At 33.4% G+C, this 66,936-nt stretch overlaps 1 protein-coding gene across 4 annotated transcripts; it reads left to right on the top strand.

Moving 5' to 3' along the window:
* The first annotated feature begins 12,824 nt into the window (after positions 1–12,824).
* On the top strand, positions 12,825–49,321 carry LOC139529771 (ETS-related transcription factor Elf-3-like). 4 transcript variants are annotated; one of them, XM_071325652.1, is made up of 8 exons: positions 12,825–13,082; positions 26,145–26,190; positions 33,834–34,014; positions 38,707–38,895; positions 43,273–43,539; positions 44,239–44,431; positions 45,899–47,555; positions 48,133–49,321. In XM_071325652.1, exons 1-7 carry the CDS (start codon positions 13,072–13,074, stop codon positions 46,005–46,007), a joined length of 996 nt encoding a protein of 331 aa, XP_071181753.1. In that variant the 5' UTR covers positions 12,825–13,071; the 3' UTR covers positions 46,008–47,555; positions 48,133–49,321. The 4 variants fall into 4 exon arrangements, with proteins under 4 accessions (XP_071181753.1, XP_071181752.1, XP_071181754.1 ...); XM_071325651.1 differs by lacking the exon at positions 12,825–13,082 and adding an exon at positions 15,402–15,750; XM_071325653.1 differs by lacking the exons at positions 12,825–13,082; positions 26,145–26,190; positions 33,834–34,014 and adding an exon at positions 34,036–34,254.
* The last annotated feature ends 17,615 nt before the right edge of the window (positions 49,322–66,936 follow it).

The raw sequence follows: 66,936 nt of genomic DNA, 5'->3' as shown, positions 1-66,936 counted from the left end.
CATTAGCTTACTAGCAGTAGTTACCGAGACCAGAATAGACTGTTCCTATAATTTGACGCGTGCAGTTGTTTTCTTTGCTTGAATTAGCTCACTAACAGTAGGTCAGCGAGACCAGAATAGACTGTTCTAATCATTTGACACTTGCAGTAGTTTTTCATTGCTTGCATTAGCTCACTAGCAGTAGTTACCGAGACCAGAAAGGACTGTTCTAATCATTTGACGCGTGTAGTTGTTTTCCTGCTTGCATTAGCTTACTAGCAGTAGGTCAGCGAGACCACAATTGACGGTTCCCATCATTTGACGCGTGCAGTTGATTCTTTGCTTGCATCAGCTCACTAACAGTAACAATACGGTCAAAAATAAATTATAAATTTGGATTTACCGTTGGTACTTGGTACCATATGGGGACTATCCATCAATTGGCCGTTTAATGACATGTACGTTTTTGTTTAATCTTGTGTTTGGTGTCTCCTTGTCATTTATTTATTATATATGTATGAACGAAAGATAAATTGTTCGAAGCAACACTTTTGAAGAATGTTACTCGGAATGTTTAATTTTGTTTAGATAAGAGGTGATAACTCCGGACATACTATGACAATGTGATAGTTGTATAAATACCTTGGATTATAAAACCTGTTAAACCCAAGCTTTATCATCTTTGATGTTAAGACAACAGATATCAGTAATACAAGATAAATATTAAATCGTTCAACCAAATATTGATATACTTTTTTCTATACATTGATATATGTTTATTGAAATCATGGTTTCCTAATTGGTTAAAATAAAGGCACCTATTGTTTCTGATGATTTAGGTCTTTGGCGTTTTATAAACACAATGAGATGGGACAGATTGAAGTCTTAAACTGAGATAACACCTGATATTGAGTTTTTGGTGGAGTTCGTGTTGCTCCATCTTTAGTTTTCTAGACAATTGTTTGTCTTTATGGTAGTGTGATGATTTTGTATCTAAGGCTAGATTGTTTATATTAGTAACTGTTCTGCAGAAGCCTTATTTAATGCGTTTGTATATACTTTAATAAAACATAGAGAAGAGTAAGATGATTCGCGGGTAAACTTTGGGTCAGGTCAAACGTGAAGGGGTGTTCCTTATGAAACTCAGATACGAGTAAAGAGACACTTTGTTAGAACACCCCTCTTCAAGAATGGTACAGCTCCCATTGGGGTATATAAGCTGGAGAGAATCTTAGCTCAGGGTCGATTGTCATAAAGTCTTCAGAGACATAAGACCACGGTACGGTGATATTCGAGATCGCTCGCTCGTATATATTTAAATATTATTACTAAGAGTAATAAAGAACAGGTTGGTGCCTGTTATAAATACGGACTTGTACATTTACAAGCGGAACCGTATTGTACCGTATAGGACAAGTGTGAGTCTGTGTGACCACCTTGTAAAGTACATAATTGATCATAATTGTACCAACGGAACAAAGACAAGTGTGTAAACTTGTAGGGTACATTATTGTACCAGGAGGACAAGTTTGTTCCTGACCCAAGGACAAATTTGTAAGAGTACAAATGTGTACCAGTTGTATATAGATACTTTAAGTAGAATAGTTTATAGATAGTTTATTAAAGATTGCAAAGAGCAGTTGTACATATTTTGGTTCATTGACGTATATATTTGAATAAAGATTATTTGTTATATGTTTTGTAAATAGAGCAATTTTGGATCCAGTATCAAACTGGTAACGTACTCATTCTAAATTGAAATAGACACGCTTACCCTGTGTACACGTTACATAATTTGGTGGCTAGCGGTGGGATCCAAATTGTTCATTTTTAAATCCATAGTGAAAGATTATATATCCAAATTTGATCATCTAATAAACTTATTTCCAAACTGTCTTGTGAGAATTTACTGTTTACTTTTGCACAGATCATTTTTGTTCAAACTGTTCACTTTTGCACAGATCAAAATTGTCCTGTTAATGTTTTAAATTTCCCACGGTTAAATTACGATTATTATTTACATTAGGGATTAACGATCGATAGTGGTACAGGCAAAATTTTGATTGACATTTATTACGTTGTACATTTATGACATTGTGTTGATATTATTATACTGTGAATGCATAGTTATATCGCAAATTAAAGTACAAAAATGTCTTTTGACGACGAATTGACAAAACAAATTGAAGGTATGGAAGAGACAAGGTATAGAAACAGTTTTGTTTCGTCTACACCTAAAGATCAGGGTGTTCGTCCAAAAGATACTTTTATAAAAAGAAATGATTCGGGTCTGGAATCAAGAGGGTCCTTATTGTCAAGAAAGGGAGATCATGTGAAAGTTGATTTACCAACATTCAACAACCCGAATACGCACAAAACTGTTAAATTTTCCCAAATTGATTTAAAGGAAGGGGATACTTTGCCTTTACCCATAGATGATAGTTACATTAGGGAAAAAGACGAAACTGACAAATCAAAGTACCGACATACTGGTAACACAGATAATTCTGGTGTAAAAATCAAACCATGTCAATATGATGGTAGCACATCATGGACAGACTATTTGTCCCATTTTGAAATGTGTGCACTTGTAAATAATTGGTCGGAAAATCGAAAAGGGTTATACTTAGCGGTATCGTTAATGGGACAGGCACAAGCTGTACTTGGAGATTTACCAATTGAGAAAAGACAAAACTTTTCCGATTTAGTCAGCGCACTTGAAGAGCGATTCGCACCTTCTAGTCAAACTGAGTTATATAGAGTTCAGTTTAAAGAAAGACGTCAAAAAGCCAGCGAATCACTTCCCGAATTAGGCCAGTCAATTCGGAGATTGTCCAACTTGGCATATCCTACTGCCCCATTGGACGTACGTGAAACTCTCGGGAAAGAGCAGTTTATTGACGCGCTTGTCGATTCGGAAATGCGACTCAGAATAAACCAATCGCGACCGAAAGGTTTAAATGATGCCGTAAGACTTGCTGTTGAACTAGAGGCGTACAATAAAGCCGAAAATAAAGTAAGAGAGGGACGAGGTTATTTACGGCAAACTTTGAACGATGACGAGTTAGGTAGGGAAGAAAAGATTACAAAAAGTGACTCACCAACGAAAGACATTGCATCATGGATGCAAACAATGGAGAAAAGTCTAAGTACTCTTACGACTGAAATGGCAAAATTAAAAACTAGTGGTACAAATGTGGGGTCTTCTTATGCTAAAACTAGATATACCCAAAGTAAGAGGACAAATAAGGGTTGTTACAATTGTGGCAAATTTGGTCATTTAGCAAGGGACTGTCGCCTACCCCGAAGAAATCAGAACAATTATAATGGAAATAAGGGGGATGGGTCTGTAAAAACATTAATGAAAACTAGGAAACAAAATAACCGTAAGACAAATGAAGGTGCGGTTACAACAGCATCTGAAGATGCTGGTATGTATGTCAAACTAAATGTAGGAGACATTGAAGCCAAGTTTGTGGTTGATACAGGAGCAACTTTGACATTGGTATCTTCCAAGTTATACGATATGTTGACTCCATTAGATAAATCATATCTAAGCGAAGTTAAGACAACTGTTAGGTCAGTGTGTGGCAATAAGCTAGAGCTTCGTGGAAAAGGCAGGTTCAACCTGCATTTCGGTCCAAATATGTTGCAAACTGAAGCTGTTGTGACTGATCTGCAAGTTGACGGTATACTTGGTTTGGACTTCATGAAACGACATAATTGTTTAATTGATGTTAAGAATGGGCACGTTTGTATTGGGGATTTTAAGGTAGATTTGTGTTTTCAGGGATCAATAGGCTGTTACCGAGTGGTTGCTTCAGAAGCGGTTGTCATACCGCCAAGGTCTGAAATTGTCATTAATGGCACGGTTTGTTTAGCAGAAGGTCAGAAATTACCTGCTGACAATGCTTTGTTAGAAGCAAATGAGCATGCAGGGAAAGACTACATTTTAACTGCTAGAACGTTGGTAAGGTCAGGCGAAAAAGTCCCTGTTAGATTAATGAACACAGAACTAGATCCTAAGACAATCTATCCTGGTACAACTATAGCCCAAATGTCTGGTGTTGAACAAGTACTAGATAGTAATATTAGTTCAAATGAACAGAAACATGACGGACTTAGACCAGATTTACAAGATCTGTTAGACAGGACATCAGATGAATTGACTTCGAAAGATAAACAAAAAGTAAAATCTTTGTTGATAGAAAATCAGAACTTGTTTGCTGCTTCTGATGTTGACTTGGGAAGGACCAATCTCGTAAAACACGAAATCAATACGGGAAACGCAAGGCCATTTAAAGAACCACCTCGTCGTACACCTTATCATTTGAACAAGGTAGTAAATGACAACCTTGACAAAATGTTACAAAAAGGGATTATTGAACCATCCCACAGTCCCTGGGCGGCAGGGATAGTCTTAGTTAAGAAAAAGGACGACAGTTATCGCTTTTGCGTAGATTATAGACGCTTAAACAGTGTGACCCTTAATAAAGACGCGTATCCTTTACCGAGGATTGACGATTCGTTAGATCATTTAGCAGGAAACAAATGGTATAGTACTCTGGACTGTTGTTCAGGATATTGGCAGGTGGAGCTGGCCGAAAATGACAAACACAAAACCGCTTTTGCAACGCGAAGGGGTTTATTTCAATTTCGGGTCATGCCGTTTGGGTTGTGTTGCGCTGCACAGACATTTGAGCGATTGATGGAAACCATACTAGCTGGTTTGCAGTGGGAAACATGTCTGGTTTACATTGACGATATAATCGTTTTTGGAAAAACACTAGATGGTATGCTTGATAATTTAAGAGACGTTTTTGCTAGGCTTAAATCGGCTGGTTTAAAGCTGAAGGCGAAGAAGTGCACCTTGTGTACCACCAAGGTTCGTTTCTTAGGACATATTGTCTCTGAGGAAGGAGTTTCCACTGATCCCGATAAGATTAAAGCTGTTAAAGAGTGGCCCACCCCTACAAATATAACCGAAGTTCGTTCCTTTTTAGGTCTTTGTGGGTACTACAGAAAATTTATCAAAAACTTTGCCCACATTGCTAAACCATTACACAAAATAACAGAGAAGGAAACTAAGTTTGTCTGGACCACAAATTGCCAAGAGGCTTATGATCAATTAAAAGGTAAATTAATAAACGCACCAGTTCTTGCATATCCAGATTTTAATAAAGAATTCATTTTGGATACTGATGCAAGCAATTTGGCAGTCGGAGCTGTCTTGACTCAGAAATCTGATGCAGGACTTGAACATGTTGTGGCTTATGCTAGTCGTACACTTTCAAAATCAGAACGAAAGTACTGTGTGACACGCAAGGAGTTGCTGGCTGTGGTTTGTTTTGTTAAACATTTCAAACCATACCTCTACGGTAGAAAATTCACGGTAAGAACTGATCACGGATCATTAAAGTGGTTACTTAACTTTAAGAACCCAGAAGGACAGATAGCTAGATGGATAGAGACACTTGGTTCATTTGAGATGCAAATTCAACATCGACCAGGAGTGCAACATAGGAATGCAGACGCACTTAGTCGCATTCCTTGTAAACAATGTGGTTATCATTCTGGTTTAGAAAAAGAGACTGAGACTAAAGACCAACATGACACTGTTAATGCTATCACCCGTTTTGATGATAGTAATGACAAAGATGATGACAGTGAACATCGTGATTTGCCTCTAATAGAAATTCAGAAAAATGATCATGACCTGAAAATAGTGACAAAATGGTTAGAAACAGACGAACGTCCGGATTACAAAGATATTTCTGATAAGGGATTTTTCTTAAGATCACTTTGGAATCAATGGAACAATTTAGAGTTAAGAGACGGACTTATCTACAGACGGTTCGAAGACCCTGCAACCAAAATTGTAAAAATGCAGGCTATCATTCCTTTATCAGAACGCAAAAAGGTTTTACAATTTTCCCATGATGATAAATGTTCTGCTCATTTGGGTATCCATAAAACTTTGGCAAAAATTAGACAATCTTATTATTGGCCTGGGTTACAAAACGACGTTAGAACTTACATAAACGGATGTGACAAATGTGCAAAGCGAAAAAGTCCACAAAAGTCCAAAAGAGCTCCAATGGCTTTAGTTGAAGCTAATGGGCCAATGGAAAGGATAGCTACAGATATCCTTGGTGAGTTGCCAGAAACAGAGAGTGGTAACAAATATATCTTGGTAGTTTCTGACTACTACACAAAGTGGACGGAATCTTTTGCCATGCCAAATATGGAAGCTAAGACTGTGGCTAAGATTATAGTTGAAGAAGTCATTGTAAGATTTGGTGTTCCTCATTGGATTCATTCAGATCAAGGCAGGCAATTTGAAAGCTTGTTGTTTCAAGAGATGTGTTGTATTCTAAACATTAAGAAAACACGTACCACTCCATATCATCCAAAATCTGATGGTATGGTGGAAAGGTTTAATAAGACTCTTGCAACAATGTTAAGTTCATTTGTGGAACAAAATCAGAGAGACTGGGATGAATACATTCCTTTTGTCATGATGGCATATAGGGCATCCGAGCACGAGACGACTGGACAAACGCCAAATAGTCTCATGTTAGGTAGGGAACTATCAACCCCTTTAGACATCATGTATGAAATGCCACCATCAGTTAAAGATATTCCTGCACATAAGTGGGCTTGGGAGCTTAAAGAGAAGTTAGAACACTCCCACAGTTTTGTCAGAGGTAAAATTAAAGGGCAAATGCGAAGACAGAAACACTATCACGACCTTAAATTGTCATATCAAAATTTCCGAAAAGATGATGAGGTATATGTCTATTTCCCAGTAAAGAAACCTGGGATGTCTTCAAAATTGACTAGTTTCTGGAAAGGTCCTTTCAAAATTCTCGACAAATATGGTGACCTTACATATAAAGTTGACTGTGGATACAGAGGGAAACCACAAGTCATACATGTCGACAGACTTAAGAAAAGAACAAACAGACATTAAGGACAGAATCGGATAATAACACTTTTGTTCCCTTAGACACTGGAAATGATACAGCTGAAAACGACCCTGTAGAAACTCCTTATGTTCAAGACATTGCTGTTCATGAGTCAACGTTGCCTGTTGAAGAAACTGAGGAAAATTAGTGATGAAGGGCGCCGTCCAAGGCGAAAACCAGCTTGGATGGCAGATTACATTGTTAAATAGTTTTAGTATATTTAAATGAACAAAAATGTGTATATAGTACTTCTATGTTTTATCTGTTTTAAAAGTTAGTTTTAGACATGCGGGACGCATGTGTTTTTGAGGCGTGGGTTATGTGATGATTTTGTATCTAAGGCTAGATTGTTTATATTAGTAACTGTTCTGCAGAAGCCTTATTTAATGCGTTTGTATATACTTTAATAAAACATAGAGAAGAGTAAGATGATTCGCGGGTAAACTTTGGGTCAGGTCAAACGTGAAGGGGTGTTCCTTATGAAACTCAGATACGAGTAAAGAGACACTTTGTTAGAACACCCCTCTTCAAGAATGGTACAGCTCCCATTGGGGTATATAAGCTGGAGAGAATCTTAGCTCAGGGTCGATTGTCATAAAGTCTTCAGAGACATAAGACCACGGTACGGTGATATTCGAGATCGCTCGCTCGTATATATTTAAATATTATTACTAAGAGTAATAAAGAACAGGTTGGTGCCTGTTATAAATACGGACTTGTACATTTACAAGCGGAACCGTATTGTACCGTATAGGACAAGTGTGAGTCTGTGTGACCACCTTGTAAAGTACATAATTGATCATAATTGTACCAACGGAACAAAGACAAGTGTGTAAACTTGTAGGGTACATTATTGTACCAGGAGGACAAGTTTGTTCCTGACCCAAGGACAAATTTGTAAGAGTACAAATGTGTACCAGTTGTATATAGATACTTTAAGTAGAATAGTTTATAGATAGTTTATTAAAGATTGCAAAGAGCAGTTGTACATATTTTGGTTCATTGACGTATATATTTGAATAAAGATTATTTGTTATATGTTTTGTAAATAGAGCAATTTTGGATCCAGTATCAAACTGGTAACGTACTCATTCTAAATTGAAATAGACACGCTTACCCTGTGTACACGTTACAGTAGTTTTATTTCTTGTCATGACATTGTAAGTTTGTCTTCGTTTTATTAGTTTGTATCTGCCTCCTCCCTTTTAAATGCATCCGGGTGCGGGATTTCCTCGCTGTGTTGAAGACCAATTGGTTGCCTTCAGCTGTTTTTCTTCTCTTTTGTAGGGTTGTTGTCTCTTTGATACATTCCCTATTTCTATTCTCAATCGTATTTTAAACTTTTTATACTGTAGTCTACGCGTCTTATACAGACTACAATTCAAGATGACAGTCATACCATATTACTATATATAGATATATATATATATATATAGCTAGAAACTAAACATGGTTTTGTTAAATGTCTGATATTGGGATCGCAGGATGTCCATCCATCATCATGAATTATTGACCATTTCTTCATATCGGTCAGAGGAATGACTTATAGTACAGGTAAATGTATGATACAACACACAAGTTTAAGATTAAATAAAAATACCAAATGATACAATTTCAAACATTGCTTGCTTTTCATTGAACTTTTAATTTAACTATCACAGTCTTACATTTATAAACCAATCGCTGTACATATAGTTGTATTATTTAGATACTGTATGTCACAAATTTTGATATATATATATTTAATTTCGAATGTAAGAATGTTAATATGCGCAATGGATATATATTTATTTCAAGTTAAAAACATTGTGTATGTGTGTTTGAGAGTTATTTAGGAAGTCAAGTACTTACAGGTCAAACGTCAATGGTCAAACAAGACATTCACTTGAAGTGTTGAACATTGTTTTTCATATTACGCAAACTGTAATAAAAGTTATGGGGAATATGATGAATGGATAATGTTATTTTCTCAAGATACATCGAATGACATGGTATGCGATTCTCCAGTGGTTATCCTTACTACTGCCATATATGAATGTTTTCAAATATTAGCCATGTTGATTTATTTTAGATTTTGTCTTACTGGTCATTGTTCTACTTTTAAGTTTCTTACTACTTATAAAAATGTTAAAAAAAATTAATAGCCTTAAACTGAAAAATTGCCAAAATCGAAAATGTAAGGCACGATTATCACACAACGGGTTGCCATGTTTTGTTGTGTGTAAATGTTAGTTTAGATAGATCTTGACATGCTGATTATATTAACCAATGTTATAGCTGCTTTAACTGCTATGGTTTCTTTTAGATATACGCAAATAAATATGAGGATCGTTTGTATTGACATGGTGCCTGAGAACACAGTCAGTTGTTTCGTGAGGCATTTTTTTAAGTTTTAGATAATTATACATTGAAATAAAAAATCATGTTGATTAGTTGTGGTGCACAAGCCAAATTGATTAAAAGCATTGAATGATGAATACAGTTTATTGATTCATATTTGATAATATAAAAAAAAAAATTTTTAAAATGCTTTTTAACTATGTTTTTATAATGAAAAAAACAAACTTGAAAGGTACTCATTACTTTTTTTTTATATATTTTGCTGTCACGAATATAATTTTGCTGTCATAACTATAATTCAGTATTGTATTCATGTTAATTAAAATCTAAAATGAAAAATTAAATTGAGGAATTTAAACGAACATATTTTAAAAATATGTTGATCTCTACTTTTAACTTCAGGTTTTGTCTGACTTCTTTTCTTCGTGATTAAAGGCTCTTTATTTTGTATTCATAAAGAAAAATATAAAGTCCTTTTATGAACATTTTTTTAAGAAGAAAAAAATAACTGCACCAACGTTTCAAGGTTAACTTCTTTTATGGACAGAAAATCAATATATTCAATTCCAAACCCTGACCGATTTAATCATTTAATTTTGGATTATCATTTAAATTAGATTTTCATTAAAAAGTTACTGCATCAAATGTGAAAATCATCAACAATTGTTCCATCAGAAACCATGTAACATATCTATATAAAAGATACTGAATTGTATTTATGACAGCAAAACTGTATTCGTAGTTCACAACTCATAGCACCATAGTTCACAACACGTAGCACCATAGTTCACACCACGCAATACCATAGTTCACACCACGCAACACCATAGTTCACACCACATAGCACTATAGCTCACACCACGCAGCACCATAGTTCACACCATGCAGCACCATTGTTTAAACCACGTAGCACCATAGTTCACAGCACTATAGCTCACACCACGCAGCACCATAGTTCACACCACGCAACACCATAGTCCCCATGACATAGCACTATATAGCTCACACCACGCAGCACCATAGTTCACACCACGCAACACCATAGTTTAAACCACGTAGCACTATAGTTCACACCACATAGCACTATAGCTCACACCACGCAGCACCATAGTTCACACCACGCAACACCATAGTTTAAACCACGTAGTACCATAGTTCACAGCACTATAGCTCACACAACGCAGCATTATAGTTCACAAAACGCAGCACTATAGTTCACACCACGATGCACCATAGTTCACACAACGCAGCACCATAGTTCATACCACGCAGCACTATAGTTTATACCATGCAGCACCATAGTTTACACCACGCTGCACAATAGTTAACATTTCGCAACAACATAGTTTACATCTCGCAACAACATATTTCACACCTCACATCACCATAGTTCACCTCACGCATCACCATAGTTCACACCTCTCATCACCATAGTTCACACCTCTCGTCACCATAGTTAACACCTCTCAGTACCATAGTTCACATCTCGCAACACCATAGTTCACATCATACTGCTCTATAGTTTACGCTAAACATCAAAATTGCTCACACCACTCAGCACCATTATTGACACCACATATCAACATGATAGTTCACACCACGCAGCAGCATAATTTACACATCGCATCACCATTATTCACACCACATAACACCCTCATAGTTCATACCACATCGTAGTTCATGTAGCCCAATCTTTAATTCCGTATGTAATGCATGTTTTCAAAAATGATAAAAAATGTATATTTTTTTATCATGAAATAACCCAATTTAACATATTATGATTTTCCAAATGCGTACATGCACAATAGGAACATACAGTTTTGGTCGTGTTTGTTGCAAACAATGGCAGAAATAGAGCTACTAAAGAACGTCCAAATCATTCCAAGTTATATTCCAATAATTTGAATTATTCAATCTTAAGATAATACCTTACTTACTAGACTAAAGGGGATAAGAAGAATCAATACTCATAGAAATGCATGGACGAGACAAATTAAACGCAACCGGAGGCACACATTATATATCAGACCTAAATTAACAGCATGCACACATGACTGTTTGGTAGTCATTGTTAATTTCCTTCAAAATTCACTGCAATCTCCAAATGATTAGAATCCTGACTTGATACACATGCGACATGTTTTTTTTATTACCAATAAATAACGTGTAAATAACGCAGGTAGAGACTGACATCAGAAAGAATTGTTTGTTAAAGAACATGATACACTAGGGGAACACATGTGTTATCAGTATTCACACACTCATTCACCAAGTCGTGATGGAGACTTAAATCTCTTGAAGTGAGGATATTACCATGGCTTGGTCTGTTTAGTTGTTCAGTATGCTATAATGATGTTATTCTTTTGATAAGTCGTTGACCAATGCATTCTCCTTCCAGACGAACCAGCTGTCTTCTCAGAAAAAGAAAATCCTATACTTGTCTATGGATGCTAAAACTATAACATTTGCATGCACTGTGTTAACATTTCAAACGTCCTTCGATGTGAATGAAAACATGGTCACGTGTAAAAAGATTTAGAATCTTCAATATTTGCATATAAGATTAAATTAAATGTAAATAACCGTACAATTTATTATATTATCTACAATATAATAAAAGCTATACTCTTTGTATTTGTTTCAACGTTTAAAGTTCTTAAAGTGCCTAATATGATTTCAAAACACATGTTATTGCATAAGAGTTTGGTAATAAGTTGGAAGAAACTTATCTCTGCAACATTGTTTGTAAGAATATGAGGTCATCATTGTTGTTCCTTTAAAATTATATTTGAAATAAAAAGAAGACGTAATATGATTGCCATGCAATGAGAAAAATCTCCACAAGCGTCGGACTAAATGACACAGAAATTAACAACTATAAGTCATCGTATGGCCTTCAACAATGAGCAAAGCGTATACCGCATACTCTGCTATGAAAGGATTAAATATTTTCCTGTTGATGAATGTCATACTTAATAAAGATTAGAATAATTTAGTCAAATTGACCAAACAAGTCGTATATTCCCTCCAACAAAGACTTTTGTTTTCCTTTATATATATTGTCTGGCATAGTCCTTACAAACTACTAACAACTGTATGCTTTGTTTCGACTTGATGTGTTGTGTTTAATGATATAAGTAGAGACATTTGGCTTGATTGCTAGACAGCTAAACATTGTTGTGTATGTGCTAGTCCCCATTAATATCATGACCAGATATAGTGTATGTAAAATATATAGATTATATAAAGGTTAAATTACAACTTATAAGAATTTGCTTTAATTTATATTAACAAAATCCTTATATAAGACTTCTAGTCTTAATGCAAATGATTGAAATGAATATGAAAAGTGGTTTGCAGGGGGGGAAGTCCTATGTTGTTGGTTTTTTTTTGGGGGGGGGGGGGGGGATGAGGTGCACAAATTCACCTGACTAAAAACAAAGTTGAGATTTCCAGGTATTGAAACCTATATATTGGTTAAGTAAAACACATATCTACCCTGTACACCTATCAAAATTCATATCATATCGTCTTACACTTCCGGGTAAATACAATTTAAAAACCTTGAAAGATAAAATTAAACTATTGTTATATAATAAATAAGTTTAAGTATTTTTCAAAAGTCAAACATATCATGTAGACATATTTTAAGGAGCGTATTTTTTTTCTTTTTCCTTGATACATTTATGAGCGAGTGTTTGTGAACAAAAATATGAAAACATTCCTGAAAGGATTGCAAATTTTGGAGGAAACTTCAGTGAATTAGTGTTTTGCTGATGTCATCATGTTTTACAGGTAGGTGCACAGTTTTGTTTATATCTCAACGTATAATAGCTTCTTATTAGAAAAACGACTAAATCATGTATATATATCATATCACAATTAAATCTTAGAAATAGTGCAAATGGTACAACCTTACTTTCGGTTTTGAATTATCAAGAACAACTACGGAGGGTGATGCATTTATTTTCGGTAAACAGAATATTTGGGTTGGATTGATCCGGTTTTTTTCTTGAAATAGATGTTTACTTTCATGCCCCCCTCAAAATTCACGAGAGAGAAAAAACATCAGTCAGCATCAAAATAATTTTAAACCAGACATCAAGCACGCCAAATTTTATTGAAGAATTTTCTAAAAGCATTGTTAAATGGATAGTGCATTTTGAACTACTTTCATTTTCAGGAGACGTGAATTTGTCTTTTTAGAAAACATGCAATTCTTGTAAAATGATACTACTTATGCACTTAAATTTTCCTTGAAATGCTGACTATGTTTCTTAAGAAATGTAACCCGATCTTGCTACCTTTAACTTGCGAAACATTCCTTTGGCTAGTATGACGTTAATTTGTTTAGTGTAGCTATCAATGGCTATATACAATATTATTATACCTTAGTCTGAAAATCATAACAGAACAAACTGAATTTAAAAGTAGTAAATTGAGGTTATTAAGTTAAATATAAAGGGTAGCATAATGAGTTAAGATTAAATAAAAAATATTGAGTTTCAAATTAATAAGTTTATATTAATAGTCGAGTACAGCGCATTAAGTGATTTGGTGTCATGGGAGGGAAACCCCATATCCTTTTTTTGTTTGTTAAATAACAGACCAAACGGGATTGGAAATAACCAAATCCTATAAAATATTACGGAGAAATATTCTGTTCTCCGACAAGGGTAAGCATCGCATAATCCGTCTTGCGATTCGGTGCTTGGACCAGACACAAGCTTCGCTTTGTCAGAAATGCTATCAAGTGCCTAGACAAAGCATGAACATAGTTTAGACATGCGATTACCCTGTTGTTAGACTATGTCAAAAACGGTGTCAATATCAAATAGACATGCATGTTTGGTATAGATAAAACTGAAAACAATATTTAAGGTTATGATCAGTCAAATCATAATGATAACCGTTAAAACCGCCATTTTATCATATCGAGAGTCATTCTGAAGAAGATTGTTTGAGATAAATCTTTTAAGTTATCACAGTGAATAGAAGTAAGAAGATGTGGTATGAGTGCCAATGTGATAAGTCTTCATCCAAGTCACATTGTGTAAAAAGTTAACCATTATAGGTTAAAGTATACAGCCTTCAACAAAGAGCATTGCACATGCACCGAACAGAATTTATAAACCTAAATATGTTAGGTACATATGTATTACCATAGATTAACTAATTACAAAATACATTGACCCATTGAATAAATGTATACTTCGTCTGTCGAACACTGATTGATCCTTTTAATCAAATTATTATGTAAGCATGGTAAGGTCATCAACTACAAAGAACAAAGTAAGATATGTGAACGATTGTTGCAAGTCGTTATCGTTACTAGTATTGATTTTATTTCCATTTAATTTAGTGAATAACAACTATTCATGTATTTCTATTTTTGTTTTGTTATGGTTCCAATCCCTGTCATTCCTTGTATTTTGCCGTAGCACAAAGTCGTGCTTTGACCAGACTGGTTAAGATGTCTTTACACTTTTAACTAGTTGGATGTTTTTGATATATATATAAGTGATTTTTTCAGTTAAGATGTATGGAAAAAGTATATATATTTGTTTAGGGGCCAGCTGAAGGACGCCTCCGGGTGCGGGAATTTCTCGCTGCACTGAAGACCTATTGGTGACCTTCTGCTGTTGTTTGTTCTATGGTCGGGTTGTTGTATCTTTGACACATGGTCATCTCAATTTTATTTGAAGACACTGTAAATTATGTGTACTACTAAGTATCTGACAATAGAATGTCAATCAAACGCTCTTGACTTAATATTAAGTTTAACAAACGTTTGATGCTCAGTCTCACATGCACGTCCAATTTCAGATATCCTTTCTCGTAACCAGAGGTAGATTTTGTGAATTGAAGCATATGCATTTTCCTAGTACCCGACATCAATAATGTGATGAGGTTTTTTCAATGTTTTTTGTCTATTTTTGTTTTGTTTTTGTTTTTGTTTGTTGTTTATTTTGGAAGTAATATACTTCAAAAGAGAGTCGAAAGACAATGTAATATTTTAACAGTTTGTATCAGGATATCAAAATATTGAGATACATGCGTCGGTCGGTTGATCATGTCAGTATATATATAGATATTCCAAGACAATGATCTTCACTTAAAATTCCGGGAATACAAAATATAGAGTCACGTTTAATTTAAACTAACAAAGTAGATCTAACTTCCGTGTTTTTATGTTAGAAAATTTTGAATGGTTAATAAAATTTATTACATTATTGTTAGTATCCAAAATATACCGGATAAGTTCGTGTCAAGTTTGGAGGATGTATTTCCTCAGGAATACGGGGGAACTCACTACACACATTTTATTTATTCAACTTTTTATTTTATCATATTTAACTTTTTGTACAGAAAAAAAGTTAAGAGTGTTGATTAGCATTTAAAAGTACGGTGTTAAATTTGAAAGGATATTTAATTAAAGTATGTTTGACAGAGGACACTTTAGGTAAGTACAAAACATATACAGTGTATCTCTTTCTGCTTGACCGACTTCACTTCATGATAAGTAATATGAAACACTATAGTTTTGTACCTAGACCAATTGAAAAAAAGAGATTTAAAGTTATAACGTATTTTCAGAAAATCATTTTAGAATTGTTAAGAAAAAAAATAACTAACTAAATGTAGTTGTTAATTTCTAAGCCATTTGGTCTCTGATGGAGAGTTGTGTCATGAATTATCATACATGTACCACATCTTTGTATTTCATATAAATACTCAATTCGGTATATATCTCTAAACTAGTACCACCCTTACAATGTCATTTAGTTTGTACACACTCTATGAGGAAATAGACAAGGTCATCCACTTATGTTGGTTACATGTATAAATTAGCGACCATATTTTTATATTATTTTACAATCAGCAATATAAATGTATATATAGTTATTTATACTGATTCTAAAAATATCTGGTTTCTATATGTATATGATGTAAGCAGCCGGTTTGGTATTCGATATTCGATATTCGATATTAAATATATGTAACCGGCTGCTAGCAGTCGTTTCAATAATCTAATTCATAAAAACTAAAACTTTCGATAACAAGCATGATACTCATGATATCCAACAGGCTGCTAGCAGTCGTTCCAATAATCTAATTCTATTGAAAATCATAAATACTAAAATTTCGATAACATTAAAAGTATGATACTCATGGTTAAAAGGGTTGAAAAGATCTGTCGGATATGCAGTTTTATTTATTAGGGACGACATCAAAAGTTCAATGTAGGATAAAAAACTTAATTCGTATAGTTTTTTCACTGACCCCCCTTTCCCCCTCTTAACTTAATATTGGAAAAATTGTTTGACCAATAAGGATATATATATAGAAATCGATGTTAATTAAACAAAACTTGCAGCCCCCCCCCCCAAAAAAAAAAAATTATTTGAATTAAGTTTTTTATCCTTCATTGATTTTTTGATGTCATTCCTTACCCCTTCTTGCTGTCGTAAATTCTCGTTGTCCTCAAATACAAACCATTATTTAATTCGCACTATTGTCTTTATCAAAATATAGATTTGTATCAATAAAATGGCCTTCCAGCGACCATATTTTACATGTATGTAGATATTTGGTTATATAAATGTAATGAACTTGAATGCAAACCTATAAAATCAACCCCATGGCATGGTTGATTCTGTTTTTGTTTAGTCCCTTGGACTTTTCCAAGCCGGCAGTACAATGTAATCCCCAGACTAACGAAGGGTGTCCATTTTGGTTGTTTGCGGTGCATCAATACGCAGTCTTATTAGTGGGGCGGCTTAGTACCGAAATTTGACAAAATCATGCAAATTGTGATACAAGCAAGGGATTTGACATAGACGTTCATTAGGAAGTACTTTATCATATTAGAGGGGTAGCCAACATGTTTTCGATTTTTTTCACGGCGGTCATCTTGAATTCAAAGTTGACATCATTTTGCTCAATCTTGGAGATTGAAAAACTGTCCTAACCATTTTCAACGCTATATTTGTCATGAAAACTATTTGAAATACAATAAAATGATATGAAAATATGTCAAACAGACAACAATTGTAAAAAAAAATCCCCACTTCCGGTTTGGGTCGAAAAAGTTCGTACACTCGAGTGAAATACTAGTGGTATAGATATATGATGAAAATGTCCGTTTGATACATTTTGTATATCGATAATTATGTTAGACATGCTGGAGGATTGATCAGTGTAATAATCTACGATATTTTCCGATGTATTCCGTTTTAACAGCTACATGAACACAAAGTTGTACAGGTCAAGCCAGCTTTGTAACACTTTCATCTACCAGAACAAGTTTTTTTGTAACCACATTTGCCACCATCACCGTCGCAAAGCGGCGGAATCCTCGGTCAGCCCTACAGCACCACCATCACTTTTAACAATAGCGTTATTCTGTTTATGTAGATATTTGAATAAATGTAATGAATTTGAACGCAAACCTATAAAATCAACCCCATGGCATGATTGATTCTGGTTTTTTTTAGTCCCTTGGACTTTTCCAAGCCGGTAATAATCCCCAGACTAACGAAGGGTGTCCATTTTGGTTGTTTGCGGTGCATAAATACGCAGTCTTATTATGTCGGTATAGGATTTTCAAACGGATGCACAGTGTTAAGAGAGTTACACATAAGCGTCTGGTTCGAGAACTCATTGATGGGGCATGAGGTGCTATTTTGCAAGGCTAAATGTCCATGTCCACATTACCTTGTTTTGCTAGTCATAGTCTGAAAGTCTTGTCCTGCGTCACAGTTGATCCAATTTTATCAGAACCTATGGTCTGGAAGTATTTTTTATTGACATTGTCTAAAATATATAGTTTCTACAGCAGAGATGTCGGACCGACCAATCTAACCTTAATTACAACCTATTGCTGGTCCATCAAGTTCAAATGACGATATATTAGTGAACGATAGCACAGATGACACAGTTGTGTCAAGCATGTTTGAGCCGTTAGAGACAATGGGCAAGAGGTTCTTATTACATACAGACAAAACCAAACCTGGAGAGATTTAATATTTTATGTGAAAATGACAAATGAGAATTATGGTCGTAGTATGAACGTAGTCAGGTCGTAAGACGAGCGTGATGAGGACGGTATGGGCGTGCTAGAATCGTACTATGGTCGTAAACAGCGTGTAAACGTGGTGAAGTCGTAGTGGAAGCGTAGTTGGGTCGCGGTGAGAACGTGATGGTCGTAGTGAGATCGTAATGACGTCGCTGTGAGATCGTAGCGCAGTCTCTCCGAATAAAATCACGCTTTCGCTACGCTCTCGTTACGATGAAACAGCGACCTTTGCGATCTTACCACGACCTCAGTGCGCTTTCACTACGCTTCTACTACGACCTATCTTGCCACGACCGCTCCACGATTGTTTTAAACATGTTCAAAGTTGACCACGCTCATCACGATCTTGAAGACCTCACTACGACCGTGATACGACCTTACTACGATCGTCAAAATTTGCATTTTTTCGCAGATCGTAGTGCGATCGTGGCCCAGTGGGACTGCGGTATTAGCGACGAATGTTTCTTTAACGGTCTAGATACAAAAATGAAGTTACCCATTTAAATCAAGAGACGATGGCTAAAGGGAAATTGAATAGTGTTATTATATAAGTCATCTATATTTGTAATATTAAATAAGCATATATAATGATAGTTTACTCACACACAAAAATTTAAATCGAAAAAGTCGATGCGATAGGACAAGAGTTAACATGCTTTTTGTTCTGTATGATTTAACAGATTAACAACATATTTAATTGATCTTTAACGGTAACCTTACTCTTCTCATTGAAGGTATTTACTATTTTAAAACAGTGCTCTTGTATTCTCTGGTATTGTTATATAATCTCGTGTTAAAATTTGTATGGAGAGAGAGAGAAACATGCACAGAGGGAGAGGGAGATATGCACACAAAGACAAAGAGTTTTTATGTGTTTTCCTTTTTGACACGGTGTAGTCTACAAATCTTCGATCTTTATAATTTCCGCGTTCCGAAGTATAGAGGAAAATTATTGTACTAACAGTTCTTTCAAATATATGTATGTACAAGTACCCGGCCACGTCCACTTGTATTTTTGTCCATCTGATGAGTTAAGCCTTTTTCAACTGATTTTTATAACTTTGGTTCTTATGTTGTACTGTTTTACCACTGTCTCAGGTTGGGGGAGGGTTGGGATACCGCTAACATGTTTAACCCCGCCACATTATGTATGTATGTATGTGCCTGTCTCAAGTTAGGAGCCTGTAAATCAGTGGTTGTCGTTTGTTTGTGTGTTACATATTTGTTTTTCGTTCATTTTTTTTATATAAATAAGGCCGTTAGGCAGCAACCATTTGATTTTCTGGGGGGGGGGGGGGGCTATGGTTTTTTTTTCTGTGCAAACTTTTTTTTTCTTTCAATTTTAGCATTACATATAGTGGCAGCTGAGGGTGAAACAAACAATTTTTTTTTCTCAGAATCAAAAACAAATTATTTTTTTCTCCAAAAACTGGAAACAAACTTTTTTTTCCAAAAAAAAAACATAGCCCCCCCCCCCCAGAAAATCAAATGGTTGCTGCCTTAGTTTTCTCGTTTGAATTGTTTTACATTGTCATATCGGGGCCTGTTATATCTGACTATGCGGTATGGGCTTTGCACATTGTTGAAGGTCGTACGGTGTCCTATAGTTGTTAGTTTCAGTGTCATTTTGGTCTCTTGTGGACGGTTGTCTTATTGGCAATCATACCACATCTTCCTTTTTTATATGGACACGTGATATTAATTGTAGTATCACGTGAGTGGTCATTTTTCGCGTGTTCATTTCCCTATTAGACCACTCTCTCGCCAACTTCGAACTGGCCAAGTTCAGGTTTAATGTTGGTTCATTATTGTTTGATTTTTTTCTTGTGTTGTACTATTTATTGGTAATATATTTACCAGTACACATTTTGTTGATATTTTGTTTATATGTAAACATAAGCTAATTTTCAGTACTGTCCAATGTACACCTCTCTAGACGATCTTCCGATCATTAGGGTTTGGACACAGGTTTCCATATCGACTAAGGTAACTTGGTTGTTGGTTTTCCTGACCGGCGTGTTCGTTTATGTCAGAGTATTTTTTTTTTAATTCGTATTGAAAGCTTGAACATTGTTTATATGTATATAAATATTATTTGCATAAAATGTGATGTGTATTAACGATAGATTATTATAAAATTCGGTGTCCGTCTAGTCTTGTGGGCGATCGACAATTGTAAAATTGTGTTTGATATATGTTTGCCATATATTAGTAAAGTGTGTACCTACATGTAATCCTGCTGATAACAATGTCACACAACAGTATAATTTGATGAGATGTGAAGATGACTATCCACCAAAAACCAACAGACAAAAATAAAACAAACTATAGAGGTCAACGCGTGGCCTTCAACAATGAGCAAACTACTATGGCATGGTATGGTATGTTATAAAAGGCTCTGGAAACAGGATATGGAAAAAAAATAAAAGAACAACAAACGAGACCAATTTCAGCCAGTAAACGGAAGCAATTGGTAGATAATCATCAGTTGATTGCTTTACTTCAGAGGAAACTATTCATCATGCACCTTTCGTTAAGAACAATAAAAAATATATAAATTTACAAATAAAAAAAATCAAGATTACGAGAAGTGGTAGGATAATTGTGAAGCTACCGAAAAACAAACACTTATTTGATTTGGCAAAAGATTAAACTTTACAACTCGTCACCTTAAACCATTCAAGCTAGATTTGTACTTTGCAAGTTAGATTCCTTTTGTATGTATGTTTGTTTTCGGTAACATATAAGCATTTATGAGATAATATCTAAAAATCGTACCTTTTGACGAATGCTTTTTTTCTTCTTTCTAAAAGGAATTAGTATGAAATTTGCTTCATATGATTTCAAACACAATTCAGACAGTATGGATGCACAATAATTCTCCATTGGCATACCAACTATCCGTAAAGATGTAAATAACAAATATGTTGTCGATCATAAAGTTCAGCATTTTGATGATAATATCCTCGGCGTATTGGATTTTTTTTTTTTTTTTTTTTTAGATCAGAGAGATTCTTTACAAAGTAACATTTTTATAACATAAAACAAGAAATTTGTATCAACGAACCTTACGACTTTCAAACAAATATTTCGAACGCTCTAGCCTTATTCCTCCCGTTGTTTTTAGTCTCAATTAGTTAAAGGATCGTTCAAAAAAAATAAAATGGTCACTGTTATACCAGTAAAACAAATCATGGAAACACAGATGTAAATGAAATCTTAAAGTAAATAAAATGATATCAAAAGACATTTTAGTGTCACTGATATCAAGCACAAAATACTTAACTTGTTGATATAGATAGTAATTAAACCGTCCTACACTTATACATTGGTCGTCTGATATAGATAGTAATTAAACCGTCCTACACTTATACATTGGTCGTCTGATATAGATAGTAATTAAACCGTCCTACACTTATACATTGGTCGTCTGATATAGATAGTAATTAAACCGTCTTACACTTATACATTGGTCGTCTGATATAGATAGTAATTAAACCGTCCTACACTTATACATTGGTCGTCTGATATAGATAGTAATTAAACCGTCCTACACTTATACATTGGTCGTCTGATATAGATAGTAATTAAACCGTCCTACACTTATACATTGGTCGTCTGATATAGATAGTAATTAAACCGTCCTACACTTATACATTGGTCGTCTGATATAGATAGTAATTAAACCGTCCTACACTTATACATTGGTCGTCTGATATAGATAGTAATTAAACCGTCCTACACTTATACATTGGTCGTCTGATATAGATAGTAATTAAACCGTCCTACACTTATACATTGGTCGTCTGATATAGATAGTAATTAAACCGTCCTACACTTATACATTGGTCGTCTGATATAGATAGTAATTAAACCGTCCTACACTTATACATTGGTCGTCTGATATAGATAGTAATTAAACCGTCCTACACTTATACATTGGTCGTCTGATATAGATAGTAATTAAACCGTCTTACACTTATACATTGGTCGTCTGATATAGATAGTAATTAAACCGTCCTACACTTATACATTGGTCGTCTGATATAGATAGTAATTAAACCGTCCTACACTTATACATTGGTCGTCTGATATAGATAGTAATTAAACCGTCCTACACTTATACATTGGTCAAAATACTTAACTTGTTGATATAGATAGTAATTAAACCGTCCTACACTTATACATTGGTCAAAATACTTTGTGGGAAATTGTTAGCAATTACCACAAGAAGAAGCAATGTACATAAAGAGTGAGACAGAGAGTTTATAAAATGCCAATGAGACAACTGTCCACAAGAGACTAAAATGACAAAGAAATGTTAAAGGGCACCGTACGGCCTTCAACAATGAGAAAAGCCCATACCACATAGTCAGCTATAAAAGGCCCCGACATGTTAGTCTGTTTTATTATATAAAATATTAATTCCATAATGTTTGAATTTCACAAATTGTACCATCTTCATTAATACTTCATGATTCGTCAGAAGTTTCATATTATTATCGTTACTATTAAATTCACAACAACATAGCATAACATCTTTTGTAATGAATCTAAGAGCCAGTAAAAGACATAGGATAATTTCTAATTTGGTATAAAAATAAAATTGAAATACATAGTACGACAAATACTTTGTGTGAAATACCACCGTTACTAAATAGTTTCAAGTAGGTTTATATATATTTTCATTCATAATCACTGCTATTTCTGAAAAAAGGAAAATGGTAGTTAAGTAATTTATATGTTTTATATATATAAACAATTTACTGTTAACGTGGTTATAGTATAAAAAAAATGTTTGTTGTCGAATGGAATAAAACATAATTTGCGCCTCAGATTTACTTGATAATGTTTCTGAGACCACATAAAACAGTAGTTGATAATATAATTTATGTTATCTTTTCTGTAGTTTATTGAATGCACAAATGAAATTGCAAATGTCATTGTGTGTAAAAGGGTAAATGGTATTTGAGATTTAAATTGGTGTGTGACAACAGTGTAGAATCAATAAAAATATCTAGTCAAATCTGTTTCATAAAAATAAATTCCGTAGAGCAACTTCAGAAATGTATCAGGCAATAGATAGAATTAACATTTAATTTCTATCATCTGTGAAACTCATATGGAATCAAGTAAATAAGATAAAATATAAAGATAAGATTTTTTTAATTCTAATTAAAGGGCCCATGAAGAGCTAAGTAATTTATTACAATGATTTTTATAATTGACACTATAATGTTGATATATATATATATATATAAATATGAAATGATTCTAACCATCTCAATTATTAGATGTTAAACCACAGCCAGAGCAGAGTTCACATATTAGAAGGGAAAAAAGGCATAACAATTATATCTGTTATTATAGTAAATATTATAAAGCTAAGATTGTTGAGACCTACAAAACGAGGAGGACAAAACAACAAAAGATAACAGTACTTGTAAAAAAATTGTAAAACAATGTTCAGAATCATAATTATGTTCAAGGGTAAGACAAACCCATTAAGTGAAACAATGCACCACTCAGGTAGATATCCAGGTAGATACCCAGGTAGATTTTGTAGTTAGGTTCAGGTAGATATCCAGGTAGATACCCAGGTAGATTTTGTAGTTAGGTTATGAAGATTTATATTGTATTTGTGTTATAGATTTATAACCGTCGGAACAGTGTACACCAGCCCGATATTGATCATATGAAGAACAAGACTTATATATCAAATCTTTGTTTGCTTATGATAAAATATTGCGTATAAAATGATAAAGTATTTGATTAATGAATAAGATGGTATGTTATATTATTTCTTATCAGGGTATACATTTGTTTGAAAAGAGGGGATTCAGTGAAACTATTTCAAAGTAATCAGCTATTTGAACTGTATGGGGATATTTGTTTTGAATCATAATTGTTTCGTTTTTTATGCATTTTACACAATTTATTTATAAGGTCTTTTCGCTTTTCTGTTGAAAGACGAATTGTATTTGTTATAATTATTTTTTTCTTCCGCCTTATTTTGTTCTCGCGTAAATTTTTGTTTCGCAATATGTCGCTAAGATATTTCTTTGAAACAATGTATGTACACGGAGAAATTATAAAAAAGACGATTTCACCTATTTTGGGCTCCGCCATGATCAGTTTAACACCAGTGATATATCAGACAATTTCATGAGATGAATATTTTGCAAAAATCTGCAAGAAAAGACATGTACAATTGAGCATTATCATTTCGACATAAGAACGAACTATAAAAATCAGTTGAAAAAGTCTCAACTTATCAGATGGATACAAATAAAAATACATATGACGCCATTTATCTAGTGGTGTATAATACTGTTGCAAAACTGCATCATACTTATATCATTTCTAATATGCATGGTCTGTATGTCATTTTGTGCTTCTTTGTTTAATACATGGTTGTAGGTTTTTTTTAGTGATTAGGATTATAGAACAATGTTGACTGCTGTATTTTTTACATTTTTTCATGTCAGCTTGTTTTGTGATCGCATCGTTGCCAATATAATAGAATTTGATGCGAGTGCCATATAAGTGAGAGGTTTAGCTAGCTATAAAACCCGGTTCAAATCATCATTTCTACATAAGAACATGCCTGTACCAAGTCAGGAATATGACAGTTTTTATCCATTCTTGTGATCTGTTTGAGCTTTTGATTTTGCCATTTGATTAGGGACTTTTCGTTTTAGATTTTCCTCGGAGTGATTTTACTTTTTTCTTATACTATGCATCTTCGCTAGTTAAGGGTCACGATCCACCCCCGTTCTGTGAAGAGAACGGGAGTAGATCGTAACCATTGGCTAGCAAAGATGTATACTATGTAGAACATAAATATTGATTGTGTAGAAAAAGAACTTGACAAAGAATTTGAACAACCCAGACACCAATATAGTGCGCAACGTCTTTATTATCTTCATGCAATATTTTGGTATTGATGTCAATGGTACCTGATCACGGTAAATAAAGATTTTTTTAGGGTCTTAGACGAATATGATATTTCCATTATGGATATAAGTGCAAATGATCGAGACAACTCTCCATCCAAGTCACAATTTGTAAAAGTAAACCATTATAGGTCAAAGTACGGTCTTTAATAAGCTAATGATACGTGTAGTGTCTGATCTTATGATTGTGTCAATTATTTATTGGAATTATAAACGACAAACCTGATTCTCTCTCCTGTTAACCTGTCGGCTATACTGCTCCTGATCCTACCGTTGTAATATAACTCATATGTATACTTTCTCAACAAATGTACAACTTAATGTAATGTAAATTAATATGTTTTTTTTCTGTATACCTTTGTTCAACTTTATAGGTGATACCAGAATAAAATGATGTATATATATTTGTCTTGTTATGTCATTATTAAATAACAATATGTTTTAGATTATTTCTGATGTTTTGTATGTCCTTAATTACAATGGGTTTTCTAATGTACCTAATTTCAATATGTTTTTTAATGTCTGTTTATGTCCGCAATTACTATGCGTTTTGTAATGTCTTTCTATGTCATCAACGTCAATGTGTTTTCTAATGTCTGTTTATGTCCTCAATTACAATGTGTTTTGTAATGTCTTTTATGTCCTTAATTTCAATGTGTTTCTAATGTGTGTTTATGTCCTCAATTACAATGTGTTTTGTAATGTCTTTTATGTCCTTAATTTCAATGTGTTTTCTAATGTCTGTTTATGTCCTCAATTACAATGTGTTTTGTAATGTCTTTTATGTCCTTAATTTCAATGTGTTTCTAATGTCTTTTTCAGGTCAGATCTCTTCAATGGGATTATGGCTTCAACAGTCTTCCCTTCTGTAAGTAGTCAATAGTGTAAATTATATATATTATAGATATAAATACATAAAAGAAGTTAGCCCAGCTTTGCCAAATTATTTCAATAGAAAAATTTATCAACAAACTATGAGAACTATCATTATTTTATGAGAATGTTCTTAGATGTGTAACAGGAGGGTCGGGTGGCTATGCGTCACCGTTCCCTCTTGCCGATTAATGTTTTGTTCTGCTGTGACTGAGCTCTGGCAAATGAGACCAAATACAGATGGTCAGATATTTTAACAAACTATTTCACATAATTTACATGTGAACAATAATTACATTAGATGTATGTTTCATGATCATAGCTAAAAAATGTAATTATAAGTACTGAATGCTTCTTTTTGTAACTTCATAGGGTTGTAAAAGCGTTGACCGTGCGCGCGTTTTTAGAATGAAGAGCTTCCGCGCTTCATACAGAATGTGATTCGGTCAACGCTTTTACACTCCAATAAAGTTACAAAAAGAGATATTCAATTCTTAAGTGAAATCAGTTTACATGTGAACAGTGTAACCAAAACATAGATTTGGTTAAGTAAAGCAAAATTCATTGATTGGATTAGTGATCCATGTAGTAATAATTGTCAGGCGGATTAAAGATTTTTTTTTTTTTATCTTTATCGTACATTTTTAGAATGAAGAGCTTCCGCGCTTCATACAAAATGTGATTCGGTCCACGCTTTTACACTCCAATAAAGTTACAAAAACAAGCATTCAATTCTTATGTGAAATCAGTTTACATGTGAACAGTGTAACCAAAGCATAGATTTGGTTAAGTAAAGCAAAATTCATTGGTCGGATTAGTAATCCATCTATAATACTAAAATTACGAGGTTCAATTTGTCAGCCGTCATCGGGTAAAAACGACAAATCAAAGAATTCAACTCTATATATAACTAATATAGGACAATGGTGTAGATTAAAAATTACACCACTTCAGACCCCTTTGTTTTCAGCATAATTAATATTGCCAACAATTAACAAGTTCCGGGTCGAATCCGATACCGATACAAATAGTATATTCAGCTATTACATTGTCTGTACGTTCCGCATTTGACAGGCGCACCAACAAACGGTGTATTTAGGATTTTGCTATATACACGGGTCATAATCAAAGGACTGACACTACTAAATTCAATCATTGTCAAATTGTTCCCTATTGTAGTTTTATTCAGCAATCAGCAAGACTTTCTAAGATAACTAATATAGGACAATGCTGTTGATTGAAAAATACTCCATTCCTGGATAGCCAGGACCTTTTGTTTACAAATAATTAATATTTCCAATAACTGATAAGTTCCAGGTCGACGGATTCAAACAGAAAGATTTGAAAGCAGAGAAAACTGTGTATCTTATAATTGACATGACTTATCAGATGACAATACCAATTACTAAAATAAGGCTTAGGCATAGTTATATACTTTAATTCAGTCACGGACCCGCGATATCACGGGTGTGTACTTGTGTAGTAATATTTGTAAGGCGGATTAAAGATTTATTTTATTTTTAATTAATATGGCAGATTAATGATCAATCGAAGTGGTCTTTTTCGGCCTCAGTCAGAAAGATTTTTTTTAATAAGTCTATACTTTTCACAATTCCAATTAAGAAGGTATAATTCTTCCATGAGAATGGCAAAATCTTCTCTTAAATATCCATTAAGTTGGATAAAACGTCTAGCAAATCATTACCATATAATTTATCTAAATATACACTTTGTTATTTCTTTCTCTGACAGTGAAATAGTTCATTTTGCGTCATTCTGTGTTTAGCAAAGGGAGATCATAACACAGCTGCGCATCTCTGTTACAAATAAAAAATAACCTAGAGAACTATTCAACATTTGATCAAAATCAATGTGACTTGGATTTAAGGGATATTTGCAAGTTGCTAAAAAATTCTTTCATCATGCCTATTTAAGTGCAGTCATTTAGATTATTTCATATTGAAGTTTCAGTACATTTTTTAATTTGAACATATGATTGTTACTTGTCTTCAAATTTAGAAGCATTCAGCGTTTGACCCAAGTCATGTTGAAGGTCGTGTGTTTCAATGAATGTCATTTTAGAATTTTGAGGTTGCTGTTTGTTTGATATGTTTAGCCCTTTATATTTTTCATTCACATCAAAGGTTGGTCAAGATTAATTAAGACAATAAGGCATATGGTCATCCCTTGTTATTCCCCAATCTTGCATTAAAACCCTTGCCACGTGAGGATTTCTGTGCAGGATGTATAAACTTGTAGACAACTCTGGTTAGAATGGGAAGGTTAAATCCGCTATCTGAACATTAAGAACACTTGCAACATCTATTTGAGGGTTCCGTGACCCTCATTTTCCAGTAGTATTCCAAAATCCCACCGCATTATCACGCCCGACGCCCTGTTGCAGAAACTAAGTACGAGTATTGTTGTTATTGTTTATTGTTCTCGTTCTGTACATGCCCCTAGACATTAATAAAAAAACAAACAGGAATTTTTTAATTTCCTTTTTACTTGTCAAGTCTTAAGATTACAGTTTTTTTTCGCAATAATATGTTATCTAATTGTACTTCGATAAACAAATAAGTAATCAAAATTGAAATTATTAATACTATCATTGCCATTGATAGCGATAACTGTATATGTATCGTTAGCCTCCAAACCAGTCTAATTAAAATCAGCCCCCACTATCCGCTTGCCTACAAACGCAAGTGGAAAGTGGGGCTGGTTTTTAATCAAACTGCCCCAAAACCAACATCAAATGTGAAAAGGCACTATAAAGAGATTATAAAGGTTTCTATTGTTATAATACAAAGATCGAATCAAAATCAAACATTCATATTGCTGGTCTATATGTTATTGCGCAGTGCATATATTTTACCGTAAAACATATGCCACAACTGTTTTTAATTTTCTGTGTTAGATAACATTGATAACGCAACTAAACATGCATGTAGACACGCACACTTTACATATTTCATTACACGACCGTCCGAAAAGGATATCGCATGGCATAATAAATATGGAATTTTGCTGAGATCCTACAAAATAAATCAATTTTAGGTGGCTGAAGCACTTACTTAATATATTACTTATTATAAAAACTTCATTTCTTCTTCGACGAATTTACGTTGAAATCAGTTTTTATAAATAAAAAGTGCAATCAAAGTTTTGTTAAATGTTGATGTTGGGTCAAGAAATAGATTGGAATCGAAAAGAGATGTACGTTGAAAATCAAGGCAAATATTTAACATAAGTAAAACTATACAGTAATCAGAAGGACCCTCTAACTGTGTTCAGACTTTTCACTTGAGAGATGTATTGCAGTGCTGTAGGCAAATATGTATTGTGCTGTTCCATACACAGTAAAAATGGTGTTTAGATCCTATAAACACATTTCTAAGCACATCTTTTGTGCACTTTCTATTAACATAAAATTGAGAATGTAAATGGGGAATGTGTCAAAGAGACAAAACCCCGACTGTAGAGAAGAGGGTCTTCAATGCAGCGAGAAACTCCCCCACCCAGAGGAGTCCTTCAGCTGGCCCCTAAACAAATATGTAAATTAGTTCAGTGATAAAAGACGTCATACTAAACTCCGAATTATACACAAGAGACTAAAACTTAAATTTATATAAGACTAACAAAGGCCAGAGGCTTCTTACGTGTCTCAGTACAATGTGTTTAGAATTGTGTTTAAAATCCTGTTTAGCTTAGAAATATGTGTCTAATTTCTAAACCCTTTCATTTTAAAACACATTAAAAGTGTTTAATTTTAAGTCATGTTTAGATTGTATGTGCTTACTGAGAAATGTGTTTAGACATTAAACACAATCCTAAACACGTTTGGATCTAAACATGTAACACAAGTGTAAAATTTTTAAGCAAGAATGTTACAGTGTAGTCTGAATACAATTCCAACAAGTGGTAAAAATGTGGCCATGTCAAATGAAATCAGTCCAGTAACAATTCTTTTCAGTTTTATCAAATGGAAAAGGTTGAAATGGGAGGGAAAATAGATTTTCTTTTAACAACCATGATATTGACTTGGAACAAAATATGAACTCAGTTTGGAAGACTATGTTTTGATACAAAAATAATTATCAAGAACAACACTAGCTTTAATAAACTATCAAGAGATATTCGTATTTTAGTCATATAACTATAATCTCTGACATCTTGAAATCCATTCCTATAAACGTTAAATAATTATTATTGCCCTTTAGAGTCAATTTTTAAGTTTTCATAAATTTTTAATGTAGGTTTAAACTTTGATTACGTTATTACAGGACACATTTCACTTTCTAAAAGGTTTAATTATTATTTGATTATATGAGATATGCTATTGTATTGCATTCATCTCAAGGGTAGACCAATATCAACAGAGTATTGTCGTCACCGTCTGATATTAACCCATACCAAGGGTAGACTGAGGTATTGTAGTAGTGTCACTGTCGGACTTATAAACCCATACCAAGGTGGCGTCCGGTTACCTGTTCGGGATAGATAAACACACAGCAACATTCGATCAAAATGGGAACGATATAAGAAGGTTGTCAAAGACCCACCGAGTCCCTATAAAAAGAGTTGTCAAAGACCCACCGAGTCCGTATAAGAAGTTTTTCAATGACCCGGTGAGTCCGTATAACAAGTGTTTCAAAGACCCGTCGATTCCCAAAAAGAAGGATGTCGAAGACCCAACTAGTCCCTATAAGGTTTCCAAAGACTCGCCTAATCCATTATCCCTATAAGGTTGCCAAAGACTCGCCTAATCCATTATCCCTATAAGGTTGCCAGACTCGCCTAATCCATTATCCATATAAGGTTGCCAAAGACTCGCCTAATCCATTATCCCTATAAGGTTGCCAAAGACTCGCCTAATCCATTATCCCTATAAGGTTGCCAAAGACTCGCCTAATCCATTATCCCTATAAGGTTTCCAAAGACTCGCCTAATCCATTATCCCTATAAGGTTGTCAAAGACTCGCCTAATCCATTATCCCTATAAGATTGTCAAAGACTCGCCTAATCCATTATCCCTATAAGGTTGCCAAAGACTCGCCTAATCTATTATCCCTATAAGGTTGCCAAAGACTCGCCTAATCCATTATCCCTATACGGTTGTCAAAGACTCGCCTAATCCATTATAGGGCTATAAGGTTGCCAAAGACTCGCCTTATCCATTATCCCTATAAGGTTGTCAAAGACTCGCCTAATCCATTATCCCTATAAAGTTGTCAAAGACTGGCCTTATCCATTATCCCTATAAAGTTGTCAAAGACTGGCCTAATCCATTATCCCTATAAGGTTTCCAAAGACTGGCCTAATCCATTATCCCTATAAGGTTGCCAAAGACTCGCCTAATCCATTATCCATATAAGGTTGCCAAAGACTCACCTAATCCATTATCCCTATAAGGTTGCCAAAGACTCGCCTAATCCATTATCCCTATAAGGTTGCCAAAGACTCGCCTAATCCATTATCCCTATAAGGTTGTCAAAGACTCGCCTAATCCAGTATCCCTATAAGGTTGCCAAAGACTCGCCTAATCCAGTATCCCTATAAGGTTTCCAAAGACTCGCCTAATCCATTATCCCTATAAGGTTGCCAAAGACTCGCCTAATCTATTATCCCTATAAGGTTGCCAAAGACTCGCCTAATCCATTATCCCTATAAGGTTGCCAAAGACTCGCCTAATCCATTATCCCTATAAGGTTGCCAAAGACTCGCCTAATCCATTATCCCTATAAGGTTGCCAAAGACTCGCCTAATCCATTATCCCTATAAGTTTTCCAAAGACTCGCCTAATCCATTATCCCTATAAGGTTGCCAAAGACCTTCATAGTCATTTGTATTGATAATTTAAAGACCTTTATTTCTTATTGCAGCAGTACCAAAGCAGTATCACGAAAGTAAATCACATCATAAGGTGTAAAATAATATGCAGCATGCTCACATAGTTAGAAAACCCTTCAACCCTACATGTGCTCTTCCTTACTATAGTTTGCAAGTCGAAACCTGGGACGGTCTATTCACCTTGGTTGTTTTTTTCACTAGTTAGAAATACCTCTGTAAATACCTTCCTGGATTAAAATAATCCGGAAGAAGGAAGCAATTTGCATAAAATATGCTTTGTATTTTCTATAAATATATAAAATTTTCCCACATTAGTTGAGATTATTTTTAACTGTGTAGATACACCTCAAAATTATTTATAACATTCAGTAGATTGTAACCAATAGAGTCGGAAAAGACGACATTTATACAACAAGAACCTTTATTTATCTTTAAAGGTTAATGTATTGGAGATGAATATAGTGCAATATTATAGAAAAACAAATCATTTGCTAATTTAGAATCATCCTGTTATTAACTTAAAATAGTCTTTTTTATTCGCGTCTTCTTCTATCGCTAACTAAATAATGTATACATACTGTTTCACGTTAAATAGCGCACAAGCTTTATTCGGGGCCAATGCCAGCTGAGGAATACACAGTATTGATCTCCATCCTGGGGTAGGGAGGGAGGGGATGATATTTGACTTTAATCAGGAATTCACATTGAAAAAAGTAGGCTGTATTTGGTAGGAGGATTTACCCCAGAAATGTATACTCCTATATAAATAGTTAATCCACAATATATTATGAAAAGATAATCAGCTTCACTTGATATAATTTTTTTTTTTATATTAAATTGTTAATAGGTACCTCGAGATACATTTGTAGGTACAACATTATCAAATTATGAGTCTGTTATAGAAGTTTTGTAGAAATAAAGGTATTCTTTTGTCTTAAAATTGACAAGTTGTATATGAATAGAAAAAGGCTATTGAAAAAAAGTCCAGTCCCAAATTGTTACTCGATTTTAACGGTTATCCCGCTTTTACATGTAGGTGTAGTATGATTCGATGCATGCTAAAAAATATAGAGAGATGTCATCAACACTTAACATAACAAAAAGGAGAAAACATGATCGGTCCATGATGACACTATAGAAGAGATTCTGGCCTAAACAATAAAAACATTGCTAGGTCAAGCTGGCGTTTTTAAATCTCACACATATTACTAGAGTCCTCCGACTCGATCTTTTCGGATGTTTCGCCTTTATTGTTTTCCCTTGGGTTTGGTCGACGTGTTGTCTTTTCTTTCCAACATCAGATTGTTATTCTCCATTGGTATCTTAATCATTACATTTAACATTTAGAAAACCAAACAGACATGTATTTACAATCGACCAAATACCATTTGAATTTGGCATTCCATAACATATAGTTCTAACTTACAAGCATTAATGGTGCAAAATTTCGCCCATCACAAGTTAAAACATATAAACTTAAAATCCCATTTACAATTACATCTAAAGTCAGTATGTATACAAGATATCATTACCCCTCATTACTTGAACTCAGCGTACTTTCAATGTATATCGTACATATAAATATCTAATTCATTTTAAAATGCGATACTATGTATTTACTACTACGAATTGACTCAGCATTACCGAGAATTTTCTTTTGACAGTGTATATTTAATTTGTTATGTTCTAATACACACGTACTGTAAAACATAAACAAACCTACCTTTAACCGGCCAATTGATATTGTAGCCTCGTTCTAATACTATATTGTCCTAGTTCTCATTTCAGCTGGCAGACGTGTTTACTGAGGCTATTTTAACTGAGGATATATTTCAGTCTTTAGACCAAGTGTCCAGTAGGACAATGTCCGAAACTATGGAAGCTGTGAAAGGGTTAAATGAAAATGACTTTCTAAATCAACATGTGCTTAGTGAAGAGAAAGCAGAAGTAATCATTGCAGGGACAGTCGGTAAGTAAAAACGAAAGTAGATTTTCAAGGAATTCCCCCTGTTGACAAAATACCAAGAAATTAAGTAAACTGTGAATTTCCATTAAAGTGTTTAACGGAAATGATTGTTAGTTTTCTTTAATCTTTTAAAAATGGACTGGGAAGCAAGTGATATAGACTTTTGGACTGGAAATATTTTTAGTAAAATTAGTTGTTTTCATGACAACGGAAACGAAAGTCCTCAACTACCGGCAAGCGCAGGTAGGCCTTTTGAGATTTTTCACGCATTTACAATTTTAACTGTGGGTAAATGAATGTTAATGTGCTTTTTGTGTTATATTCTTATTTGTTTGATTCATTCGCTTTAACGTGTGGTGTCACTTTTTTTTTCTTGACACAAAATTTACCCTACCCTATCCACTCATATCTAACGGCTACAAGTTAGAACCACGTGTTTGATATAGTCTAGAGACATGGACTAAGACTGTTATAGGCTATATGTATCTGACCTTTAGTCCATATGACCCCCCTTTTTTAAAGTATATTTTACACAACTGTGATCTTGGTCTTGGAATTGCATTGTTTCAATAATTCCTTATGATGTCAAACAAAACCCTTGTGTCTATTTTTCTAACGAAGTAGGGGACCAAAGCTGTATTTTGTTTTAATACCTGCATGACCAAGCGTCAAGTAGGACCATGTCCGAAACTATGGAATCTGTGAACGGGTTATTGTCTCTTTGAGACATTCCCCATTTCCATTCTCAATAGTATGACGTATACCTAGGGCAAATATGAAAAAAGTGCAACATTTTGTAAATACACTTGTTTACTGATGAAGACGTGTGTTGAGTTTAAGACAGTCTTTTAGTTAGTTGTACTGTTGGACTATTGTTTTATAGACATATTCCCCACATCTCCTTTCATTCACATGAAATCATATGAAGAAGAAAAACAAATGATGGAATAAAGATGCTGCAAAAACGAAAGTGAAGAGAGTAAAGTTTCATAGGATATTGCGATGAATGGTTACGAAGTCTTGTCGCCTGTTGTGTAGACTAGTCAATGGTGACCTATAGTTGTTAATGTCTGTGTCATTTTGGTCTCTTGTGGACAGTTGTCTCATTGGCAATCATACCACATCTTCTTTTTTATAGTCAAAACTATCTGCAATTACAGATATGATTCAATATTTCAGTATCCAACCCAGGTGTAGATCAAGTAGGTGCAAAGTACTTGCTATACTCCTTTTATTTTCCTCCAATTCCCCTTATTTAATCCCTATCAGTCCCCAACCCCATGTTTCTTTTCCAAAAATGTTCCAATACGCCATAGCACACAATTTGTCAAGTTTTGACATACCCGTCAATATGACTGTGGTAGTTTATTTTTATAAATACAGATCAATACTCAATCCTCCGCCAAGTATCTCCGCCAATGTGAGAGAGAGAGAAAATAGTTATTGGTAAACGCTTAATGATCCGTTACAATCGCTGGTCATAGCCAGTGGAAAATGGATAGAGGGAGGAAAGTAATTGAAAACTGTTCAACATTAACGCATAAATAAGCGAGGAGAGATTCGTGTAAAATAGAATTCTAATCAGTTGAGAAGACAAGTATGTTCTTTTGTGGGTCTGCAATATGTCATTAGCAGGCTGCCGACTACTACTGCTATATGCACGACCTATTTTCATAAATTAACCAATAAAAGTATATCAAATAAATTCAATACTATTTTTTACAATTTGTTAGTAAGTGCAGATATTGATGTACATGTACTTTGACATTCAGGACGGGTAAAACATAGCTACATTTCTTTCTTCCATAACCTAAAAGTAAACAATCGAAAGCTAAGTATCTAGTGAAGTCGGACACATGACAAAGTGTATAATTACATATTAAGTGTTTGTAATGATATGATAAAGGAAAAAGTCAGTTATTTTTTTTTTTTAAAGATTATGTATATTATATTTAAGAACAGATAGGATCCTGGTGATGCAATTCAGTGTAATTACCGAATGACTTATGACGTTTCTCCTTTTGTCATGAGCTTCAGAACAAAAAACCGCATGTTACATTTTTTCATTCTATTTTCCCCTCCGGGTTTCCCCAAATATTAACTTCCTGGTCTAGAGTTATTTTATTATTACATTGTTGACAATGTTAAGGGTATACAATAACTGACAGTTTAAATAATCTCTGGGGTGCATGCCAGAGGGATTTAAATATGTTTTATCTGTTCGGTTGAAAACTTTATATACGTTTATAAACTTGTATGAATTTTAATCGACACCGTTATAAAATAGGTACAGTTTTGGAAGTAATATCAGATGATATATGATATCTTTACATGTAGAAATAAAAATGTGCATCCAACGGTCCAACTTTAAAATCAATTGCATTACGTTTCAATTACCTTGTTCCTATATGGCAATTTCCACTTCGCATTTTATTTTGAAATCCGAACGATTTTTATCTTATTTTATTATTATAACCCTCGACATTTTCAAGTCTTAAGAAATGGGAGAATCTCACATATATTATAAATCACTGATTTGTAAGTAGTTTTCAATGATGTCTAAATAAAAAAAAACTGAGTTGCTGACATTTCATTTTTATTTTTAATGCATGTTAGTCCCAAGTTAGATCAAAATACCTTATTGTCAAAATATTGAATCTATAATGCCTATATTATTGACCCCATTCATGCCGACCAAGTTCAAGTTCAGTCTTGGTATTTAAACTTTAAAATTCTCGGATACGCAGAGAATTAATAAATGATTTTCAGAAAATCAAGTCGTAAACTTTAGTACATTTGTTTGTGGTAATCTCGTATCGAGATCTCGAGGTCGAGGTATGTTAAAGTAATTCCGGTTCAACACTTACTATGTGACCTGTGGTTCTACTTATGTGTTTTAACTAATTAATAACAATCTGTATCTAATAACAATCTTTATCTAATAATAATCTTTATCTAATAACAATCTTTATCATTATCATTGTATTAGTTATGTATACCTTAACACGGAGATTTTGATATCCTGTCATTGGCTGTTTCTACCTTTTTTTCTTATTTTTACATTTATTTTATAATAAATTTACAAAAAGCAGCATTCAATTCTTAATTATAATGACTATACTTGTCGAGCAATTAGACTCTCCGTGTATAAACATGTCTATTTAAATATACACTTCTCTTGCAAATGGGAAGTTTTAAATAGTGTTTGAAAGACGACACCCCGAATACTACGTTTTTAAATGTCCATAAACAGTCCCATTGTTAGTCCTGCCATTTTGAAGTCCACAAAGCTACAAATTAATGAATTATTTAGTAACACTATATTTTATATTTCTCGGGTTCGGGCTGTGATAGAAGTTGTATATCATTGGTAGTTTTATCAAAAATGATATTCAACCGGGTTTTTTTTTTAGAAAATCTGTCGTACACATTTCTATGATTATACAATAAAGACGTGTGGTATGCAAATATTTAATGGTTATATCATAGATCGTTTCTTCTCAACTGTCTGGCTTTACAAATCTTCATTTTCAGCCGATCTGTTCCGAAGTAGCATGCAGTGCATCTTGGTAACCATCAATGAATTGTTTAGTTTTAAAGTTGTTTCGATTGTTTTTGTCCACAAACAAAACTTTGTCACTGTATATATAGAAAAGAATATTCCGCCCCTTAAAGGGGCACTAGCTGTCAAATTCATGGTCACTGATTTGACTCAAATTCTCATATTTGATTTATAACAATGTAAAACATTTATCCAAACTATCAAAAGTCTAAAATAAACAGTTTACAGAGCATGGGGTAGATAATATATAGGTTCGTTTCGTGTGTATTTTAGTCCAGACGACATCTAATTAACTATCGACTTGACGGCAGATGACCATATAAGCGATGTAAATATAAATAAAGATATGAATAGATTAAACCAACACGTGCAATTGGATTTTTATAGGTCTGTTTGATTTTATTTTATAAATTAAAAATAGATGTTTCTCATTGTTTTTAACCGTATACGAATGATTTTATGTGCATCGAATTAGTAATCAAATGATTTACCGTAGTTTTACTTTCATTGTTGACATTTTTTTTTTCTTTAAATAACCAGTACACGTACAATGCACGCGTTGTCAATCTCTAGCTAGGGGTTAAATTGAAGTTCACATGAAAACGGATTTAAAGAGGTCGACTCATTCACTTGCAAGAATAACTAATTATCAATGTTTCTTAGCGTAATTTGACAAAATTGAACCTTTTTGGCTGCAAAAAGCGAATTGTTATTTCACTATTTCACTTTCATTATTGATTGAACAGAAAAAAATCAAACTTTAGATTTTTTATATATCTCGTAGCTAATGCCCCTTTAAAGAGCATGTAAATCAGACACAATATATACGTACCAGCAATATATGTATTTGGACCAAACGCGTATGGTCATGACCACATGTGTACAATATTTATATGGTCTGACCAAATGAGTATGGCATAACCATATAACTATACGCATCGGTCATGACCATACTCGTATATGCTCCGGAACATATAAATATAGAACATAGTGATATTGTCTTGATTGCATTTAAACGCATAAAAAAGACTCGTTCTTTTTGTACCTAGATTAATCAGACGTAGTAATATCTACTTTAAATTTAAAATATGATCTATGATCGTTATAAGAACGATAACTCTTATTTTTTACAGACTCGAGCATCCAAGAGCTGACGCAACCTGATGATTTAATGATACCTTTAATGTGGCCAAATGTTTATGGTGACCAAGGCGGCGAAACTCTAGTAGTGGAATACGAAATAGAGGTCCCTCCTGAAGAAACGGAAATGATTTATGCAAATTCACCTGGTTCTGCTGGCGATATTTCAGATTTCTCTTCTGGTAAGTTTAGTCTATACTGAGGGACCAATGTGTTGTAATTCTGGGGAAAAGCGGGGAAACAATCCAATGGTAAGATAAATTAAAGATTTGAATAATCACATTGAAAATATGTTCTCGTAATGTGCATGCCGTTTGCTTGTGAAGTCTTCAGACTTAAAAATTTCACTCAGAACACAAGTACCAACGGATTTCACGTTTTGAAATAGAATGCGCCAGTATACTAATCCGCCCTTTTATATAATTTTTTTTTGATATGAAACAACGTCTCTTTCTGTGCAGGCAGTGTTAGCCAGGTAAGTCCAGATTCCCGTCTCTTTCTGTGCAGGCAATTTTAGCCAGGTAAGTGCAGACTCCCGTCATTAGCTAGGTAAGTCCAGAGTCCCGTCAAGAGAGGATCTAGGACACTGTTGGTAAATATTGGGATAGAAGAACTATCATTTGGTTTCCTTCTATCCACCACCTCAAAAACACATGTCTATCGTCAGTTGAGACCGTGCAGGAGTTAACTTATTGATAAAACTTACGTTCAGAAAATCGACAATAAACTTCCATTAATGGCAATTCTTGTCAGAAAAAAGCGGACCGGAAAATATTTATGCGTCTGTAAATATGTTTTTGTTTCTATTTTGAAATAAACATGATGTATTAGTATCATGCATCAAACAACATATCATTGTTGTTATATTGCAAGTGATATTTAGCATGCATTTGCATACGTTCTCTTGTCATCAAAATGGCACAGTCATAGCTGTCTAATTGAAATATAGAACTCTGATTTTGTTATACTCCTCATATTGAGTAAATCGAGATCAGAGTGCGATCTGTTTTGTGTAATATTTTTTTCTTCTATAATTGTATAATTTTATAGAATTTCATCGGATATTTTCAACCTTCATTGTAATGTTTAGCGACCCCCCCCCCCCCCCCCCCAAAGAAAATAGAAAAAAAAACGCGATTAATGTCTTGTTCCGTTCAAAAGTTTTGTTTTTTCTTTTTTAGAAAAGTATTGTAAAAGTATTGTAACATGACATTTTGAGTTTTTACCTCTTTTGCAAGCATGCGAAAATTAAGCGAAATATATATAAAGTAATGCTTGTTTCATGGAATATCAACAATGACTTTGCCTCAAAATTTCAAGGACAAATCAATGTCATAAAATTGATTCTATCAAAATACCCATTATGTAATAATGTACGTCATGTATGCGGCTGTGGGATTCAGACTGGCTGGCTGACAGCACCAAGTTGGTTTTCCATTATTTATTGCTAAGGGGTTTTTAATTGACATGTATTGAACTTGTGTGATATAAAAAAAAACAACTTATTGGTGGTATATAAATGTAGAATGTTTGTCGTGTTATTCCTTCAAGTCCTTGTCTGTACACAAATAATGGTAAGTAACATAATGGTCACTTTGGTGTTGTATTTATTGGACATCCCTCTCAGATCATCTTTTTTTTATTCTGTTTTGAAAAAAAAACCCAGATGTGCAGCACATATATATATATATATATATATATAAACGAGTCTAAATTGAAAACTACGTTCAAACCTATGATTGCGTTGGATAAAAACCGCAATTTTTATACGTGTGCATGTTAAACAAATTTCGTTGTAGAAGGGTCTAAAAACAGCACAAGCAACATTTTCCAAAAGACCAAAAAAGTGAAAAAGTATATTTAAACAAAACGCATTTGACTAACAGGTCGAACAACTGATGTTCTTTAACCCTGCTGACTGCCATTGGCGATTGCCAAATAAAATTGATCACAAGATGTAACAAAATGGATCTTAGTATAAATTTGATACTAAACAGAAATTTTTTTTTAACTTGTGGCCACGATGTTATGCCACAAACATACGGTGTCAGTATTTTTTTAGTACACATGCAGATCCGGATTTCGACAATAAATGTCTCTTCAGTGATGTTAGGGATCGAAACGGTATTTATATATATACGAGAAAATTATTAAAAGATAATAACGGTTTCAATGCATCACTTTTTTACTAGTACTTTCACTGCTTCCGCAGATCTTCAGGTAATGAAGATATATATATATCTGTTCGCAATTGAATTTAGCTCACCTGACCTAAAGGATCAATTTAGCAAGATAGCTGTTAATTTTAATCTCTTGGCTGTAAGTCGTATTTTTTTTTTACCTAAAATTGTTTCCTCTGAATTTACTGCCGTGAATTTTTACACATTTTTGTTCAGCCTTCGACTTTTGTTGAAAAAGCTAGACATAGCGATCCCACATTCCGTCGGTGTCGTCGTCGTCGTCGGTGTCGTCCACAAATATTCACTCTATGGTTAACGTTTTATAAATTTTATAAATTCCTTAAACTATCCTGGATTTCTACCAAACTTGAACAGAAGCTTGTTTATGATCATAAGATAGTATCCAGAAGTAAATTCTGTAAAAAAAAAATCAATCCTGATTTTCCGTATTTTACTTACAAATGGACTTAGTTTTTCTGCCAGTTAACATTACATTCACTCTATGGTTAACGTTTTAAAAGAACCAATAACATTCTTAAACTATTCTGGATTTCTACCAAACTTGGACAAAAGCTTGTGCATGACCGAAAGCTAGTATCCAGAAGGAAATTTAGTAAAAATATATTTCTTGTTTTTTCCGTATACATGTACTATATATGCATTGGACTTAGTTTGTCTTCCAGTTAACATTACATACAGTCCGCAGTTAAAATTCATAAAACATTTATTAGATTCATGAAGTATGCGAGACACTGGGTTCCGTCACTATAAATAATCAGCAAATACTAAACTTTCAAGAAAAAAGAAACATATCAGTTGTGAATCAAATCTTGACATAGTTCTTCGTCTGTCATCTTTCTTGGTGTCCCCCCGTCTGTGTTTTTATCAACCAATTTTTCACTTTTGACACTTTGGTATTACACACTTACATTATCGAGCTTACATTATATACACACCACATGAAACCCAAACAATGATGGGAAACAGTTACGTTGTCACGGAACAGAAGTTCCTTCATAATATAATTTCCAAATGGAACAAATATTCTGGAATATTATTTCCACAGGAATAAATATTACAGTAGATGTCCCTAACGGAATAAATAGTATAGAATATTTGTTCCATCAGGTACAGGTATTATGACATTGTTTATAGTAACAAAAAGGGTTGGGTTACAGAATCTGAGCGACACCCCTGCTATCGATTAAATATTGAAGTGGACCCCCGCCCCTTCTTCTCCGAGAATCAAATGTTTGTCTGCATTGTTTGAAATCTTAAAGAGCCATATAATACTTCTGAGCAATATTTGTCCCTGGACATGAAACGAATTCAGGTTAGTTAATATGACCATACCTCTTTAAAGAATATTTTTCTGTGTAGGCTTAATTTTTACTATTTTAGTCAGTGGTTCTATGTCCCATGGAAGATAGACCGTGCTTTAAAAGATAGTTAAAGTAATCATATTTTGAAAGAATATATACTGAAAGCATGTTAATTTTATAATCTAAGCATAACAAGTGAACTTTTACAGGTGTTGTCCTTTTCACATTGTTTACCTGTTCACTATTTATAGTTAGTTCAATACACGCATGACAATTTAGTGTATTACTTCCGGGATTATCCCGCCAAATATCGTTGCTAAAGAGACGAAATTTTCTAATAAATTTCATTTAAAATTATGGAAATGTATTATACAATTTATTTGGAATAATTTCAAGTGCACTAGATAATCAGGACTGTACAATTCGTCTCGATTTATAAGATCATTTGTCTCTGTAAAACCCGGAAGTAGATTTGACATATTTTGTCTAGAAGGCATTAGTTTCACAACTCTCCTGTTTAATTTGTTTTACTGGCATTAGATCGTACGAATATCGCAAATACATAGTGTTCTTGAACAATGGAAATAATTGATTTATCAAAAATTAAGAAAGGTAAGGCCAAAACAAGTCGTAAACAGCTGTTGTAAGACAAAATATCTGTTTTGTCAAGTCAAGCAGATTGACCACGTCCTAGGAGGTGTAGAGGTTAAATTTTCATTTCAGATAAACGAGTTGTTAATACTATTCATTTTGTTTGCTGGTATATTCATAACTGCTCATACAAATAATGATAATTAATTTTGTTCCTTGATTGTTTTTATTTTCAATGCAAAAGTAGGTCATGCAAATGATTATGAAAGCAGGCAAAGGGAAATAACTGTATTTATTTATACAGAACCAGAGAATGACAGCAGTTGTGGAGGCAGTGATGGTAGTAGTCCAATGATCTCATATATAACTCTATTTATTTATACAGAACCAGAGAATGACAGCAGTTGTGGAGGCAGTGATGGTAGTAGTCCAATGATCTCATATATAACTCTATTTATTTATACAGAACCAGAGAATGACAGCAGTTGTGGAGGCAGTGATGGTAGCAGTCCAATGATCTCATATAGTAAAGTAGAAGTAAAAACAGAACCAGGCTTAGACGAGCAACGTCAAGCAGCACCTTATCTCCCCGTGCAGGCAATATTATCTCCGTACGAAGAGGAAGAGTTAGAAGATAGTTATGATGCAGTTATTCGCCATAAAAAAAGACGAAAAAGCGATGCAGAATATATTGCTGATGGTAGGAAAAGACCTGGTAGAAAGAAGGGACAAAGTAAATATTATCTTGTATTAGTATGAATATACATAGATATATATATTCTAAGCCTAAAACTTCTGACACAACCACTAAAATTTGTTATTTATACTAAATAATGTATTGCCAATTTGTATGTAATATGCCAGTGGCGGATCCAGAACTTTTCCTAAGGGGGGGGGGCCGCTCCAGTCATGCTTCAATGATTCCCTATATAATCAACCAATCAACCAAATTTTTCCCACGAAAAGGGGGGCCAGGGCCCATCAGGACCCCCCCCCCCCCCCCCCCCCCCCCCCCTGGTTCCGCTTATGTATGCCATACATCATTGTACATGAGTACTGTTTTTTAATACACTGATGAGCCTAATATAAGAAAGAAGATGTGGTATGATTGCCAATGAGACAAATCTCCCTGAGAGACCAAATGACACAGAAAGTAACAACTATAGGTCATAGTATGGCCTTCAACAATGAACAATGCCCAGTCTGCATAGTCAGCTAAAAAAGGCCCTTTAAAGTTTAAGGCTCAAAGTTGGCCAAAGGAATGTGAATAAAGTACCAGGCAATCAAATACAAATTACTGATTGATTAATTTTTGCTTGCTTAATCAGCATGATCAGATGTATTGATAACTGGAAGAAGATAAATAATTATTTTTAAATTTGATACAGTGGTATTGTATTCTACAAAGATTTAATGGCTTTAATTTTTTTAGCGTCCAGTGTGTATCACCTGTGGGAGTTCATTAGAGATCTGTTACATGATCCTAAACAGAGAATAATTAAATGGGAGAACGAACAAGAAGGCATTTTCAGGGTTGTAAAGTCAAGTGAAGTAGCTAAACAGTGGGGCAATATGAAGAAAAATAGAGAGAAAATGACATATGAAAAACTGAGCAGATCGTTACGGTAGGTGTTATTACATGTACAAAAAACTGAGCAGATCGTTACGGTAGGTGTTATTACATGTGCAAGGTTACCACTTGGGATATTAAGGTTTTTTCGTTTTAGACCTTTTTGTTTGTGTTTTCTTAATTTCATGTCCCAAGTTAGTCCAGAAATATATCCACACATGTATAGCAGTAGAGCCAAAGACGTAAGACTTTTGCAATTACCATAGTAACGCAACAATGCGTGGCTGTTAAGTAACAGACTAAACGAACAAATTCTTTGAATTATAAACACATACATTAAACATTGTCATATACAAGGACAAAAATAAAAAGGAGAAGTAAAGGCATTCGTGTTTAATGCTTGACCTTGAGCACATCCAGCTCTTTAAAACATGTAAAATATTGTCCTGGATTATCACAAGAAAAGAGGTCAGAGCCAAATCCGAATGTACCAAGCAAATTAAAATTTCTGTTACTTTTAAGATTATCTCAAACCACTGAAAATGAGATCAAGTTTATTAATAAAACGTCAACGAGGAAGTAAAATATCAGATTACCTTGTACATGTTGTATGTAAATCAATCAGGGATACTACTTATACCAATGATTTCATAGTCACTTATATATCCATATATAAGTTAATATTGAATGACAAATAGAAAATTTTAACACCAAATCTTAAAATTCACTTATATTTTAAAATTATGTGTTTTGTTCACAAGATTTTGCATGTAAAAACTAAATTATTCAATTTCGTTTTCACAATAGACAGATGTATAAAGAAAAGGAATACTGTAAACCAAATTATTTTCTGGGATACTATTTTTTTTCTTTTTAGGATTTAGACCTTTTGAATGATTTTAAATTTTTCGGTTAACAATTTCCTATACAAATTGATGTAGACATGGTAGATGATCATAGTTTGGCAAAATCACTACCATTGATATTCATGAAAATTTAGTTTGTTTCTAGTACATGTAGTACATGTAGTAATTGATCTTAGTAAGCACATATTTTGTAATCTTGTCATGGTTATGATTGACATAAGTAAGGTTAAATATGTGTCATGTATGTGTGGTTCTAGTTTATTGATTTCTGCATGTTCTGTAGCTCATTCAATGAACATACTATACTAATACATATTACGATTATTTTAGCAAAGTTGTGAAAAATACATATTCAGGTTTAGAAATGAGAAGATGTGGTATGATTGCCAATGAGACAACTTTCCATCCAAGTCACAATATGTTAAAAGTAAAACATTATAGGTCAAAGTACAAAAACGTACATGTATATAATATATGAATGTTCTTACAAATTAAAAAATGTCTATATTTAGGTATCAAGAAATTAGAAAAGAAAAATATTGTGAATCAATTCAATTGATAATCAATATCATGAATATACATGCTGTACATACATGACATATTGTACATGAAATATTAAGGCATCACAAAAATAAGGATATTGTTATATTTTATAGGTATTCAAGAAAAGAAGGCTATTTTGAAGATGTGCCTAAAGATGAAGGTTACCCTAAAAAACTTTGTTTCAAATTTGGACCAAAATCTCATGGATGGAAAAGATTGTGAAATGTGAATGCAATTATGTGAATCAAAGAACATGTAAAATGTGAATCGAATGAAGACAGCATGTGAATCAAAAGACATAGGACTGAGTATGGCAGCGTGCCAAGATGATGTGTGGTACTGTTGATGTTGAATTATGAAAATGTGATAATAAACTGTGCAATTTGTGTCTACAAAGCACCTGTTAGTGAAACATTTATATCATAATCATGGTTATTACAAATAACCAATCAAAACATGAGTCAGGAAATACTTAAATTAGTGGCAAAACTGAAGGAATCATTTCATGGATGTCCATCATCATGATCATGTCTATTGTTATATTATATACATGATATACTGTATAGCACTTAATAGTGTGGCTTGTCATGAAAAATCTATCATTATCATCAATATCATTAATTATCTTACATTAACATAGGATAACACATTAGTACATGTATTGTCATTTTAATCTGATACCTGTGAAAAAATATATATATGTGATAAACATGATAAATAAGAGCAATAAACACTGCTGATAAATATAATGTGTTTATATTCATAAATAGAATTTTTTTAACTTGAGTGTTTGTTTGTAAGTTGTTTATTTAAGAATATTTTAATGATGATGTATGTTGTATTTTTATTCCAAAGTGTTATGCATGAATTCTACAAGTGTGCCTTTTTTTCTATCATTCCAAGTTTTACTCTCAATTTTTGTTTAAATCCCAAGAATAGATTATTTTTCATTTGTTTTTTTGTAGAATGAATTGATTTTTGTTGAAATCAAGTTATTGATGCATTAAATTACGAAAATAAGTGTTCTATCTAGTATATTAAATTTTGTTAATTTTAAAATTTTTTTATGTTGTCACAATAAACATGAAAAAATCTAACTTTAAAAAACGAGATTCTGAAAATAGGTTTGATTGGAGATGTGACAAACATATTCCTGCTTTTGCTAAACATGCTAAATGAAATTCTTTTGAAATTAAAATCAAAATCAAACTTCATTCTCAATTTTATTCATTCTCCAAAAATGCAAATACTAACTTCCATAAACATGATAAAATGTACATGACCTAGTGGATATGGGAAAATTAGCTTCCGGGGGTTGATCTAGATCTGATGTTTTCAATAAAAGACGGAAATAAAATGTTTTATTATGATTAAAACCAAAAAAATAAGCGAGCCACACAAAAATCAGGACTGGGATTTGAATTCCTGTATTCTTTAAACCAGTCTATTCTGTTTAACACACACATATTTAAAAAAAAATCAAATGTTAAGTTAATATTGGTTGTACTTAAGCACAAATACATGTACTTTTTTACATGTTAGAGTAAGTATTAGAGATACCATTTCATTTAAATTGTTAACATGGTTAATGAATTCAGTATAATTTTTTTTTAAATTTTATTGTCTGCAAAGTAAATTAAATGTTCATAAAGATCTGTATATTTTGTAGAACGAAAATTGTAATTTATTTATAGATTTATGCATTGTTTTAATGGTGGATATATACATGATATATGGTCGCTCTGTTTGTTTTTTCTGTTTTCTCTTAAAGTCATAAGAAACGAGTGACCGGTGAAAAATAATGTTCTTCCAATTCTTGAACTAATGCATACAAACATCCTAAACTTCGTCTTCTGTGCTCGAATTTATCATTTTTTTCGTGTAAATTTCGTATAATTGTCAATTTTTTTTCTCAATCGGTCAGTGTTGTTGTGAAAATATGGCAGGTAATTAAAGTTCGTGTTTTGAAGCCGAAGTTTAACGATTGTCACCTGTTTGTCAACAATTGACGAAAAATAAACAAAAAAGCATGGAAATTGAGCACGTGTTTAACATGTAAATTCAAATAATAGTTTATTTTAAGGACATCCATGCGTATTGTGGTCACCGGATTTTTACGAGATGGGTCACACTGAGGTCACCTTGCATACGGAAAATATGTCGGGGGAATAGCTTGCTGGAAGGAAGCTATTCAAATAAAGTAAACTTCTTCTAAATATGAATAAATTAAAGAATTTTCTTCAGAAAAAAGTATATGTACATAAGTTTTATAATGAAAACTATCCATTGAGTTATAAAAATCATATGCATTAATTTTTTTTGGTTTGAGGTTTCTTATGACTTTAAGTACTGATACAAAAAGGGAGAGGAAACTTTTTTTATGGCAAATTCTTTTTACTGGTTTAAAAGCTGTTGAAACTAATCCTGTGTATGCAAATAATCTGACAAGTCCAAAAAGTGCGTCCTACATGTATGTTTACTGTTTGCATGTTTTAACATACAATTTATTTGTCTCTAAGTAATTCTTGCCAGTGCTATTGACTTAACTGTACATTGTACTTAACATATATACATGATAGAGGCTTAATCAAAGAAATGAAAATAAATTGTAACATTCCATTAACAACGATTATTAAAGTATATCATACATGTCATACTAATATTAAGACAGTCTCAGACTATTTGATTTGTTTTTATATTGACATTTACTACTTTTTTTAAAATTTTTATTAGGAAATGCAGGAAGAGGGTATTTGAATACTTTACATACAGATACATTTGTAACTCTGATTTAATTAAAGAAGATAAATTTCTGAATATATAAATAAAAATGTTAAAATTGACAATTTTTTTCTAAAACATAATTATTAACTACAATGACTTCATGAGGAACTAAATGTTTGTAAAAAGTTTATTTAACATGATTTTGATAACAAAAATGTATCCCCTAGAAAAATAGGGATACATGTAAGAAGTATGGAACTCTACAGTCTGTTAAAAAAATTGCTAGAGAACTCTCAATAAATGTACACAGAGCAACTGTTCTGCACTGCTACTATCAATGACTATAAAGGGTAAGAAGACTTTGGTTAAAGTTTACAAATTAAAAAAATCATTTTTATACTGTCTGACATACACATAACGTCATAAGCCCAATTTTAATACCAATGATCATTGTGTGTGTGTGTGGAAAATGTGAAGATATCATACATGTAGCAACACTCCAAATGTCTAGCCTCATCCAGATACAGTTTGTTACACCAGTTGTCAGTTTTAAATTGTTGAATAACTTATGAATGTATACCTGCACTTTGTACTAATATTTATAATTAATGTCAGATTTTAAAAATCTTACATTACATTAAAACCGTATTACATCTAGATATCTGGTCATTACATGAATTTCTATGCAGTATATCTGTTGTTTTATAGTTTATTATTAATGAGTATTTTATGTACAATTGCTGTAAATAATATTGTATATAAAAGAATAAAATATATTAAGTTTTTGTAGGAAATAAAATATAATGAAATAATTGATTCTTGTTTTTTCATATTTCAAGTACTGGTAGTAACGTTAACTGTCATCACAGTTAGAAAATAGTGAATCTTTTATCATGTCAGATTATGTTTGAAAACTGATTTGATAATAATCTAAATTTAGGATACACTATAAAGTTTACAAATCAAATACTATAAGACGGTGAAAAGACAACATAAACAGACTTAAAAAAAGAAACAGGAAACAAATAAAACTAACGATTATGGAAAATACACCAATCGTGTAATTTTTGATTTTATAAAAATGGATAATTACCACGTGAATCACTGTTTACATTTACTCGGAAGAAATTGTTCCGAGTATTCCTTATTTTGATTGGTCAATTTGTTACCTGGATACAGGACGCTCTTATATATTTCTTTGTTTCGGGATTCGCGGTACATTTGAAATTTTTCATTGAAATTATTTAATGCCGTAATAAAATTGAGTAACTTTGATTTCTTTTGTGAGAAGCCTGGTAATTTCCAAGTTATTTTTAGGAATGAGTTACACCGGTCAATGGGTTATGCAATCTCATCCAACAATCAGTCCTTACTTTGATGTACAATCTATAAACATAAGCATTGTAACATTGGAAATGTCATACCCTCAGAACACCACCTCCCAACTGGGCCAGTCCCTTTACATCCATACTTTTTTGTGTTGCTGTTTAATTGACATATACCACATATCTCCTCATAATCATAAGAATATCAGATCCTATTTTAGCATATATACACATGGAAAAAAGTATTGCAATACCAAATTGTAATTGAAATTTAAAAAACACTCTCTATTTTTTTGTGATATAATTTGTTAAAATAAAACTAGTCAAACATTATTTAAATATCACCTGAGTTTAATGAGATTCACTTTTTGTCGAGTATCGAGTTGCGAGTTAAGAAAATCGAGTTGCGAGTTTAAAAAGTCGAGTTGCGAGTTTAAAAAGTCGAGTTGCGAGTTACGAAAGTCGAGTTGCGCGTTACAAAAGTCGAGTTGCGAGTTACAAAAGTCGAGTTGCGAGTTACGAAAGTCGAGTTGCGAGTTACAAAAGTCGAGTTGCGAGTTACAAAAGTTGAGTTGCGAGTTACAAAAGTCGAGTTGCGAGTTAAGAAAGTCGAGTTGCGAGTTACGAAAGTCGAGTTGCGAGTTACAAAAGTCGAGTTGCGAGTTACAAAAGTCGAGTTGCGAGTTAAGAAAGTCGAGTTGCGAGTTACAAAAGTCGAGTTGCGAGTTACAAAAGTCGAGTTGCGAGTTAAGAAAGTCGAGTTGCAAGTTACAAAAGTCGAGTTGCGAGTTAAGAAAGTCGAGTTGCGAGTTACAAAAGTCGAATTGCGTAAAAATGTGGAAACTAAAATTTTTTAATTTTTTGGTGTAACTGTATAACATTTTGGAATGATGATTGCTTATAGAATTGTACATAGTGTTGTTGATTATTTTTGTGGTTTGGACTTTATCTGAGTCTCTTGTAAAAATAAAATTGACTAGATAATAACTACGTATAGTATTTTCTGAAGAAGCAGATAGCCTTTTGAAATACAGCAGATGGCTTGCAGTTTAATTATTTTTAAATTTCATAGATAGCACCGTCGTATTAAACTTAAAGGGAGATAGCAACTAAACTATAGTACATATATGTAAAACACCCCTTCTGCAGATTTCGTTTAAAGTGGGCTTTTTGGGGCAGCTGCAGAGCCGGGCAATACCGTTTCGTTAGGGACCGCAAAATTTATTGTTTGTCAATGACACTCAAAATTGAGGATGTTAAAATTATATATGATGGGCGTGAATAAAACCAGTTTAAACCCGCCGCATTTTTGTGTCTGACCTATGTCAGGAACCTTTAGCCTTTGTTGCTCTTGTATATGTTTTAATTTTGGTTCATCTTTATATTTAGCAGCATAGAATGGCGTCTATATTCTTGATCTATCTAATATTGTGTTTCGGGGCCTGCTCAGGACTCCCTCTAGGTGTGTGATTTTTCGCTGTGTTGTAGACCCAATGACCTTTGGTTGAATTGTATATTTTGATTTGGTTGCTGTCTCTTTGACTCATTCCCCGTTTTTATTCTTTATTTTATAAATGTAGCTGTCAAAGATACTATTGTAAAAACTACATTTGCGCCATTTTACAGGTAAGGTTTAATTGAAAAGTATAAAATGATTATTGCTACATCTTGATTTCATAAGTATTTTTTAAAAGTATTGGGTAACTTATTAAACTGAGTCACTTAGGTATAAACTTGAGTTATATAGTGTTCACATGTTTGATATTGTCAATTATAAGTTATTTTTAACTTAATTAAAACCGGCAAAATAGCAAAACTCTGTATAAATCGCTATTCTGCTGGAGCTGGTAAAATAGCCCCGAAGGGAGTCGACAAAACAGCCACTGCCATATTTTATACGTTGAAACGAAATATTATTCAAAATAAGTCACATGGTACATTTAATTCAAGACAGGACCTGAACTATAAAATCATTACAATTATCATTGTTAAGTAACATAATATATTCATTTACATTTCGTTTAACATCTAGACTTGTAATAATATACAAATGTAGTTCCCTAAATATCTATGTACAGACACATTCTCAAATATACATAACAAAACAAATTTTGTCTCATTTGAGAGATATGAAAAATTAGCAAAAATACTGAAAAATATCTCCTTGAAAAACATCTCCCTACAGATCATCTTTGTACATGCTGGACAACTTGTAATGATATGTTATTCATCTTGAACTACATTTCTTACAAATCCTTTAAAATGGTCTCTTGCTATATACAAAGTTTTATATCTTGTCTCTTTCTATTTTGAGATCGTGGGCACTGATTCTGATTTTACATATGACGACACTTCATCAAAAAATTGTTTAAAGATTCATGTAGATACATTTCTTTAGAAAAACAAGTTTTTAATTTGAAATAAAAATCTAATTTACTACTCTTTGTATCTATTCTTTTTGTGTTCCAAAATTTTACCAAACTATAACAAAGTTTTTGCTTAATTAATTGACTTGATAACAAAGTCAAGCTTTACTTCCAAATTATGAATATTTCAGCTTTTTGAAAAAAATAATGTATGTGTATGGATGAATTAAAGCATTCAATATTATTAGTGAACATGTTTTTGCTACACATAAAGGTATCATATTGTTTTTTGGTTTTTTTTCAAAACCGATATTTCATAATTGATAATACAACTGAAAAATATAAAGGGAATATATCAAGCTCTCCTAGCACAGCTATAAAGTTAGAAGACTATTTGTTTAACCTAAAATATATATCATATATTTTAAATTGGATTCATCTAAAAAATCGTTCATATGTAAAGGTGCTGTAATAAATATTCACTTTCTTTCTGGCATGCTGCAGAGATAGTTTTGAACATTCCTGTAATTTCACTGCCATTCATTAAAATAGGTTTTATTGTATGGTCATATATATATATATGGTATAGAGTCATATTACTTGGATTGTAAGATGATGAAGTTCGCAATTTGAATATTGCTTATAGTGATTTTTTTGTATAAGTTAACTCTCCCTTTCCATGCTTAAAAAGTCAATATACATTTTAAACCTAGATACTTATAATTGTAAACACATTCTATTATATCTTTTTCGCAATACAAATATTCTTTTAAAAGTTTTCCAGGTTTGTTAAACATATTAACTTTGGTTTTAGATAGATTGACCTCTAAACACCATTTTACAGTACAGGATAAACTATCAAGCCGTTTTTGAAAGACTTGCCTTGGAACTAGACAAAAAATAACAAGATCCTCTGCATACATGAGGCAGTCAATTCTGCGGTCATTTATATCAACAGCATCTGTGGTTTCATTAAATGCATCCGGTAAAATTCATTTATAAAAATCTTGAAAAGGTTGGGATTCAAAATATCCCCTTAGTTTACTCCAATTTGGGAATACAAATTAAGAAGTAAGCACATTGTCTATTTTAGCACATAATTCACTTTTATTGTACATATCTCTCACGATTGCATGGAAATTACTACCTATGTTTGGCGGCAAAAACACACGTTTTTCAAAACGATGGATGGAATAATGAAAACGGAAAAGATCGATCTTCAATCGGTCTTAAAAGTCTACTTCCAGAAATCGATGTAGTTTTAAAAAGATCAATCTTATTTGAATCGATCTTTTTTCAAGTGTAAATGCTTAGATCGATCGCTTTTTTTCAGGTGAATGTTATATTCAGATATGAAAATAAATCTGCGCATGTTCGGCGTGTTTAAAAATGATGGATGGAATACGAAAAGTAAACATAGATTCGTTTTTTTTTATTGTCTTCTAAATCAATAAGTTCTATTTGTTTGCTGCAAATCCTCATCTTCAAACGCATTGGCCGTTCGTTATTTAGCGATAGTCTACACACATATCTTTGTTTAATGACTTGTGATGTATGATCCAAAATAATGATTAATAAGTCCATACGGAATTCCAATGAGCAAACTATTTTCTTGAGATTTTGCAATGTGTTATAGTTCGCGCGAGATGCAGAATTTCCTTTACTTTTCTATTTTTAGGATTATTTGTTTACGAAAGGTAATTTATGGTCAGATCGGTTCGTTTTATGTTGTAGTGTAAACGCATTGGATTAAATAAGATCGATCTCGTCCATTAGGATACATTTTTTTTTAAATGCTTCCAGAACTTAACTTATACTAGAACACACCCGCGAAATCGCGGGCATATACAGCTTGTAGACTGTTGTAGGATGATTTTTTGTAAAAGATATTATGTATTGAGAATTTCATAAAAGGTATCAAAAGCCCTCTCCCTTTTTCCAAAGTCCGATATTTGTTTCCTTTCTGTTAAATTCAATTATTTTCGTGTGTCTGGCCACAATTAGTCTTCTCCTTTGCTACAATGCTTCTTTTGGTAAAAGTCAAATCAAATTAACAATTTGCCCCGTTTCAAACATGAAATAAATGTAACTTCTCATATATAGACCATTATTAGTCTAATAAGATATGCTTCTAGGACAATCCATCAGTGTTTTCTTTTTCTTTTGAGAGCCTTATTAACATGCCAATGGTAGGATATGATTTTTTGTAAAAGATCAAATCCCCAAATCCCGAGCTTAAAAACACCCGATCCCGACGCCCCGAAAAAGGTCCTGCCTACTTTTAATCTCTACCTCACCAAATTACTATTTTCCCTTTCAACAATAAATTGTTATGCCCCATTTATGGGCATTATGTTTTCTAGTCTGTACATCCGTTCGTTCGTTCGTTCGTCCGTCCGTGTCTGTCCCGCTTCAGGTTAAAGTTTTTGGTCGAGGTAGTTTTAGATGAAGTTGAGCATGATTTACTTATTTTAATATATATGCAAGTGGTATGACACCTGAAATAGTAAAAATTTCAAAGAAAACAGTAGACAGAATCAGGGCCGACTTTCTATACTAACATACTAACATACTAACATAGAAAGTCCCTGACAGAATACAGACAGTCTCTATATATTAGTAGTATAATCGTAGTTTACATGTAGATAAACGCGAAAAATAATTGTCTTCTCTAAGGAGGTATAATAGTTGTGGTTCTTGCGATCTAAACACCATGATATGAAACGCTAAAAATAATTGTCCTCCCTAAGGAGATATAATAGTTGATATTCTTGCGATGTAAACACCATGCATGATATGGAGAACGCTCTGAATGGCTTATTTTTTTCCATTTTTGTTATCCTTCATACAAATGGTTGTACTTGTGTCAAATGTTTTACTTATTTTAATATATATACAACTGGTATGACCCCTTAAATAGAAAACATTTAAAAAAAAAACAGTAGACAGAATACAGAGAGTCTCTATATATTAAAGTAGTTTAATCGTAGTTTACATGTAGATAAACGCGAAAACTAATTGTCCTTTATAAGGAGGTATAATAGTTGTGGTTCTTGCGATCTAAACACCATGATATGGAGAACGCTCTGATTGGCTTATTTATTTTTCATTTTTGTTATCTATCATACGATTGGTTGTATTTGTGCATCTTTAAACCCGGAAGTCTTATCTATGACTAAAAGTCAGTCCGATGACGGAATCATATCCGGACTCCTTTGTCGTTTTTCTCCCAAAATAACTCAATCTGAATAATGATAAGAATGGATGACAAATGCGAATATGCATGTTACCTATAGGACACAGAGGCATGATGATTGATTTATTGTGGAAGGAAGAGAAGCGACACCCAAAATGAGGTCTTCTCGTTTAATAGTATAGATAAGACTCCTATAAATAAGTATCACATATAACTGTTTCAAATCCCACAATCACTGGAATAGCTAAGTTCGAGTACATGCATTTTTGGTTTATCAAATGTGAATCAAACCTGAAAATTCGGTGTAAACAATATTTTTGTAACTCGCAACTCGACTTTTGTAACTCGCAACTCGACTTTCCTAACTCGCAACTCGACTTTTGTAACTCGCAACTCGACTTTTGTAACTCGCAACTCGACTTTTGTAACTCGCAACTCGACTTTCCTAACTCGCAACTCGACTTTTGTAACTCGCAACTCGACTTTTGTAACTCGCAACTCGACTTTCGTAACTCGCAACTCGACTTTTGTAACTCGCAACTCGACTTTCCTAACTCGCAACTCGACTTTTGTAACTCGCAACTCGACTTTTGTAACTCGCAACTCGACTTTCCTAACTCGGCAACTCGACTTTTGTAACTCGCAACTCGACTTTTGTAACTCGCAACTCGACTTTTGTAACTCGCAACTCGACTTTCCTAACTCGCAACTCGACTTTTGTAACTCGCAACTCGACTTTCCTAACTCGCAACTCGACTTTTGTAACTCGCAACTCGACTTTTGTAACTCGCAACTCGACTTTCTTAACTCGCAACTCGAACTTCTTAACTCGCAACTCGACTTTTATAACTCGCAACTCGACTTTCTTAACTCGCAACTTGCAACTCGACGATAAGAAACCCTCGAGTTTAATCAATAAATATCGACTTGATAAGTTCTTATCTGCACATGCAGTTATTGTACCCGTAAACTGCAAAACAGATGTTTTTATCCTCATTGTTTTAAACACTTTAAATAATCAAGTTTATAAAGTTATGTGATTGCCACCTTGTAATGGGTCCTCCACAACTCTTAACTGCAGCAAGATGGCAGATTATCACCATGAGAAAAGCAGGTATGTCGCTGTGACAACCGCACGTATTGTTGGTCATCACCATACCACTATAAATCGTTTTGAGAATAAAAATCCGACAATAAACGATATTAAAGACCTTCAAAGATCAAGAAGACGCCTTTTACCATCTGCTAGGGAAAATCAAGCATAATGAAGGTTGGTCCGAAGGAAACCCATTGCATACAATACAATCATAAAACGAGAGTGGTGGGCATACAGGGGCCTTTTAACAAGAACTGTTCGAGATCGACTCATCGCAACTGGTTATCGTGCGATAAGACCATTTCGGGGACCTTTGCTTATGAACAGACACACAGTTGACCGTATCCAATGTAGAGTAGAGCTCGCTAAAGTTGAAATTAGCATCGTGGAGGAAGATCCATTGTTCCAATGGAATTCGGTTCATCTTCCTTGGCCCGATCGTAGTCCGGATTTGAACCTTATCGAGCATATATGGGACACTATTGGGCGTAGCGTGCGCGAAAGGACACCCCAGTTCAAACACGTCATGAAATAAACATAGCTCTTCATCAGAAATGGTTCCTGCTACCTTAGCAACAAATTAGTCAATTTATGACAGGAATCAGAAGATGTTAAGGGGCGGTTATCCGTTTGAATGGAGGCTGCGCACAACGTACTAATTCTTTGGCGTATAACGATCAACCATGATGTAAACAATCATCTTCAGATTAATTTTGAAATGTCTAACATTGTAAAGTTCGACTACACTAAAAGTTGTGAAATGCATTTTTTTGTACAAAAAAACACTTCATTTTGTTATTAAAATTGTGGTAAGATAAATCTTTTTTTTTCATACATTTTTTGTTCGTTTAAATGCCCATGTTATCATAAACTATGTTTCAATATTATTTTACAAATATGTTCATATTCAATCCAAAATAAGAGGCTGATTTTTTAAGTTTTTTAAAAATCAAGGTGTTGCAATACTTTTTTCCATGTGTATATAAGGAACATATATATATATATATATTGTTATGTATACTGTTTCCAGCTTAAATACACAAAAAGATATTTTCTTCGTGCATATCTATATATTCAGATATATCCTGTATTTGATTTAGAAGTATGTGGATGCAAAGTAATTCAGCAACAATCAATCAGATAGAGAGTTTATCTTTTATACTTTTATCTATTATAGACGAATATCAATGTACAGAAAACAGGAGCTCTATTGAGTTTATATATCGCCTTATTACAAACAAAACATCTATAACAAGCACATAGAAAACAAAGCAAGCATACAACACATAAAAGAGCTACACCATTAAAGCATACTGTCACTAAAAAGGTACTAGTAAAAATTTACACATGTGTTGGCTTTGGTAGTACTTTTCGTACTTAATTACTGGTGTTACAAAATTGTCGGTTGGAAGAGCATATTTATTAATAGTGGATTGGGAAACAAGTTTTTGCAACTTATATCAATTCCTTTCCACTTTGCGGGTGAGAGTGCTGCCTTGTAGTGGCATTAGCCTACTCTTTTTTTCGAAATCAACAAGGTATCTTTTACGTGCAAGAGATATGGCTTTCTCTTATCACGGGTCAACCATTTATCGTCCCTTTCCAAAGGACTATCATACTCGCAAATGGTGTCAATGTAGCAGTCCACAGTTAGGTGTGTCGTTTCGCATTTTGGTCCCTGTTCAAATATGACAGCTAGTGTGCCATTAAATTCATTTTTGGATAGCTCAGGTTTAAAATAGCCTTCGTATTGGATTTATATGAACATCAAGATTAGGGAGCTACCATTTGATTTTTATGGGGGGGCTAGGATGAAATTTGAAAAAAATAGGCAGGACAGGAGTTTTGAGTAAAAAAAAAAGGCAGGATGAGAAACTTGTTAAAAAAAAAGGCAGGATGACAATTTGTGTAAAAAAAGTCAGGATAAACTAGTAAAAAAAAAAGGCAGGACCGAATAGAGTAAAATATAAAAAGGCAGGACAGAGATTACAACTAAAAAAAAAAGCAGGACAAAATTTTTCATCCTAGCCCCCCCATAAAAATCAAATGGTAGCTCCCTTATGTAATGTATGTAATATAGGCTGTTTTCTGTATGGCTGCTTTGGCAGTCCGTATTTGCATATCTATACCAAACATTGGTCCGGCAATCTGTATCTGTGGTTGCAATACACAGTTAGAAGTTTAGTTTGGCATTATGGCCATGGTGAATTTTTTAAATATGAAAGTTTTTGTACAATAAAATAGATTTTTAGATAATTGAAGAATAATATAGCCTTCTTAGTGGGTTGATATGAACATTTAGATTGTTTTTAGTATGTTTTATAGGCCATTTATCTGTTTGACAGTCCGTATTTTCCTATCCGTACTGCCCATAGGTCAATAAATTATTGTAGTGTTTATCAACAAAGATTTGGCGCTCGATCTTTTCAATTCAATTTTATGGTAAAACGAGCAGAAATGCATATTCATTTTTTTATATAAATAAGGCCGTTAGTTGTCTCGTTTGAATTGTTTTATATTGTCTTATTGGGGCCTTTTATAGCTGACTATGTGGTATGGGTTTTGCTCATTGTCGAAGGTCGTACGGTGACCTATAGTTGTTAATGTCTGTGTCATTTTGGTCTCTTGTGGACTGTTGTCTCATTGGCAATCATACCATATCTTCTTTTTTATATAAGATTTTTTTTTGGACCACTTGATAGATAAAAACCTATGGTTTCAGGAAAGGTATCACTGTAATTGATTGCAATTTTTCTTTGGACCAAATTTTGGAACTTTTTGTGACATATTCACCCCCCCTTTTGCAATATTTTGTATCAAAGAAATGCAGATTGTTGCCATGGTTACACCCAAAAGGGATTTTATTTCATCATTATGACCATTAGAAATCAAATCTATGGAAGATTCTCTTTTTATAAATATACACATGCATAACACAAATATTAAGCCTTATTTGTTAGAAAGGAGGAGAAAGAGGGTGTTCAAAAATTATGAGAGTCAATTTTAAGTTTTTTTCCTAATTGTGTATTGCTATCTTCATTTATTCTGCCAATATAGGCACACCTTCAGTACGAAGTAATAAATCCAATATAAATCCAATCACTAATAGAATTATAATACAGTCTGTACACAATAATATTATGTCAATATATTCCTCCACCAATATCACATATCAAGTCTTTTTTACGGAATTTAGAATATATTTACTTTTAATTAATAATAATAATTTACAGTCAACACACAACTACTACTTAGCTAAATTTGACTGTCTTAAGTTTTTCTGTCCAGTGTTTAGTTACTTGTACCTTTGCATATGCAGCTTATATATAAGTGTTCTACAAGCAGGTTCAACATGTAAGCTAATAAAGCTACATAAATCACTAGTTTGAGTGCTAGCACAGAATGTCACAAGATAATATGGGTTAATTATCACATGAATTAACTTTATATCCAAACTAAAGTTAAATAGTTCTATCATTCTAAGACACTGCTCGCGTATCACTTTTAAAAGATTTTCTCTTTCTGGTTCTAGATGTATACAAGATATAAGAAAGTGTTCAATCGTCTCATCCTCTTGATTACAAATTTTGCAAGTGGCTGATACCTCACAATTGTTGAATTTGGCTCTATTTGATTGTGTGAACACCACTGGATGAGCCTTCCAAGATATTATCGTTATGATAGGTATTTTCATCTACATGTTGTTGATCTATAAATCTAGATAATTTTCCTCTTTGACTTTTTATAATTTTATAAAACATGTTTCTGTCTAATGTTCTGGCATTAATTAGTTTTTGACGTCCATTTATTCTACGTTTAGCTACTTCTAATCTGCATTCTTTACGTACTTTTTGCGTTTTTTTAGATATATACTTTCTGATTCTTTTGGACGTCCATTTATTTTCCAGTCATGAAAAGCAAGTTTCTACTTTTTGATAGCTTCTTTTATGGCCTTATATTATTTGGTGTGTTTGTTTATACGTGCTGACTATTTCATGTAACTGAGCAATATAGTCTTGAAAATCACTAAGGTGTTGATATGATCCTTTACAAGGTAAGTATACAGAATGCATAATTAAATTAGGATCACTAGTGACTTCTATTCCTTGAATTCTTTCGTTACCTATTGTTGAAGGTGTAATTATGGAGTCTAGATATTTTTTCCATAATATAGCAGTGCCCCCGTAACCTCTTGGCATCTGTGTAGCGGAGATGGGATCTAGTGTGTCAACAGCCTTGCCAACACCGGTAAGATGATCACTTATTTCATTTATCATTGATAACTGACAGTCATATAGCCAATGTTCTTGTAGTAGAAACATATCGATACTGTTTTCTAATTCCTTAAAAATTGGACCACATGTTAAAACATTTTTACAATTAAAATCTAAAATTTTGAGTGTCTCTTCCATACGTGTATTTACATCACTCTCGCTATTTACAGATTCATCTAAATGTGTCCTAGATTTTGGCTGACCTGGAGTCTGTTGTGTTGTTGGTATATAATATAACGGTTGTCCTTTTTGACATGAAGTAGGGCTGTATCAGGTTGTGATGGTTGGATATTTCTGTGGGTATCACTAGTAATTTTTGTTTTTGCTGGCAGCTTTTTGTCATTACATAGAACTTGCTTTGAAATTTCTAATTTTGGATTTGGTTCAGTTGGTAGAATAAGAGGTTGAATTTCAATTAGATTGTCCTTGCACATATATTGACCAGACTTTAAGTTCCCGAAAGAAACATAATCATGTTCATAGCTGTGATACGAGTTTTCATGTGCAATGTTTTTGAGACTGTAATTCACCATGTTGTTGAGGATGAGTATGACTGAAGTTCCAAAGTTGTTGAGAATGAGTATCGTCGTAGTGCCACTGGTTATGCGAGTAGTTTGGCGTATCTAGAATGTTTTGTTGGTACGGGTTTGCCCTAGTTTGATCGTTTTGAGATTCAGACCATGTGTTATTGACATTTGATTCTAATTTATTGAGCTCAGTGTCAATTCTCCCTAAAACAAATTTTGTTATACGCTTTCTCATACCAATTATTAGCTCGTCATCTCCTTCATCTTTGTAAGAATGAACATGTGGTGATCTGATATATGATGTTGATGATTGCGTTGGTAGCTGCTCTATCCGGGTTTGTAGAGTTTTTATGGTATTTTCGAGTTCAATGTTCCCGATTTCAGCTTTATGCAATCTTTCAACTATTTTTTTCCTTCATGTCTTCGTTTAACATTGCTTCCTTGATTTGTAGCTGTTCTTCCCTTTTTTTTTAAATTTTAGCTCTAGGGTTCTTAGTTCTTTCCCTTTGGTTGACATATTTTGTTCATTTAGAGTATCAGTTTTTAAATGACTATCTCGACTGCTTGTCACTATAGATGGATTTAATGATAACATGTGCTTGTTTTGTACAACAGGTTGAGTTTTTTTAACTGGTACAGAGTTGTCAGAGATAGGTGTGTGCCCATTATTATGTTGTATCAGCTGCAGATTTTCTTAAGCTTTATTCAAATTTTGAGAGTGGTCTACATTTTGCTTCACCTCAGTTTGATGTAAGTTTAAGGATTCATCAGTTGTATCTTGTTCATCTAACCCTATACACGAGAAACATGTGTCGATTTTCTGATCTAAACATTGTGAGTGAAATATCATGTCACATTTGATACATCTGTTTTCCACATTATCTAAATTGTCAGTACTACCATTGCATTGTAGTTCTTCTAACAATAATGCTTTTGCTAAAGTATTTGTTCCTGTTTGTAATGAGTCTTTTCTACATTTTACATTTTAGATGGTAGTGTTATACGTTTGGGTGGTAATTTGACGTCCAAGAAAGAGCAAGTTTTACAAAAATAATCCTGCACATCTTTTTTCAATATTTTGGATATCATGTTCTGAAAGCTTATCGCATAGATAATGTACCCAGTGTCCATTTTGGCATAACACAGCTTTGGATTTGCATGTTTTATTGCATTTGTAGCATTTTTCTATAGTTTTTGTAAGAGCAGTTTCAGTTGTTTTGGATTCCTCAGTACATTTTGGATTATCAATTGATTCTAATGCTGTTTCCAGTTTGGTAGCCACATTTTGATTTAGCAGGCTGACATTAATGTTTGCACCTTGAATTGTAGTTTTTGACATTATTATATGAATCTGTTTAACATCATTATCCATAAATGACTGCACATTTTCCCTATTTATCAGCAAGAAACATTTTGTTAGATATGCATTGATTGTGTAGGTAGCTGGTACAGTTTCTTTTTTTCACTATATGAAAGCTAAGTTGGACATTATTTTTCTGTTTGTCGGTTCCAGTTGTTTTCGTGAAGTTATAGTTGTTCGAGTCAGCATAGAGCTTCTCACAAGCACAAATGAAGAGTTCAAATGAAATTGCATCTAACTTTACAGTAACACCACCCCTTGGTCTTATATAATCTATTTCTGATCTTTTTGTGCATTCCAGTTTTTTCTTTAGTGATTTTTCTAATTTTAGAGTGTAGTTATTCTCATATTCATTCCTAATGGAAATTTTACTGTCGCTATTGTACTGCCTCAATGATTTTCTGACAAGATCCATATTTACTTTTAATTTTTCTTTCTATGCATTAGTTATAAGTTTTTAATGTATGGCAGGACTGTTGATACACAGACAACTAGGACACTTTGGAAGGTCCCACCCTAGCCTAGTTAGACTGTGTCAACGGTACCTGTGGAAGGTCCCACCCTGACCGCTATAAAACAGCCTATCAACAGTCGAACTTTACTTTGTGCGCAATTTTGCGGAGCCAAACTTTAGCAAGATTTGTGTCGGGGTGGAATCCGTCTCGGTATAAACTATAGTTGTACTCGTCACCGGCAGTTTTGCGTGATTTGTTTTTTGATTTATTTACCGGGTGAAGAAGATCAGAAGAGAACCCTGGAGTTCTGGTTTCTAATGTATTGTTAATATACCTAATATGATCGTTTATTTCACCGATGTATTTGACTAGAGTTATGTCCTCAGCAATAAACTGTTTGGTATCAGGGTGTGATCGACGAGAATTCCAGTTGTATATTGAATAAGGTGATATTTCAAAGAAAGTTAGTTTACACTTAGTAACCCTGTAGAATTTCTGCAATTTTTTGGAAGTTATCAATTACAGATTGTACTATTTCATCAGGATCGTTACTTAATTTTATAAAAGGATGGATTATATTCAGTTACATCGCATGTGCCTATCCATATGTAAAGTGGAATGTTGCCTATAAGTGCATGCTATCTCAGGTTCTAAGTTATCTCGTAGCCACTTGCGGCCTTGTTTAGTGTTACGACCAGATTTATCCCACCATCTGATATTGGTTTCAATAGGTAAGCTACACTGTGTTTGAAGGTATTTTCCCTTGCTATCTGTAAAAACCACAGGAGCAAGTCTTTGTTCCCCGTTTGGTGGCTCAAAACTTTATCTCAGATATTTGAGTAACTTTTTATCAGTCATTAGTAATTGGTTACACAGCTAAATGTATATATATATAGGAAGCCCAGGTGTACACAGCCGGTTAAAAGTGAATTTAGCTTCAAGCGTAAGCACAAAACACACAGGTAAAAGTTTATATAGTGTCAATAAAACGAATTCTTGATTAAACCTTTTGCTTTAAAATTTCATATTTTCCTATTACTAACTAAAAGTTAAAATATTTAAAAGTCAATGGTAGTGTGTTTGGACTGTAATGCCTTTTTTTCAGCAAAGGGCCGCCATGTTTTATTTTGGCGGGTCACGTGTAAAAGTTTATCTGTTCGTAAAATCGTAAAAATACGTTTTAAGAGGTAAAATTTATCACGCCAGTGTTATTATGTATGCATATGATGTTATTGCAATGTTCCTGTAACAATAAATCTCCAACAGCACAGAATTTTTTTCAAATTGAAGCACAATATATAAACACGTCCGTCACCATCAATTTCCCATAACCAATTATTGTAATGTTTTTTTCCCCCATTTTTTTGTCGCACGAGTGCTACGCAAGGGAGGGTAGAAAAATTCCAGTTAGTAATAATCCTGCACTAAAATGGGCAATACATTTATGTCTCCCTCAAATTGTCCCCTAGTAGTTAAATATTTCCCTATTGTAAAATATCCTGCGCCCCAGAAATCAACATCGACCATACCAAAAATCTAACAAATAAATCAATATATCATGTTCATGGTTTCAATTAGAAAAAAATCGATGTTGATAGCAGATCATTGATAGTCTGTTGTATAGAGAGAAACTATCATTGTGATGTAAGCTTGTGTTGTTTGTTTGCTGTTCTATTGGCAAAGGAATATCCCAGATACCCTTTTGTTATGCGTATCTTCATATTTTTTTTTAAAACGTTATATATATAGATAAGACAGGACAACTTGTTCAAATAAGCTCATTACGTATTTAAGCAGACTTATAAATCTTTGGTAAAGTTTTGAGAATGAGTGGATCTGCTGAAGGTTAATCCAGAAAAGTGTTTCATACACCAGATTTATAACGTTTCAGAGGCAAATGTTATTTTTCACCTTTGCACAGCAAATCTTTTTAAAAATTGCAAACAAAATGTATGAAGATTCAATTACCTGGCCTGATTTATGTGGCACCTTGTCCGCTAAGCGTTTGAAATACATTTATTTTTCTTCATATGATAAGCAAAATCAGACAGAACATTTACATTGTGTATTAAGGTTTATACAAAAAATCTATTCTTTACCAATTGGACGCTTGTTCATTCAATCGCGGTTAAAAAAATCTTCTCCATAAACATTTTTTCAGATTTATAAACATTTAAGGAAAGACAACTCTGATAGTTTTAAATATTGTACTTATGTTGTATGAATTATTTTTCTTAGTACGATTAGAAATAAAATCTCTGACCGTCGAATCAATAACTTATCGTGAATATGATATAAAAATGTTGGTTTCATCAGAGTAAGATGATACTAACTCTTTAATGAACATAAAGAGAGCTTTCTTTAGATTGATATATGTTCCATATGATATATAACCAGTAGAGCTCTGTAAATAAATATACATATGCTGTAGGATTGTTAATCAATGAGACAATTCTTCACAAGAGACACAATGGCACAGAAGTTAACAACTATATGTCACCGTACGGTCTTCATCAATGAGCAAAGCCCATACCGCATAGTCAACTGTAAAAGGCCCCGAAATGACAAATGTTAAACAATCCAAAAAGGAAAACTAACGGCCTGATTAATTTACAAAAAATGAACGAAAAACAAATATGTAATACAACAATGACAGTTTTATCGTTTGAATCTCAGTGCCTTTTATAGTTTACAATGTGGAATTGTTTTTTTTTCTTATTGTTACATGAAGGCCTATATTTGTTAATTTCTATGTCATTTGGTCTCTTTAATGGAGAGTTGTCTCATTGACAATCATAGTACATGTTCTTATCTTTATACACTACACGCCATACACATATACTGGATCCCAAGTCGACTTTTAAATTTTAGTTTCTTGTGTATAATTCGGAGTTTAGTATGACGTCCATTATCACTGTACTATTATGCATATTTTAGGGGCCAGCTGAAGGACACCTACGGGTGCGGGAATTCTCGCTACATTGAAGACCCATTGGTTGCCTTCGGCTGTTGTTTGCTCTATGGTCGGGTGGTTGTCGCTTTGACATATTCACCATTTCCTTTCTCAATTTTAGTCTTTGTTTTATTTCCTTAATGTCAATTGAATAGCGAAGAAACAGCAAAAAAAGAAAAAAAACATGTCAGAGTCTTTGGCTTGACTCGGACATGGAGTGAATCTACAACATCCCAGGCGTTGTCGCTACTACGTACATGATACGGCTGAAGTGAGGTGTAGAGAGTAGAAAAGTAAAACAGTTACTGTCAACCAATTGAAGGAGCCTCTATTGCGGTAATAATTTAAGACATGCAACGAGTTTATAACATTCCAAAACTAATTTTAAATAAACTCTATTATATGCATATGCTTCATAGCTGAATATAATAGTAGCGAGTGCTAGTTCAAATGAAACTAGCCGATGAGTTGAAACGATATTTGTTTTTTTTTGTGGTTGAACAATTAAGGCAGCCAGTACAAAGTAGGATTTTTAAAAATTTAAGGAAGCCTCAAAATTGAACTGATATCATTGTTTGATATTTGTGCACAGTCTTTAATGCAGAAGAATTTATAATTTTTAAGAACTTTTAAGAACTTCCGTGAAGTATGTACGTCACCATTGGGGTCTGCTTTGTCGGCCGATACGACCGAGTACTTGGAGTTTACTTGCAATCCTAGATTTTGACATAATTTTATTATAATTTATTTTTACTTAAATTTTAAAATATTTTCGAAATGTGATATGCCAATATCATCAATATTCATACATTTAATGGAATAAGAATCAAATGCTTGTATCGGATTTCTACGGTCAACACTAATGTAATCCTCCT

Source organism: Mytilus edulis, chromosome 7 (assembly GCF_963676685.1).
Source record: "Mytilus edulis chromosome 7, xbMytEdul2.2, whole genome shotgun sequence".
Classification (NCBI taxonomy): domain Eukaryota; kingdom Metazoa; phylum Mollusca; class Bivalvia; order Mytilida; family Mytilidae; genus Mytilus; species Mytilus edulis.
Note: the sequence above shows the minus strand (reverse complement) of the source record. Positions and strands in the feature narration are given on the sequence as shown.

Excerpts from the sequence above, each read along its gene's own strand:
- LOC139529771 (XM_071325650.1), top strand. The coding sequence starts at position 34,146 with ATGGACTGGGAAGCAAGTGATATAGACTTTTGGACTGGAAATATTTTT. Across the intron at positions 38,896-43,110 it reads TATTTCAGATTTCTCTTCTG|AACCAGAGAATGACAGCAGT; the intron begins GTAAGTTTAGTC and ends TTATTTATACAG. Across the intron at positions 44,432-45,898 it reads AAACTGAGCAGATCGTTACG|GTATTCAAGAAAAGAAGGCT; the intron begins GTAGGTGTTATT and ends TATATTTTATAG.